Source organism: Adiantum capillus-veneris, chromosome 18 (assembly GCF_014529385.1).
Source record: "Adiantum capillus-veneris isolate H3 chromosome 18, ASM1452938v2, whole genome shotgun sequence".
Taxonomy (NCBI): Eukaryota; Viridiplantae; Streptophyta; class Polypodiopsida; order Polypodiales; family Pteridaceae; genus Adiantum; species Adiantum capillus-veneris.
In genome coordinates this window covers 28,469,779-28,541,867 of record NC_140948.1, presented here as the reverse complement: position 1 = coordinate 28,541,867, position 72,089 = coordinate 28,469,779, and the positions used below count along the sequence as shown (strand labels likewise).

The window sequence follows — 72,089 nt, the reverse complement described above, 5'->3', positions numbered from 1 at the left end:
AGGGTTTTTACAAAACTATGAGGGCACCTTGTGGCCTTGGGGCCATAGGATGTCAATATAGAGCATAGAGCATAGAGAGATTCTTACTATCATAGAGGGAACCCTATGGCCTTCAGGCCATAGGGTGTCAACGTAGAGAAAACAGAGGTTCTTACTAGCATAGAGGGGACCCTATGGCCTTCAGCCCACAAGGTCTCCTCAATGGCATGGAGAGAATCCTATGGCCCTGGGTCCATAGGTTGCCAAAAAACCCTCATGAAGGGTTTCTTCAAAACATATAGGATGTGTAGAACATAGAGAGTTACTTACTAGCATAGGGGGAACCCTATGGACTTCAGGCCATAGGGTGCCAATATAGAGCATAGATCGGTTCCTACTAACATAGAGAGACCAAATAGTGCTTTATACATGGGGCCATAGGATGTCAATATAGAGCATAGAGCATAGAGCATAGAGAGCTTCTTACTAGCATACAAGGAACCCTATGGCCTTCAGGCCACAGGGTGTCAACGTAGAGAAAACAAAGGTTCTCACTAGCATAGAGGGTAACCTATGTCCTTCAGCCCACAAAGTCTCCGGGATATAGAGCAAATAGTGTTTTTACTAGCATAGAGAGAACCCTATGGCCCTGGGTCCATAGGTTTCCAAAAAACCATCATGAAGGGTTTCTTCAAAACATAGAGGGCACCTTTTGCGGTTCTTACTAGCACAGAGCGGACCCTATGGTCTTCAGGCCAAAGGGTGCCAATATAGAACAAAGATCAGTTCTTACTAGCATAGAGAGACGAAATAGTGCTTTATACCTGGGGCCATAGGGTACCAAAACAATGAGGGTTGTTCAATGGCATAGAGAGCACCCTATGGCCCTGGGTCCATAGGTTGCCAAAAAACCCTCCTAAAGGGTTTCTTCAAAACATAGAGGGCAACTTGTGGCCTTGGAGTCATCGGATGTGTAGATCATAGAGAGGTTCTTACTAGCATACAGGGGACACTATGGCCTTCAGGCCATAGGGTGCCAATATAGAGCATAGATCGATTCTTACTAGCAAAGATCGGACCCTATGGCCTGAAGGCCAAAGGGTGCCAATATAGAGCATGGAGAGGCTCTTACTAGAATATAGGGGACCATATGGCTTTCAAGTCACATGGTGCCAATATAGAGCAAATAGTGTTTTTACTAGCATATAGAACATCCTGACCTAGGGGGATTGGTTGTCAAAAATCCATCATAGAAGGGCTCCTATGGCCTTCAACCCACAAGGTCTTCTCAATATAGAGCGAATAGTATTTTTCATTGGCATACAGAGCACCCTTGGGGCCCTTTAGGCCAACCCTATGGCCTTCAGGCCTTAGGGAGCTAATATAGAGCATGGTGCTTTATATCGGCATAGAGAGCTATGGCCCTAGGGCCATAGCAAAACAATGAGGTGTTTTTGGAAATGATGAGGGCACCTTGTGGTCTTGGGGCCATAGGAAGTCAATATAGATCATAGAGCATGGACGATAGAGCATAGAGCACAGGGAGATTCTTAGTAGCATAGAGGGAACCCTATGACCTTCAGGCCACAGAGTGCCATTATAGAGTAAACAGAGGTTCTTACTAGCATAGAGGGGACCCTATGGAATTCATCCCACAAGGTCTCCTCAATATAGAGCAAATAGTGGTTTTTACTTGCATGGAGAGCACCATATGGCCCTGGGGTCAGAGGTTACCAGAAAACCCTCATGAAGTGTTTCTTTAAAACATTGTGGCCACCTTGTGGCCTTGGGGCCATAGGATGCCAATGTAGAGCATAGAGAGGTTCTTACTAGCATGCAGGGGGCCCTATGGCCTTCAGGCCACAGATTGCCATATGGTGTTGGTGTAGAGGCTCTAAAGGGGTATTTAGGCCATTCAAGGGATACTTCTTTGAGGGTCCTCTAATGTCATAAGGGAACATGTGATCACACTACCATAGAGTGGCCTAGGTACACTTGTAGAACCATTTTGTTGGCACCCTTTGGACCTAGGACCACATGGTTTAACATAGAGGTGACTCTATGGCCCTAGGTCCATATGGATGTAATAATATCCATCTTGTCTAAATATATGTCATTCTTTTTACAAAAAACTTCTCAAAAGAGAAAGTCAAAGTCAGTTGATGCAACAGGCTCAACACAAAGTTCTTGGTATTTAGATTTTCACTTACCAAATGGTGGAAGTGATGAGAAATTCCACTTGTTCTTTCAAGATAAAGAGCAATTGCCCTTCAAGGACTGTGGTATTGTCAAGGAGATAAAGAAAGATTGTTCGGATCTTGAAATGTCTCCATGCCTTGGAGTAAAACTACTCAATGGTGACTCCTACTTGTTGGAGCCTGTGGCCTTTGCTCAAAAATTGGTGAAGGTTGATTATGAAGGAGTGACAATGACAAAAGCAGGGTGGGTGGAGCTTCAAGACGACACTCCAAGTGAGAACTTTATAGACTTATATATTGAGGGCTTTAAGAAAGTCAATCAATATTTAGGTAAATTGAGTAGCACAAAGAAGAATAAGAAGCGAAAGAATGAAGACACAGGTACAGCAAATCAATCTAAGACGCTCAAGGAGAGTCAGACTCCCTCACTTGGAGAAAATAGTAGAAATGTGGCCGAAGAAAATCTTTCAGTTATACCCTTACAGACTCAAGAAGCAGGAGATTCTAGTGGACTTGCAACCCTAACAGTTGGAACCCCCTCAGTGGTAGTGTTTGTGAACTCAGCATCCTTAGCTGTGTTGGACTCTATTATACAGCCCAAAGAAAAAGATCTTGATAAAGAAGTTGCCAAAACTTCTAAGAGTGGGCTAGATAGATACGTCGGAATTGACCACTATTTTAAATTTGGTGTACAATTTACCCAATTGATCCTAGTTGAGCAATGCAACCTTGCACCAGAAGGCTATAGATGCAGAACATTGTCAAATGTATATGTGAAATATCTCTTGAAGCAATTTGCAGGGCACTCTAGGCCAGTCTCCAATGCAGCAGACTTGATGCCGTATAACCCAATTACAAAAATTCCTTTACAAACAGCTGAAGTGCATGGAGACAAGCTATCAACATACCACTACTGGATTCTAGCTGGTCTTCATTCCATCATAGCGGCTAGAGCTTTTTTGCGTAACAACAGCACTAAGTATGCTTTGAGAAAAGAGTTCTATAAGTTTAGAACTGCAAGGATAGTGGTAGACGCTCCGAAAGAGGTTGTTGTTCGAATTTCTAGAATGGATAATATGGAGAGAATAACAGCAATGAAACACCAGCCTTATGTGGAGGTCTTGAAGCATGGCCGTAGTCAATGGCTTGCATATTCTAAACCAACAAAACCCAAGGCACGTGTTCCTGTCGGTCATCCAAGTCGAGCAGGTTGGGATGTAAGTTCCACTTCCCTATGCTTGTTTTTGTTACAAATATGTCTTGAAATAAATTTAATTTTCTTTTCTTTATTTTGAAGGCCTTTGTAAATGTGGCGAACATCGTGTTCAACCATAAATCATTTGCCAACAAAGAATCACACATGGTCATGTACGATGATGAAATCTATGATCAGTGGATACACATCTTGGAGAAGCATCAGACATCAACTGCTCGTGGGAGACAACCAAGCATAACAACCTTTAGATGCCTAGCTGGTTTAGAAGATAATGATGTCAAGCTACTACAACAAGAGCTGGCAGATGAGAAGATCTGCTTAGTGAAGCAACCACGTCAACAAGCGGGCATGCTCGACCTCGCTGCACATGCAACGGTCTTAAAGAAGACCAGGGTTTTTGAGCCTCAAATGTTGATGGCATTTAAAGAGATAGATCCATCATCAATAGTAGTTACTTCATGGGATAAATGTAAGTCTCATTATAACATTACAGATGAGATTTACAAATCTTTCTTCACGAGTTATACGCAATGGCTAAATCTCCTACTACAAAAAGGAAAGGAGAAAGAGCCAATTCCTGAGATCACTAGGGGATATGTGCAGTGGATCATTGCACAAAAGAATGGCACTTCTAGTTTGCAATTCATTTTACCATGGACAATCAAGTGTGTTGGAAAGAATTTGGAAGGCATTGAGTTTCTCTACAGCAGTGAGAATAGCTCTAAAATTCGTGTTGGTGTTTGCATCATAGACACGACACACAAAAGTCTTACATCTAGTGGTTGGAGTGCTGCCCAATTTGGTAAAGTAATTGATGGAGTATGTGGGGTAGCACATCAACCATCAGAGTTTTTAATTGCCGGCTTAGTCAAGTATCAGCATGCTGCTTCCCTAGAGAAGGCAATTTCTGAAAAAGCTAAATGATATGAAATGCACGTTCTACCTTTGAGCTCCTTAATGGGATCAGAGACCATCCAAACATGTGATTTTCACGAAGTAGTTTTTGGGGTTTGGTCATTTTTCAGTCAAGGAGAGCAGTACACCAGCTACTCTACTGCTAAAGAGTCATTGTTGGAGCCAATGCATACTCTCTGTATCAATGACGACGAGTATGATGATGTGACCACGGCCAAATCCTTTTTTGTATGTCGTGCAATCAAATGCATCTGTCTCAAAGAAGATGATCAAGTGATAGACATCTTCTCATTAGGCTATGGGACTAAAGAGGCACTACAACAACAGAGAAAGGTGATATCAGTTGCATGTAGTAGTGATCAAATGACGCAATTGGAATCTCTTTTCCATTCCATAGTGGAAGAAGACCTTGATCTTAGAAGGTGGGTAGGTGTAGATAACACAGAGAAAGTCAATGCCAAGGATTCAGAGGAAGAAGAAATTGAAGAACCATTGAATGCAAGTGCTGAGGTCATTCTAGAAGGTCTATAGGAAACAGGTTAAGCTAGCCACCCATGATATTACATTACTGATATTTAGATTATTATTGTTGCCATTTTATTTTATTTGTCCCATATCAAATCTGCCCATGATGTTAAAAACATTGATGTTTGGCTCGTTATTGTTCTCAATTTATTTTCTTTGAAAAAATGTGAAATTGTGAGTTTGAGTTTTTTCACAATAAATGAATTAGACTTAAGTGTATGATATTATATGGACATGTTTTGGTAAATAGAATTCTACATTTATATATGGTCATAAGATATATATTATGTAATACTTTAAAGTTAATTGATCATATGAGGTTTGGGAAGAATACACTATGACTTGAGGATCATAGAGTTCTTTGTAGACTTGAGGATCATAGAGTTCTTTGTAGACATGACACCCTATGGCCCTAGGCCCATAGAATCCCCCAAAAGAAAATGGGATACCCAACAACCTTACAGATGTAGGGTGATTACACCGAGTCTCTAAAAGGGCACATAAGCATCTGGGTTACTCTATAGCCTTAGGCGCATAGGGTGTCAACATAGAATCCCCCAAAAGCATTTGGCTACCCTACAATCTTACGGATATAGGGTGATTACATAGAGTCTTTAAAAGGGCACATAAGCATTTGGGCTAGTCTACAGCCTTAAGGCCATAGGGTGTCAACACAGCTATGCTACAATCTTATGTATATAGAGAGATTACATAAAGTCTCTAAATGGGCACATTAGTAATTGGGCTATTCTAGAAGGAAACATAAGTTATCCAAGACCATTTGGAATACCCTAAGGCCTTAGGGCCATAGGGTGGTGATATAGAATCTCCACAGGGGCACTTAAATCACCCCATGGATGCAAATCACCTAGCTCTTATGGACACATCTTATAAAACATCACATGACACCCTATGGCCATTAGACCATAGGTTGGTTATTCTAGGTCACCTAAAGACTCTTTAAGTGTTTCAAGAACATTTTTCATTGGCCTTATATCTTGTGTCCATATACATTAGGGACATATATTTCTTATCTTGTGATTAAGGTTTAATATTCTATTGAGAATGAAATAAGCTAGAAAAAACTAAAAAGTATTTAGTCCTCAAAATTCCAAAATGAGAGTTTGAACAATTAATGTATGATCATTTTTGTTGGGTGTAAGTTCTTCTATTGTGAATTGATGGTGTAAGTGTTTGAAATAATTATCTTTGTATTGCAACTAACTAGATTAAACATATATTCAACATTTGTTGTAAATGCCAATTATTTGCTTAGATAGTAAACATCGAGTCTAAATGGTTATTGAAGCATTTGTCCTTTGGATTATGTGAAGATCTAGTTCTTTGATTGTAAGAAGATTTTATTCAAAGATATAAAGTGCGAGTATTTTGTTCAAAACTATGATTTTGTTTCTCTTCTAGATGATGCAGAGAATTGGAATTTGTATCTTGAATTTTTTCAATAGAGAGAAGCTAGGACTAGTAGAATTTTTTAGCTTGTCATGTAGAAATCGGAACATTGTATCAAGGTTTATTGCAAAGAAATGATTGTATAATGTATAACCATTGTTTAAGTTTGTAAATTGGAAGTAGAAGGCAATGCAAGTTCCAAAACATGTGCAATGCCATAAAGAGAATCCATCACAAATACTTTTGCCCCTCAGGATTTGTAAATCAAAGTGCATGGTGAGCCGGACCTTCCATCCACCAACAGATCAATGCATTTGTGAATTAAAGTACTTGAAATTTTTATTTAAATGTTTGAATCTTATGATGATATTTGAAGGCAAAGACCCCTTCAACTGTGTGGTAAAGCAAAAAATGTATGATGTATGATAATGATTCAATTTTGTATATCATATTGCATATTTATCGCATTTTTTAGCTTACACATTTTGCTAGCATACAGGACACCCTATGGCCCTAGGACCATAGGATGCCATCATATCCCATGTACAATTTCTCTTTTACCATAGAGGACATCTTATGGATCTAGGGTCATAAGACGCCAACATAGTGCATAAATGGCTTCTTATAAGTATACACGTAAACATAGTACATAGAGGGAATTTTACTAGCATAAAGACCGCCCTATGGCCTTGGGACCATAGGGTGCCAACATAGAGCATAGAGGGCTTTTTATTAGCACCTTGTTGCCCTTGGGACGCCATAGTTCCATAAAGTGGTTTTTGTATATATAGTAGAGAATTCTCACACAGATGATACCTTGGTCACTATCTGGTCCTTGGACCATATGATAGTAACATAGAGGACACCCTATAGCCCTAGGGTTTCCTTCTATCCCTAGGGCCATACACTGCCAACATATAGTATACATGGTTTCTTCATAGAGCAAACCTTTTAGCCCTACGCAATAGAGTGGAAACCTAGACCATATAATGTATCCTACCAGCATAGAAGGCACCCTATGACCCTGAGGCCAAAGAGTACCAATTTAGGGCATAAAGGGTCTCTTCCTAAGTTGAAGGGCACCTTGTGGCCCTAGGGAGCACCCTATGGCCCCAGGGCAATAAGGTGTCAACATAGTCAAATGGGGTGTAAACTTAGAGCATAGAGGGTTTCTTACTATCATGGCGGACACCCTGTGTCCTTGGTGCCATAGGGTGCAAACATATAGCATGGAGGGTTTCTTGCTAGCATAGAGAGCACCCTATGGCCTTCGGGACATATGATTCCAACAAAGAGCATAAACGGTTTTTTGATAGCATAGAGGATAGCTTATTTCCCTGGGGCCATATGATACAAAAATAAAAGAGTCTTAAGAAGGTAACATAGGCCACTAAATCACCATGGGGCCATAAGGTGGTCTTTGTGGGGAATGCTCATAAAGGGTTCCTTGGCTATCCTATGGCCTTTGGGCCATAGGCTACCAACATAGAGTTTAGATGGTTTCTTACTAACATAGAGCTCACCTTGTGGCCTACGGTCTTTAGATTCTAATATAGAGTTTCAATGGTTTCATACTAGGCGTAAGGGGAACCCTATGCCCTTGGGGCCATAGAGTGTCAATGTAGAGTGCAAAGGTTTCCTTTCTAGCATAGAGGGCACCATGTGGCCTAGGAGCCATTTGATGCACCCTATGGCCTGAGGACTGTAGGTTGCCAATGGAGACAAGGTTTCTTAGTAGCATTATAAAGGGTACCTTGTGGCCCTCAAATCTCCATAGGGTGCCAACATAGAGCGTAGAGGGTTTTTCTTACTAGCATAGAGGACATCATATGGCCTTGGGGCCATAGGGTTTGAATATTGAGCATAGAGGATTTCTTACTAGCATAGAGGCTACCTTGTGGCCCTAGGTCCATAGGGTGCAAACGTAGAGAATAGAGGATTTCTTACTATCATACAAGGTACCTTGTGGCCCTAGGTCCATAGGGTGCAAACATAGAGCATAGAGGATTTGTTACTAGCACAGAGGGCACCCTATGGCCCAAAGGCCATAGAGTGACAACATGTAGCATAAAGGGTTTCTTACTAGCATAAGAGGCAGACCTTGTGGCCCTCGGGTCATAGGGTGCCAACATAAAGCATATATGGTTTCTTACTAGTGCTCATAGAGGGCATCTTGTGGCCCTATGACAACCTATGGCCTTAGGGCCATAGGGTGATACATAAATAAAGTACCATATGGCTTTGAATCCATATATCTATTTATATGTTGAGACCTCCCAACAATCCTAACCCTATGGCCTTGAGGCCATAAACAGACATATTTTGGATTATCTTAAAGTCATAGAGATATCTACAAAGAGAACTGTATGGCCTGAAGGCCATAAGAAACTTAGTCAAGGAAATCATCCAATGCAAGAAGATCATGGCAATAGAAAATGAGACTTCTGCTCTAGAGCTTAAAGGCATAAATGTTTCTCCAAGTATACTTCTAGGCACCACCATCATGGACAAAGAACTAATGTAGCTAGATAAAGATTAGGAATCTCTAGACAATAAGGAGCATAAAAATAAATTCATTGTAGATGTGTTGTCAGTTAGTAAATTTGCTATTTGCGATTAGTTTTTTCTAAGAGTGTGACAAAAAAGAGTTATCAAAATGTAGATACTTTAGAATCTAAAATTAGGTGTTCTTTAAACTTGCAATCCTTCAACAAGATATTGCGGCTGACAAAGTTTTACTCGAGATTGTTGGTATAGAGGATGCTAATGCCATTGACCCTACTGAGAAAGATTCTATCAATCTCCATGTCAACCAAAGAGTTTCTGACGAAGATGACAAGAATCTACAAGTCTTTGAAGGTCAACTGCTACAACGACTGGAGATAAATTTAAAGAGTAATCCATTGGAAGAAGACAATGAAAGTTCCAGAACATGTGCAAGGGAAGAAGAAGAATCTAATGAAAATATTCTAGTAGCCCAAGAGTTGGGAATTGGATTGCATGACACCACAATGGAAGTAGAAGGTTTTTTTTTTCTTTTTTTTTTTGAAAAGCTCTTTCAATTTTGGAGTATTAACTTACACATTTTGCTAGCATAGAGGACACCCTATGGCCCTAGGACCATAGGATGCCATCATATCCCATGTACAATTTCTCTTTTACCATAGAGGACATCTTATGGATCTAGGGTCATAAGATGTCAACATAGTGCATAAATGGCTTCTTATAAGTATACACGTAAACATAGTGCATATGGGGAATTTTACTAGCATAAAGATTGCCCTATGGCCTTGGGGCCATAGGCTGCCAACATAAAGCATAGAGGGCTTTTTATTAGCACCTTGTTACCCTTGGGACACACATGATACCTTGGTCACTATCTGGCCCTTGGACCATATGATAGTAGCATAGAGGACACCCTATAGCCCTAGGGTTTCCTTCTATCCCTAGGGCCATACACTGCCAACATATAGTATACATGGTTTCTTCATAGACCAAACCTTTTAGCCCTACGCAATAGAGTGGAAACCTAGACCATATAATGTATCCTACTAGCATAGAAGGCACCCTATGACCCTGAGGCCAAAGAGTACCAATTTAGGGCATAAAGGGTCTCTTCCTAGGTTGAAGGGCACCTTGTGGCCCTAGGGAGCGCCCTATGGCCCCAGGGCCATAGGCAGTCAACATAGTCAAATGGGGTGTAAACTTAGAGCATAGAGGGTTTCTTACTATCATGGAGGACACCCTGTTTCCTTGGTGCCATAGGGTGCAAACATATAGCATGGAGGGTTTCTTGCTAGCATAGAGAGCACCCTATGGGCTCCCTATGGACTTGGGGCCATATGATTCCAACAAAGAGCATAAACAGTTTTTTGATAGCATAGAGGATAGCTTATTTCCCTGGGGCCATATGATACAAAAATAAAAGAGTCTTAAGAAGGTAACCTAGGCCACTAAATCACCATGGGGCCATAAGGTGGTCTTTGTGGGGAATGCTCCTAAAGGGTTCCTTGGCTATCCTATGGCCTTTGGGCCATAGGCTACCAACATAGAGTTTAGATGGTTTCTTACTAACATAGAGCTCACCTTGTGGCCTACGGTCTTTAGATTCTAACATAGAGTTTCAATGGTTTCATACTAGGCGTAAAAGGCACCCTATGGCCTTGGGGCCATAGAGTGTCAATGTAGAGCGCAGAGGTTTCCTTTCTAGCATAGAGGGCACCATGTGGCCTAGGAGCCATTTGATGCACCCTATGGCCCGACGGCTGTAGGTTGCCAATGTAGACCGTAGAGGTTTTCTTTCTAGCATAGAGGGAACCTTGTGGCCTAGGGGCTATTTGGTGCTCCCCTAGAGCATACAAGGTTTCTTAGTAGCATTATAAAGGGTACCTTGTGGCCCTCAAGTCTCCATAGGGTGCCAACATAGAGCGTAGAGGGTTTTTCTTACTAGCATAGAGGACATCCTATGGCCTTGGGGCCATAGGGCTTCAATATTGAGCATAGAGGATTTCTTACTAGCATAGAGGCTACCTTGTGGCCCTAGGTCCATAGGGTGCAAACATAGAGAATAGAGGATTTCTAAATATCATACAGGGTACCTTGTGGCCCTAGGTCCATAGGGTGCAAACATAGAGCATAGAGGATTTGTTACTAGCACAGAGGGAACCCTATGGCCCAAAGGCCATAGAGTGACAACATGTAGCATAAAGGGTTTCTTACTAGCATAAGAGGCAGACCTTGTGGCCCTCGGGTCATAGGGTGCCAACATAAAGCATATATGGTTTCTTACTAGTGCTCATAGAGGGCATCTTGTGGCCCTATGAAAACCCATGGCCTTAGGGCCATAGGGTGACACATAAATAAAGTATTATATGGATTTGAAGCCATATATCTATTTATATGTTGAGACCTCCCAACAATCCTAACCCTATGGCCTTGAGGCCATACACAGACATATTTTGGATTATCTTAAAGTCATAGAGATATCTACAAAGAGAACTGTATGGCCTGAAGGCCATAAGAAATTTAGTCAAGGAAATCATCCAATGCAAGAAGATCATGGCAATAGAAAATGAGACTTCTGCTCTAGAGCTTAAAGGCATAAATGTTTCTCCAAGTATACTTCTAGGCACCACCATCATGGACAAAGAACTAATGTAGCTAGATAAAGATTAGGAATCTCTAGACAATAAGGAGCATAAAAATAAATTCATTGTAGATGTGTTGTCAGTTAGTAAATTTTCCATTTGCGATTAGTTTTTTCTAAGAGTGTGACAAAAAAGAGTTATCAAAATGTAGATACTTTAGAATCTAAAATTAAGTGTTCTTTAAACTTGCAATCCTTCAACAAGATATTGCGGCTGACAAAGTTTTACTCGAGATTGTTGGTATAGAGGATGCTAATGCCATTGACCCTACTGAGAAAGATTCTATCAATCTCCATGTCAACCAAAGAGTTTCTGACGAAGATGACAAGAATCTACAAGTCTTTGAAGGTTAACTGCTACAACAACTGGAGATAAATTTAAAGAGTAATCCAATGGAAGAAGACAGTGAAAGTTCCAGAACATGTGCAAGGGAAGAAGAAGAATCCAATGAAAATATTCTAGTAGCCCAAGAGTTGGGAATTGGATTGCATGACACCACAATGGAAGTAGAAGGCAATGGAAGTTCCAGAACATGTGCAATGCCAGAAGGAGAATCCAACACAAATATTTTAGCACCCCAGGATTTGGAAATCGAAGTGCATGGTGAGTCAGACCTTCCATCCACCAACAAACCAATGCTGACTATAATAGTGAGCTTGTGTGGATTGTTCGTGAGGAGATGCTGGCAAAAGTCCAAGAAAATGAAGAGCGTAAAGTTTTGACATGAGCATATTGTTCTTCGTCCAGGATGCATTGAGTTTTTAAAGGCTCTATTCAGCAATTTCAATGTAGGGATATGGTGAGCTGCTAATGACATGCATGTTGTGGACATCATCAAGATTTTAGAAAAGGAAGCTAAAGAAAAATTTCCATTCTTTATGATCTGGGGGCAAAGCCAATGTCAACCATGCGTAGAATCAAGGATCACTCGCTTAGATAATCCAGGAGTAGAAGCACTTTTCAAACCGTTGGCTATTGCATCATCAAAATTTGGGCTTGATGCAAGAAGATTGCTTCTTGTATATGATGAACCATTAAAGGGATGTTGAATCCTGCATTGAATTGTATTTTTCCACCATCATTTAATGTTGATGATGAGGAGGATAATATCCTCCTTGGGGAGCTGCTACCATATATCAAAGCTCTCAATCATGTTAATGACATTCGCACAGTTATAGGGTCTCATTTATATGGACAAGCACCCATTGCTCAAGGTCATGAGCTTTGTAACCGTATACACAAGGTTGTTGCAGAGTGGGAGGAGAGAAATCTAATTTTTCTAGGAAAAACCTACTCCACGGGAAGGCTACCAGAAGTTTCTCGTCCTCTTCACGATGAGAAAGTTACAACATCTAGTACTAGTGGAATGTCCACTCGAAGTCAAGACAAGAAACTTTCAGCACGTGATCGAGAAAAAGTAAGGGTCTTAAAGAATATCAAATCATTATCAGCCTTGAAAGGTACAAAAGCAATCATGCTTGCCCAAAAATTGGGATACAAGGAGCCTGTGATCAAAGTACATGAAGCCACGAATTATATAAAGCATCTAAAAATTCAGTATGATCTCAAATAGCCCTATATCAAGAAATGATGGAGCAATATTTTGTAACATTTTGTCATTTACAAAGATCTTTATGTACTCAGAGACTTTGTTATAGTGCTTAGGGTTTCAAGATATATGAATATGTAAATGATTAATAGTTTTTTAAATTGTCTTTCAATACTATAAGTAACTTCTGAGTTTCATGTGCCAAATGCTCTTTTTTTAAAACCTTTTATAGTTGTTTGCTTTGAAATTTGAGTTCACTGTGCCATCAAGGACAATCTACATGCTCATAAGGTCAAATCTCACCCTATATGTCCTTGGGGGAATTTCACTTTATGGTCTCAACACCCTATGAATCTAAGGCCATAGGGTCATAGTTTGGCATGTGTTCTTGCATAAGACTTACTAAGTGTAACCACAAATTAGCACCCTATGTCCCTAAGGTCTTCAACACACTTAAGATCTCTATATTAACTTTTTTTTTAAAATCATTTCAGGGCTTCTAAGAAAAAATGTTTTGCTATTAGATTGTCACAAAATAGAGGAGCTCCCTTTCATATTACATCAAATATCACATTTAAACCAAGAGCAATGGTTTCATTATCTACCAACATCTTTCAAACAGGACAAAAGAATGCTTATCTTGGATTTAGAGGGTGTGCTTCTTGCAACATTTGAGCTTCAATCAAGGCCAACTTGGACCAAGTACATGTGCATTGTAGAAGATAACAATGAGGTGTATGCGGTGCGTCCAGATACAGAGTATTTCTTAAGATTTTGCTTTGAGTTCTTTGAGGTTTGGATTTGGAGCTGCCATCATTTACAAAAATCTCAACACATAATCAAGACCTGTTTTCCTACACAAAGTCACAAATTCAAGATGATTATGGATAACCGGTGTTGCCAAAATTCAAATTTCATGATCGGTTACAAAAGAGCCTATCACAAAAATCTTTCGACCATATGGAAGCTATTTGATTATTTAGATGGGGGCAACACTATAATATTTGATGATAGTCCATATCGAGTGATGTGAAATATGCAAGGAACTTATATGATTTTTCCAAAGTTTTGGAACCAACCTACTCAATTGCTTCAAAGTTTTTTAAAAGATGAAATTGTTCCATGGTTATGTGGATGGTTGTATGCTAAAGACAAGAGAGACTATACCATAAGAAATTTTGTAATGTTCCATCCTGATCCTGAGACTCACTATGTAATGCAATGTTATATGTCTCAAAGGACTCAAAGGACTCAAAATCTCAAGAGAAGGAGGCCATTTTAAGTGTACTAGTTAAGTATTCTAAATAGCATCTACCAAGTATTTGGCAATGTGTACTTTTCAAAATTTAAACTTGATGGAATGTTGTGGGATATCTTGAAACATCTTTAAGCTGTTTTTTTAATGGAGTGCATCCTATTGTCAGGAGACTTCTCTCATTCAAGTTCTTTGGTTTCATTGTTTGATGTTTCTATGGTATTGTTAACTTTTTCTTCTTATTAATTGTCTTTATTAAGTGATCCAAACAATCAAAATTTCTTGACATTTGGTAGTGTTACAAAACGGTGTTTTTTGAACACCCACAATCTTGGAGATATCATACTCTTTCTAGTTAGTCTTTTATTGTACATGCGATGAAGACCATCATTTTTATGAAACTGTCAAGTTGGTGGTAATCTTTATGTTTATACTTTATACTATTTTGACATAATCAATGTATAAAATTCGTATTATTCACATCAAATGGTGTTTTTAAACACCTCCTTTTTTTGAGACACCATCTCTAAAACCTTTGAGTGAAGTTTTAAAGCATGTACTTGATGTAAAAAATCTTCATCTTAACATTGATTCTTTGGCACAAACTTATATTAGGAGTTTTTATATTGTAGTTTTATGTTAAGAAATAATTTCAAAGTTAGAATTATGATAGTTTATCTAAGTAAGTGCCTCATCTAACTTTGTATAGTTAAATAAAATACCAAATGGAATTATAGGTGCAATAGATGACATCTTATGGTCTTATGGTCTTAGGGCCATAGGATACTCTATAGTATTGTTTAGATTTTTTAATTGTTTGTGAACATAGATCATAGAGGGTTTTTCTCACTACCATAGAGGATATCCTATGGCTTTGGGGCCACATGGTCTCAATATTGAGCGTAGAGGATTTCTTACTAGCATAGAGGGTACCTTGTGGCCCTAGGTCCATAGGGTGCAAACACAGAGTATAGAGGATTTCTTACTAGCACAGAGGGCACCGTATGGTCTAAGGCCATATGGTGACAACATATAGAATAAAGGGTTTCTAACTAGCATATGAGGCACACCTTGTGCGCCTGGGGATATAGTGTGCCAACATAGAGCATAGAAGGGTTTCTCATTGGCATAAACAACATCTTGTGGCCCTAAGACAACCTACAGCCTTAGGGACATAGGGTGGCACATAAATAAAGTCCCATATGGCTTTGAAGGACTGGACGTTTTTATACATTGGGACCAGCTAACAATCCTAACCCTATGGCCTTGAGGTCATAAAGAGACATATTAAAGTCATAGACATGTCTACAAAGAGCACCGTATGGCCTTAAGGCCATAGGTGCAATAGATGGCATCTCATGGTCTTATAGCCATAGGATACTATATAGTATTTTTTTGACTTTTTAAGTGTGAAATATTAGTTTGAATGTTGTTTAAATTATCGTGTAGTTAAAACTTGATAGCATGCTACAAAACCATGAGCAAGTATTTTGTTATACATGGATTAAGGTCACCAAATTATGACAAGAGTGTTTAATAGTATTTTCCTTTACATATTATCTTTTTTAATTGCTGTAATCAATCTATATGCTGCTTTAAAATCATATCAATTGGTTTTTTTGACACCTCATTTTTTGAGAAGCTACTTCTAGAAGCATTTGTTGAAATTTGAAAAGCACTGATGTCATACAAATCCTCTTTCCAAAAACTATATTGGAGGTTTATTCTTAAATTTTATAGTAAAGAAATTAAAATAGACTCATACAATCATGATAATTTATCTAAATTAAAGACAACTAGAGCTTAGAAATCATTAAATAACACAATCCTAGCATACATACACATTTAGAATTTGGGAAACGGGATTTTCCCAAATTATCTAAAATGGTGTTTGAGGAAAAAATGCACCTTTATGTCCTCTAAGCATCATTTTGCATCGAAAGTCACGCTCAAAAATTTGGATAAAATTGAGAAGATTAAGAAAAAATGAGGATTAGAGGAATTTTGTGGTATATATAGCATGTCAATTATGAACCTTGAAATTTGTACGCAACAATCAATAATGAGGTTAGAGAATTTTGGGTATATAGAGCATGTCAATAATGAGCCTTGAAATTTGTGCACAACGGTCAAATCCATGTAAAATAATTATGTTTTGTCTCGTAATCTATGGAAAATCAAATCTTGTCTAGATATTTGTGCAATTTTGGGGTATATACAGTATGTCAATTATGAGCCTTGAAATTTGTGCACAATGGTCAAAAATGAGGTTTAGAGGAATTTTGAGGTATATAGAGCATGTCAATAATGAGCCTTGAAATTTGTGCAAAAGATCAAATCCATGCAAAAAATTTATTTTTTTTCTTGTAATTTGTGCAAAATCAAATCTCGTCTAGGTATTTGTGCACTACTATACAAAGAGGACAGCGCACCCAAACAAAATTTTCTACTCATTTTGCTTCGAATTTTGCTTCATATCCTAAACACTAAATATAATTCTACATTCGCTATCATAAGTTCAAATTGTAGCGAGTTTTCTACATTGGCACCTAACTACTACAATTGCTATCAATTAGCTAAGTATGAATTTATATTACTTTCATTATCAACTTCTTTTGATAAACTTTTAAGACATGTCCACCTTGCACGAAAAATGAGTACTTGGCTAGCCTTCGAGTATTCAATTTTTGCACAAGAAGGACAGTCACTCAATTTTATGAACTTGTAATACATGTGTTCCCATTGCGCGAAAATTGAGTGTCGGACTAGCCTTTGAGACTAGCCAGCTTTACGCAAGGAGAACCTTTAAACAAGCACAAGAAAAAGTTGATTTTATAACTCAAAGGATGTTCATTTTGACTCCGTCAATGCGTCGAAAGACCCAAAAATCATAGATTGACTCGTAAATCGCTTCTTTTGGACACCCAGAGCGAGAAAAACGTCAAAAAAAGTCCCCCAAAAAGGATGTTTTCTTCTTGTGCGAGTTTAGTGTAAGCGAAGGCCCCTCCAATTACTCTAAATTTGCACAAAGTGGAAACATCCTTTTTGGGGGCTTTTTTTGACGTTTTTTCTTTCCGGGTGTTCGCCAAAAGAAGCAATTTAAGCATCAATCCCAGGGATTTTTAGCCTTCTGGACACACTCACGGGGTCAAAATCACCAGTTTGTGAGTCACATTGTTGTTTTTTTAATTCTTGTCAATTTTAGTACCTTGCTTGAAGAATGTCAAGGGTACTCAAATTTTGTGCATGAGAGACAACCTTTGCTAAACAATTTTTATTCTGATAATAAACTTGGATGATATCCACCATCTTCTATATCCAAATATGAAAGACAAGTATTCTTCTAAATTATATGTTTATTTTCATTTATACTATGGTTGATGATATAGGGAGGGAAATTCATTAATGGCAAGGACCAAACAACTACTAGGAAGGTTCCTAAAGAGGAGGTGAAGAAGAAGGAGATACATGATGAATCAAAATCAAACCAAGGAGAGAGATCAAAGCAAGAAGAAAAGCTTGCACCTAAAAACCTATCTCTTAAGGAATTGATATCAAGATTCCACTTCTTCTTTTTCAAAGAAGAGAATGTTTTATCAAAGAGTAATATGCTTCAGAGAGATTAGGAGAGCACAGAAGACACTCATTGTGGCAATTCTTAGATTTTATTTCTAGAAACTTTGCAGATAGATTGCATAATAACTTAAAATAGATATGTGGTGGAACATTTTGTAAAAAGCACATAGTAATTTGTAAAGAATTTACAATATTGCTTTTTGAAAATCAACATTTAGTATAGCTATAAACCCCTTGTAAAATAAAACATATTGATTATAAACTAAGTAATTACAAGTAAATTTAACCAAAGGCTTCCATTGTTATAATTTTATTGTCTCCAAATCAAGTGTATTTCTCAATATAGTCTTTCACTTTTTGTTGCAATTGTGGCAGTCCTTGGATATGTCTCTGCATGCTTAGTCCCATCTAATTTTGTTAAAATTAGCATGTCAAACCCCAAAGCATAATCCATGTCATCTTTTGGATCTACATCTAAAGGGCCTAAAAGTTGAGATGATAAAAATTGGCTCAAAGTATGCCTCTACCTTCTCTTCTACTTCCTCCTCTACCTTCTCCTCCTCTATGGTTTTTTGCTCATCCTCTTTTCTCTTGTTCTTCTTCTCCTTATTCTTGCTCACATGAAATGAGGAAGAGGAGTGTATATCCTTACCCATATTTCTATCTGTATTGCCCATTGAATGGGTGATTTTTGAAAACTGACTTGAGCTATTCATAGTGTTATGAAGCAAGGGTACAACAAGACTGTGATATAATAGCACTTTCTTTTCTTGACATACAAAAATCATACAATATTGAAGGCATGACATTGGCACACCTTTTTCCATCAAACCATAGAAAAGCCTTACAAAATGGAAACCAAAAAGATGAGATATTTGCACCACACAAGTAATTGTCAAATTTAATTATCATTATTAATATACAAATATTTTGTACAAAATGCCAATTTTAGGGAGCAAGTGACACAAACTGCCAACAACACTGGCAATAGTATAGGACTCTAACTAAGGAGTAGACTTTAGCTTGGCAGTAGATGAGCAGTCTCTTCTGGCAGTTCTTGGCATAGAAATTTCTTTTAATCCTTATTAGGACGTGCAAGCCGTATTGTAAAAAAGGAAAAGTAAGACTATGCCTCATAGAAGCAAAGAATGGTAGAAAGAAACACATGATTATCTACACACCTTTTCATCTATCTCAAAAGCAAAAGCTGCAGAAAATCTATTTGTGCATGTGTAGATCTTGCCTCATTTGGTACAATGTGCACATGAATCTTAGCTTAAGGGTGGCCATGTGTTTGTTGTTCATCAACATATCAATGTCTTGGAACATAAAAATGATCATCTGTCATCCACAAATTTTTTAACCGCCAAGTCTAGCAAGTGCAAATACAGACAAAAGGTTATTTTTTATCCCCAAGTACATAAAGTGTATCAACAAGTGTGAAAGAACTACCATTCGGAGCAGTAAACACAATCTTTCCAACTCCCTTGATCGGATAAGAGCTATTGTACCAAATAAGAGGCATTGTGGCACAAGTGACTGTATTTCCATGAGGGACATTCTCGAGAGGTAAACAAGTCATGATGAGAGGTAATGTGCTTTGTAGCACCAGTATCAAAGTGCCACACAAGTGAATCTGCAACAACTAACATACATGCATCATGGACAGAAGGATCATAAGTGCACTCTACACTAAATGCCCACTCTGCATCTACATCAACATCACAATATCCTTTCACAGAAGATTGTACAATTGTTGCACTTGTAGTGGAACCAACCTCTTTCTTCTTAGACTCTTTGCATTCAATTTAGGACACTGCTTGATCAAGTGATTATTAGCTTTGCAATAATGGCAATGCGTCTTCTTTTTTTCCTTTTCGCCAGAATTCCTAGATGAGGTCTTGCCAATAGAAGCATTAGAAACAAGTGATTTGCCACTCGCTGAAGAACTGTGAGGTGGCGACATTGTTGTTACCACCTTTTCTTTGAGCAACAATAAAAGCATGTTCAATTGCACACTATTTAGCCATGTTCTTTCTTGAAAAGCAGACCAAACTCAACGACCTTTCCCAAAGTATTTGTCGACCTCCTGACGCTCACCAAAGTTCACCCAAATCAAAGAAAGTGAAGAGGCGTGTGCTGACGATGCTGGCGACTATGCCCGAGAGAACGCAACCTGCTCTGATACCAATTGTTGAAAATAAGGTTACAAGGAAACACACAACTTGGAGAAGACGAAGAAGCTCAAAGCACACAAGTAGTATTACTTGATGTGTAATAGAAAGATAAGTTAGCATACTACTCTATGTGTAATGGAAAGATAAGTTAGCCCTAGAATGATGGACATATTTACAATGCTCAGAGGCAAAAACCTTCTAATGGGGGAAAAAAATCCCCGGTGGTCCTAAGTGTGTTCACACATCACTACCACAAGAGAGAGAGAGAGAGAGAGAGAGAGAGAGAGAGAGAGAGAGAGATTGCTACAAATGCTTCAACACCTCCCATGTAGGTAGTCACGGTAATGCGTGTAGAATGAAGTATCAACATCTCCATGGAAGACAACCATAATGAAGCACTAATACCTTCAGATTGAAACTAGCAACAACAAAAAGGAAGTTGATAGTGCATACACGTCCTGACATCGAAAGAAATTGTCACAAATTTGAGGAGTCTTGACTCGAACGAAAACTTCACAATGAGTAAACTTCATATGAGTCCACATAATCTCTATTACTAACGTAACACAATTCAACTATTCTCTATATAGATGGGTACTAGATGACTGACCAGCTTAAAATGATGCAAAAGATCTTCTACTCAAGTCTAGCTGCTTTGGGTTTTTTGTAAGCTTTACACAATGCAGGGCTACATAAAGGGGAGCCTCATTCACAAGAATGTCACATTGCCAGTTCCGATATACACTGTCGCATCATATATTTTACAGAAATAGAAGGCAATGGGAGAAGCAAAAGACTTAGAGCTACTCCATCTTAGATTGTGGTGCCTTTATAGTTTTTATAAATTCTCGAGTGCGCTCTACCAACTCCTTTCCAGCCTTGTCCACACTCCCCACATCATATGGTGGCTGTGGGTCATATTCTATGTAAAGCTGCAGCATCTTGGCTGTTTCCTCATCCCTCAAGAGTGCGGCCAACTCTATGGCCATGTCTATGCCCGCTGATACTCCGGCCGCAGTGATGATTTTCCCCTGTACACAATGCATGATTAAAGCGCTCAGACTCATGTATGATAAAAGCATCTGTATTCGGCAGTGACAGAAAGAATCGTGCGCGCACACACAACAAATGCATGTATGTATGTATGTGTATACATACATACATATATGTAAATACATGCACATATAATATCGTACATACATGTATGTATGTATGTATGTGTATACATACACACATATATGTATACACACAAGTGCGCGTACACACATGCACATGCACACGCGCACACCATTTATTTGTAGACACTACAATATCGACTCTTTTCTTACCATTTTCACAATTCTTTGAGAGACAGGCTTCACTCCTAGCTTCTCGAGATCATTAAAAGCATTCCAATGAGTGGTGGCCTCCAGACCATCTAGAATTCCTGCAGCTGCAAGGAGGAGAGATCCAGTGCACACAGATGTGGTAAAGATGGAAGTTCCATGAGCCTGACAAATAAAAGAGTAAAATTTGGCATGTCTATTCTTTTGAAATGTATAAACCAAATATAAGCTGAGCTAGGAGAGCACAAGTTCCCAATCTCTCTCAAATACCAACAAGACAACAGGCAGCTTTCTATGTGGAGGACCTCCCACAGTATCTTACACGCAAAGGCTAGATTTTGTAGATTGCAGCCTCTGTGAACAAGACCTCCAAAGCTACAATCTCGAGATTGGATCACTACAAAAATGTTTGAAAAAACAAAAATGCTGTGATTATGAGACTCCTGAGGTGCTATTTTTAGAAATACCATGACCAGGTCCTGAAATTGATCCTTGACCTCGCTTTTTGTTCCTAGCCCATCTCACACGCCTAAAAGTGACACACATTAGCCAATCAAAAGAGCCCAACCATGGATGATTTTTCCCCAACCGGTTCTTCAGATCTATGTAGATCAAGATAGGTGCTTCTCGCATATTAACAAGGGTATTGTGGATAAGTGTCCAATGTCGGGGGGGGACACAACGTCAGAACCGTCAATATGGCCGATCGATCACTTACAAAAAGGGGTCCGGGCCTCGTTTGTGAGGGACGACCACCACCAACAGAGTACCAATGGATAGCCCATGAGGCTAGGGATGCACAAATTCGCCTCTAGAAGTGTCACATGCACATCTAACCCTATGTGAATGTGGACAAGCTGTAACTCCTATTTCTAGGGTTTAGGACAGCCTAGAAAGTGTTCTGGCACCCTGTGAGCCTGTACACAGGGCATGCATGTGTCCAGGCACTTTAGCATAGACACCCTCTTATTTCACACGAGCACAACCAATGTTTGTTAGGTGTACGCACTAATCCAAAAGACAAAGCAACCACCGAAGTGGCTCAAGAAAACATCCGCCAAGATACTACCTGCACAGTGGGTAAACCACACCATCCAAAGCCACAAAAAATGGGCAGGGAAACCAAGGACTAGAAGACACCGTGCATGGTACTCCGCTGAATGGAGCACCCGAAGTCGAATAAAGATAATAACCTAGAAGCGCCCTCTGAAAGAGAAGTATCCTCAAAAATACGATCTAAGGTAACAACTAAGTCATCCCCATGTTGGAACAGAGCAAACATTGTCAATGAAAGCTCCATAGCTAAAGCTAAGAGCTCCCCTCAAGATAGGAAGTCCCCTTGCCGCTCAATCCTGGAAAAAGAGAATAAGTACCTCCAGAAAGAAATACGAGACAACCTCGAGTAAAACTACTTCCTTTGTTACCAAATACCAAAACCTGAATCTCATAGAACTCGAGACTCAAAAAGGATCACACCATCGATAAACTCGAGCTGCTAAAAATAGGAACACCTCAAAAGTCGTCACCTGAGGATCATGTTTGCCAAAGAAGCTGTCGCAATCCAATAGGACCTAGCTACTGAAGCAAATGTCCACCACTCCTCTACATCTGCCAAGATCAAACCTGTAGGTGCAATCCAATACAATATGCCAAACTCCATACAGACTCGGAAGAGCACATATACTCCTACTGTTGTGACTTCTTCCGAGATGGTGTCCAAAGTCATTGCGATGAGCCCCCTAGCCATCCGAGCAGCTAGAGCTCATTTTCGATAGTGGCGCCATGGATCTTGATCCAGCTACCGAATCAAGATTGATGCTCTTGTCAAGGAGGCAGACCTACCCATCTCAGTTTGCTTCCCAAGCCTGAGGAAAGAGTACCTCCCGCTCCTTTCCAAGATTGGTTCAGAGATTGGGATTGTCTTGGAGACACCTCGCACGGCAGCTGGCATACCTACACTTGCGTTCTGGTTCAAGACACCCACACCCTCTCGAAGGTTGTTTTACTACCTCGGGTGAGTGGCGGTTGGCTTTGACAGAATGTGGAGTATTCGGGCCTCCCGAATCAGTGCTTATTTGTCGACAGATGGGCCATTTGATGAATGCCTGTCCACGGAGAAGGCAAAGACCTTCTGCGGAGACTCATACCCAACCTCCTACGGCTAGCCAGACACAGCAGACAGAGACACAGGGAACTCAAGCACGTTCCTCCTCCGAGCCTAGTGCCCAGGCAGAGGAGGGCTGGCCAGTGGCAACAGAGGAAAGCTGACAGCAGGTCCGTGGTCGACGTCGCCAAGGACCACCACGCCAGTTCACCCACCATGGTGATCGTCCTACACCAGGCCAGCTGTGAGAGTGCGCATGTGTGTGTGTGTGTGTGTGTGAGAGAGAGAGAGAGAGAGAGAGAGAGAGAGAGAGAGAGAGAGAGAGAGAGAGAGAGAGAGAGAGAGAGAGAGAGAGAGAGAGAGAGAGAGAGAGAGAGAGAACACGAACGCTAGGTCTAGGGAAGAGGGGGTGATCAGTCCCCCCAGTGACTACCAGAACTGAAGATCTATATAATGATCAGATGATAATGAAAGTGTACCCCCCGGCCCATATATATGAGTGCCCAAGGTGGCACCCAACTCAAGTGGGCGGCCGGCCCCAAACTCGAGCGGCCGGACAAGGTACAACTTATGCTATGGGTGGCCAGCCTGGAGACACTCGCCGTACAAGGAAGTGCCCTAGACATGTGTGAAGCAGTAGAGTTGTGTAAATCTAAGACCCCTCTCAGCACCTGATGCTGAACAAACCGCGTGAAGCCGAAGATGTGAGGCAAATGATGAAGATGTCTGCTACAATGTCCACTAAAGGATACTCCATGAGCGTAGCAGCAGTCTCGGGTGTCCCAACCTCCGAGAAATCTCCGTGGAAAGATGCCGTCACGAGCAGTGTAGCAAACTGTTGTACTCCGCTGATACAGGGTGAAGATGCTGAACTGAGTGTGAAAACAACTCCTTGTCGTAAAAGAAGTGCCAATAGACCTGCAAGTGTCCTGCCCAATAGGATCTATGGTGTCTGTAGTCAAACCGTTTGGGGAAAATGGGAAAGCCCGGGAACCGTCATGAGAATGACCGGAAGCCTGTCAATGCATAAACCTGTAACCCAGTGTGGCCAAGTGGCTAAGCTGTGTAAAACTCTAGGAAGGCCAGATGTAGCAATTTGCGCCATAAACGTCCTCCAAAACACGGAAAACCAAATTAAACAGTCTGAATTATAGAAGCTACCGTAAGCTACAGCAGTCACCAATAGACCGCACGGACCACCATTGGATGGTATCCTATCAGTAGGTCGGGTAATCCAAGATGAGGGGAAAGCCAGACTCAACAGTTTGCGTTGTAAAGGGCCTTTGAGAAGAGGTGTGGTCAGACCAAGTTTGTCTACACCGTAATCATCCTGTATGAAGAAGTAGGGAAGCCAGACTGAGCAATCTACGCTGTGAAGATCCCCTGAGAAAAGGAAAGGCCAAACCAATCTATCTGCGCCGTCTTGCCTGTATCTCCTGCCTCCAATGCTCCGGTGTCAACCAAAACATAATCCACGCCAACAACGCCACCAAACCGCAACTCGGTGTGGCCCTCAATGTGAATGAGCTGGGAGTGGCCTACTGCCCCAGTCGGAGGATAAGTCTGTTGTAAGGTTACAGAGGGTGAGTGTAAGCAACTATGAAGGTAGCAATCCAAATGATCAAAAGTATAGAAGAGCAATTGCACTAACATCCAAGCCAAGCTCCGGGTGACTCCGAATGTTGTCGCGTAATGATGCCTGATCTCCCGCATCTCACGGTTAAACTCTCCAAGAGAGTCCAAAGCACTGAAGTCCCACTCTAGTCTGTAGATCCAAGCAATGAACCTGTCCAAGAAGAGATCCAAGATCCTCTCCCTAAGTCCATGTAGATGCTCCTGTGTAAGCAAGTGATCTTACGTGTCGAGGTCAAGTGGTAAGTGACTGTCCACCCAAAATGGTGGTGTCTTCTCTGGGAATGTCGGAATCCCATATGCCATGAGCATGGCCATATCTCGTGTGAACTCCTTTAATGAGTGCATAGGTGTGTCCATAGCAAACCACAAGTCACCAGCCCCTCTCGAGTGCGCAGCCGCCAAATGATGGCTGGAAGGAATGGATCTCCCAAGGATAGTGTGCCCGTAGATGATCAAGCCAATGTCGAAGATACCGTGTACTGCAGCATTCATTGAGAGACTGCATGGACCACCATCAGCCTCATCCTCTGTGAAAAACGCAAGCCAAGAGGCTGATGTCCACCCAAAAACACAACTGAGAGGTGATGAAAACACTGCTGTCCAGCGATTTTCGGCGTGCTCGTATCCTACCGGCATGGTCCGAGGCGGTGCAAAGGGTCTGGGGAGCAAAGTCACAGCCCCAGGTGGGCTGAAAACAGAGAAAACAGCAGTGGTATATGGCTGAAATCTGTAGCAGATGAAGAGGATTATTGGCGGCAATACACCGGATGTGAAGCCGTGTTGAAGGCAAGATCCAAGTGGGTGTGGCTAGCGCTCCCCCTCTCTTCTAAAAACGCTCTGAATCAGCCAAAAACGCAGGTGAAGGGAGAGATTTTTTGCGAGGAAAGTGCCCAAAAGGGCCAGCGTGATCGCCACCAAGGGAGAGTAAAAACACAAGTAGCCTCCATAAAACGCTAGGGTTTTCTGCTGCCCAAAACGCAGATGGGCTGAAAATGCAGGTTATTACCGATGGAATGCTGTTGTAGGTTGAGCGCTGGCCTCTCCTTGCAAAAACGCTGGCTAATCTTCTTCTTGGGAGGAGTACCTTATGTGGAAAGTGCGCCCGGACCATGGAGAGCCTGAGCTTTGATACCATGTGAGTGCACGTGTGTGTGTGTGTGTGTGTGTGTGTGTGTGTGTGTGTGTGTGTGTGTGTGTGTGTGTGTGTGTGTGTGTGTGTGAGAGAGAGAGAGAGAGAGAGAGAGAGAGAGAGAGAGAGAGAGAACACAAACGCTAGGTGTAGGGAAGAGAGGGCGGTCAACCCCCCATTTACTACCAGAACTGAAAACCTATACAATGATCAGATGATTATAAAATGTGTACCCCCCTGCCCCCATATATATGAGTGCCCAAGGTGGGCGCCCAACTCAAGTGGACAGCCAGTCCCAAACTCGGGTGGCCGGACAAGGTACAACTTATGCTATGGGTGGCCAGCTCGGAGACAGTAGCCGTACAAGGAGGTGCCCTAGACCTGTGTGAAGCAACAGAGTGGTGTAAATCTAACACCAGCAGCAATGGGTTCCCACAAAGGGAACCGTTTCGACCCCTTACAATTGGACGAGCCCATAGATACCCCCTCCACCTCAGCTTCACCACTGACAACCCCTCCTCCTCCCGCACCACCCCCCGCCTCCATCCCCTCCGCCTCCCCCCGTTACCGCCCCCTCCCCTCCCATTCCATCCACTAGCTCCCCTGCTCCATCATCCTCTCCCACTCCTTCCTCACAGCCGGCTCACTATCGTCTGCTCCGAGGTCTCTTGGCAACGCTTTTGCCACGAGCCGCCTGGCAAGAGAGCAGACTTTCTTGCAGACCCCCTTCTGGTGCAGATGTCACCTTTTGCCGCAGTCCCTCGAAGAGTGACGAGTTTCGACATCCGTCGCCAGTGGGACTTCTTCGCTTACGACTTCACACAATTCCTCGCTGACTCTTCACCAGACTTTGAGGCGGCTTGCTTCAGAGTCCATGTACTGTTTCTAGCAGCTAGAGGGATAGAGGCCCTAGACACAGTGGTTGGTCTCTCTTTCCTTCTGTGTGGCAGGGACCAGCTGAGTGACTGTGGACTCAGTGATGGACTGGCTGTCAAGCTGTTGAGTTCTCTCATCACACGGGAGACTTGGGGGTGACAGATTTGATACAGACTCTATGGCTGTTGGCCAAGTTCTCGGTAACACCTTCGGACACAACAAGATGTACACACATTGTGGTACACTTTTTTGCTGACACGCAAAGTCCACTATGCTATGTATATGTACATGAGGACTCCTGGACAAAGAAGGTAGCCCGATGTTACCATATACATATGGTAGTGATGTGTGTGAACACACTTACGACCGCCAGGGCATTTTATCTCTCACTAGGTCTTTTTCCCTTGTGCATTGTATATACGCCCATCACTCTAGGGCTATCTATCTTTCCATTGCACACTAAGTAATACACTCTCTATTGTGTGCCTTGAGCTTTCTTCGTCTTCTCCAAGCTGTGTGTTTCCCTGCAACCCTAATTCCAACAATTGATATCAAAGAAGGTTGCGTCCTCCTGGGCTTAGTCACCAGCAGCTCAAGCACACGCCTACTCAATTTCTCTGATTTCTGTGAGCTTTGGCGAGCATCAACAGGTTGACAATTACTTCGGATAAGCTCGTAGAGCTTGTTCTCAAGCAAGACCCCCCGGCAAGAAGACTCAACGTTTTCAGCCATCAGGCAAACCTGGCGACAGCAGGACCACAGACCCTCTAGCGTTTTTTGCAGCAGAACACACATCAGCCTTAGCGTTTTAAATTTGCAGGGCACCCTAGCGTTTTTGCAGATTCGTCGCAACAGGACCACAGAAGCATTAGCGTTTTCAGTTTTCAGCACAGACACACCGCAGAATAGTCCCAAACCTCGTAGATCTCACCTTCCCGCCAGCAGATCCTCCCCACACGGTCATATCCATCAAAGTTTGCAGTTTCAGCCCGAAAAACGCAGAATTCAGCATCTGCGTTTTCAGCGCGTCGTCGTTACATCATCATCATCGCCATCGTCACCGACATAGGGTCAGAATTCAGCAGATACAAGATTTGCAGATTTCAGCCCGTCTCGTCGTCGTCATCATCGTCGTCGACATCGTCAGCAAGTCCATCGCATTGTAGAGATTGTGCAATCAACAGTAGACCGCTCTCACCATAGAGAGTGGAGCCTTTGGAGGAGGGTTTGACAACATTCTGGTGTCGTATTCTTCTCTCTCTATCTCTCAGTCTCAGCACCTTCATTCACAATGTTTACCACTTTGTTTGTGATCATTTGCACTCTCTCACTAAAGGAACGGAAGGCTCTCCCTTCCGTAAGTAAAAGGAACCTTGAGCACAATTTGGAGCACTCATCTTGAGCAAAGTTCAACATTCGCTTCCGCTACACCTTACAAGAAATCTGATATGGTGACTTCTTTGCCGCCTCTTGAAGCACCTCGTGTCAAACATGTTTGTGAAGGCTGTATTTTGGGTAAGATGCAACATTCGAAGGATGGTTCACTTAGGGCCACATGAAGGTTGCAGCTTGTGCATAGTCATGTTTGTGGGCCCATGCAAACTCCGTCCTTGGGCAATTGCCTTTACTTCGTGACTTTCATTGATGATTACTCCAAGCATGCATGGGTGTATCCTCTTAAGGCGAAGTCCGAAGTGTATTTGTGCTTCCAACAATTTCTGGCTATGGCTGAAAATGTATCAAAAAGTACTATGGGCACCCTCCGTTTCGATCAAGGGGGGAAGTATATGTCTCATGAATTTAATGCATTTCTGGCTAGTCGTGGGGTAAAACACTAATGTACAGTTCTGTATACACCTCGGCAAAATGGTGTTGCTGAGAGGAAAAACAGGTCTCTTACGGAAATGGCAAGATGTACAGTCAAAAGTCAAGCTTTACCACATTCGTTTTGGCTTGAGGCTACTATGTGTGCCCCTTATGTACTTAACAAATGTCCTACGAAAGCTTGCAGTCTATGACTCCATATGAAGCATCGCATGATATTTCGAAAGCCTTCTATTGAGCACATGTGTATTTTTGGTTGTTTGGCATATGCTTTGGTGCCACAAACGCAGCGCAGAAAATTGGATGATAAGGTTGTCAAATGTATTTTTGTTGGTTATGGTGCTGAAAGCAAAGTAGATTGTACAGATTTCCCCGTTTCATGATGGCTGCTAACGTGGCAGGGCTGCACGGATTTTCGTAATTTGCACTGCCTGCTTTTTGGGGTAGATTTTAGACCAGATGCTTTTGGGGACTATTTGCTTTTGAGTTTGAAGCTTTTGGGGCTCTGCTTTTGGCATTCCTTGCAAACTTTATAAGAGCCCCTAGGGCCTCACTCTGTAGAGCATCTGGATGCAAAGAGTATGAGAGCAAAGGTCCCTCGAGAGTTTTACTTTGCAATGATTAATGAAAAATAAAGACACCAAACTTTGGGGCAAATACCTCTAGGCACGAAACTACGCCGGGCCATGTCAACTCTCTCTCTCTCTCTCTCTCTCTCTCTCTCTCTCTCTCTCTCTCTCTCTCTCTCTCTCTCCTAAAGTTACTGATTATGAAGTTTTTGTTTGTGTGTTGCTACTGATTTCTCGCTTGGTGAAACCGGACTGTACTTTCAAAAAGGGCGGTAGACTTTAGACTTAAACCTTATTTGCTTTCACCCATTTAATTTGTCGCCCACTTTACCTGTACTTTCAAGACACGACAAAGGGGAAAGAGATACAGGCTGCTAGAATGCACCTGTATGAGAAGACCGACACTAGATTGGCCCCTAACTTAGGTGCCCTTTTCGGTATTTCTTTATTGTTTAAAAGAGGGAATAAACGTTGTGGTTCCCTACAAGCTGCCCCACACAAACTTGGCTGAATTTCAACTGTTCCGGCCCGATTTCGGCAACATAATTGTACTAGGACCCTTCACAGTCAGTATTCCCACGCATTGAATGACTTTCCCGACGCATACGGGCACTTTGCAAAACTTGGCGAGAATCTGCAGCACGCTGAATTCTTTGTTTTCAGCCCCGAAAATGCGCCAAATCACCTGTACAGCAGTTCCCCTAGTCATACCGGAGGTAATGACACGAACACATTTTCAGGTCCCAAAATAGCAGTTCCCTAAATTTTAGGAGATGCTGCCATTGTATCTTTCTAGATCATCTGACCCCCTTTGTACACTGCAACCACACCCATAACTGAAATGTAGCCTCTGTAGCAAAGGATTCCACTTTGGCTAGTCAATAACCCCACTTTGGCTAACCATAGTCCTTGTCCAACCTTAGTGCTCTCTTGCCCTCAGGCCTGGACTCCCTCTGAACAGTTCCACACTAGCTATGCAATGCAGGGCAGTTAGATTTCCCGAGGGGTGCTTCCAAAAAGTGAAAATGAATCAATAATAAGAAAGAAATCAACAAAAAGGATAGATAGTAGTCACACGCTGGTGACATACCCCCCTTTTGAAATCTCAAACGTCCTCGTTTGCATCTATGTCGTACATGCTCACAGTCAACACTGATGTATTCAACACCTGCTGTCGACACATGTACGACACATACATGCTCATTGTCAACCCCGGTGTATTCAACACCTCGTCGACACATGTATTGCCTGCGTGTGAACCCCGTCCCAATGACATAGTGGTAGCTTCGCACTCAGCCATAGCTTTGAGTCACTAACTTTCCAATGACAAAATGGTAGCTACTCATTTTGCCACTGTCTTATAGTACACGTTGGGCCCAGTAACACTTTCGAGCATACCCAAACCGACAGTTTAAGAATGCAGTTACACATGTACCCTTTAATAGAAGCAATTACTGTATCCTTGACAAACTGACAAGAAATATTCACTTCTATAGCACTAACTAAACTTTTGGACATTCCATAAGAGCAATTGCCAAACTGACAATCTGTACAGCTCTAACATTCATGTAACATGTATTTGATTTGAGCTCACTTTAAATACCATGTACACCATTTGTTTCATAAGCCATTGTCACACTGACAATCCATGTAGCTTTGAAACTCAAGGGGTCAAGGTAGGTTGCAAATCGAAGGCTTCAAGGTAAAGTGATAACACAGTTGGTGACTCTGCAAGTTCACCTTCTTCCAACCACTTAGCATCCATTGGTGGATAGTTTCTGAACTTTACCAAGTAACGCCTAGCAACCTTGCCTTTCACTTTTCTTTCTTTATGTGCCAAAATCTGCTCCGGGACCAAGATCTCGTCAAGGTCCTCTACTTCCGGCTGATCTTCAGCTGGCATATCTTCTGGCACATCACCCACATAGGGTCTGAGAAGACTCACATGAAACGCATTGTGAATCTTCCAACTGTCAGGCAATTTCAGCCTATATGCAACATCACTGATTATGTCGCACACTTGAAAAGGCCCATAGTAACGCATGTTGAGCTTTGGAAACAGTCTTTCCTTGCCCTTCATCTTCTTTAACCTTGCCTTTTCAAAGCGTAAAAGCACCCAATCACCAAGTGAATATACTACTTCACGACGGTGACGATCAGCTGCTTTCTTTTGCTTTGCCTGAGTCTTTTCTAAGGCCACTTTGACCTTCTTGTACATTTCATCCATGTCCTGAACATACTTATCTGCTTCAAATATCTTGTCCTTTGTATGCAGTATGGGAGGAACTTTCTTGCCACCTTCAACTATCTCAAAAGGTGCCTTGCCAGTTGATGAATGCACTATATTATTGTATGCATACTCCACCAATGGCAAATACTGCTCCCACTTTCCTTTATGCTCTGACACATAGCACTTCAGCAGATCTAGGACAGTAGAATTTGCCTCTTCTGACTGCCCATCTGTTTGAGGATGAAATGACGAAGAGAATTTGAGCGTGGTGCCCATATTCTCAAACAAGCCTCTCCAAAACAAACTTGTCATGCGTGGATCACAGTCGCTAACAATCGACTGTGGCATGCCATGATACTTGAAAATATTGCTCATAAACAAGCGTGCCATCTGATCTAGCTTTATCTTCTTCCTGACAGGGATAAAATGAGCCTGTTTGCTGAATCTGCAAATAATGGTCCAAATACCATCGTTTCCTGTCTGCGTTCTCGGAAGATCAAAGATAAAATCCATAGCAATACTTTCCCATGGTTTATCTGGAATAGGTAGTGGTTGCAATAATCCTGGTGCCTTTTGCCTGTCAAACTTGACCTTCTGGCAAATTAGACATTGTCGCACAAAGGCATCCACATCTCTTCTCAATGTAGGCCACTAGAAGAATGTCTCAACCGCTTTAACTGTAGCATCGATACCACGATGCCCTGCATACGGTGGGACATGACTCTCTTCCATAACTTTGTGTCGCAATAGCTTTGTGACACACAATCTGCCATGCATCATCATGAACCCATCTTTGAGAAGATAGTGTTGATGATGTTGTCCATCCATTAGCTGCTCGAAGACCCTTGCAAAATCTTCATCATTTGCATATTGTTCTCTCATATCATCAAGTTCATGATGATAAGGAATTGACACAGCTGAAATTTGTGGCTTCCTTGACAAGGCATCAGCCACAACATTCTTCTTGCCTTCCACATGCACAATCTGAAAATGGAACATGGACAAGATATTTGCCCATCGCATATGCTTCTCAGATAACTTTGTCTATGTCAAGAAGTATCTGATGGTCCATTTAAAAAACGAAATCTGCACCTAGCAGGTAGTGTTTCCAACTTAAGAGCGCATGAATCACGGCCTGCAATTCTTTTTCATAGACTTGCATAGTCTTTTCTGGCCCTTGCAAGATTCTACTCTCATAGGCTACTACCCTGCCATCTTGCATTAGCACTACACCAATGCTACTACCACAGGCGTCACACTGGACCACAAATGACTTCCTAAGATCTGGCAACACAATGACTGGATCTGAAGTCATCTTTTCCTTTAAGAGATTAAAAGCTGAAATCTCTTTCTGTGTCCATCTAAAGGTGACTGCCTTGTTTTGAAGAGCATGTAAAGATGAAGCAATCTCAGCGAAATTTCGGATAAACCTTCTGTAATAGGAGCATAGTCCCAAGAAACTTCGGACATCGTGCACCGTCTTTAAATCTGGCCATGACTTGATCGCTTCAACTTTTGCAGGATCCATTCTGACACCATCCTTTGAGACAATGTGTCCCACAAAGTGAATCTCTTCCAAAAAAAACTCACTTTTCTTTGCATTGATGAGCAACCTATGACTGCGTAGCTCTTTGAACACAATGGCCAAGTGATGCCTATGCTCCTCTTCATTCTTTGAATAGATTATCATGTCATCAAAGAATGTACCAACAAACTGCTGGTGTGGACGGAAAATTATGTCCATCATCCGATTGAACGTAGCAGGAGCATTTGTGAGACCAAAGGGCATCACTAAAAATTCGTAAAGGCCAAACGTTGTTCTAAAAGCAGTCTTGTGCACATCCTCTGATCTCATGCGGATCTGATGGTACCCACTCTTTAGATCTATCCTGCTAAACATAGCTGCTCCTTCTAATTTGTCCAGAATGTCATCAATTCTAGGTATAGGGAACCTATTCTTGATGGTATTCTTGTTCAGTGCCTGGTAGTCGATGCACATACGCCATGAGCCATCCTTTTTCTGCACCAACAACACTGGAGAACAGAATGGGGATGAACTGGGCTGAATCAGCCCCTTTTCTAACAGCTCCTGTACTTGGCCCATTATCTCTTTCTGCTGAGCCGCACTAACCCTGTACGGAAGCTTATTTGGTGGGCTACTGCCTGGCACCAAATCTATCGCATGGTCCTCGGGTCTCTCTGGCGGTAATTGGAACCTCATTGGGAACGTGCTTCTTCGCTGAATTTTTCTTGGCTGATCCTTCCTTGACGCCAGTATTGAATTCACAATCTTCTCTCTTGAGCAAACCATTGCCAGTGTTTGCTACCTCGATGAGCTGCGTCAAAGTAGTGACTTTGGTCTTCGTGCAGTACTTTCTCAATCCTTTGGGTAGGCCACAACAGTATTTTTCAATCTGTTCTGTCAATGGCACAAACCTATAGGAAGTTACTGCAAGTAGAGCTTTCCAAAACTTCCGATTGTAATCATCCAGATTCTTGCAAGTGGCAGCATTAAGCTAGTGCCATTCTGTCATGACATCTGCTTCAAAGTCATCAGATAACCATGCTGCTGCAAAAATATGCTTGAAGTAAATCCATGTGGACGGAGCTTGCCCTTGCAGCAATAAAGTTGTCCACCATTGTCCCGCATTCCCTGTCAAGAAAGTGGTTGCCTTGCGGACCTTTGAAGCCTCTGTAAAGTTTCCCCCTGCATAGGCTGTCACAAAGTGATGACGTGGCGGACAACAGAAACCCTAATTTCTGCCAGAAACCCTAAAATTCCTGCAAACCCTAATTTTTGCCAAAAACCCTAAATTCCGGAAATCGCGGAGGCGGATTATTATTAAAAAAAAATATTTTTTTTTTTTTTTTTTTGGAAAATGATGAGCGACGCGAATTTTGCTTTTGCTTTTTTTTTTTAAAAAAAAAAGAGAAAAGACTCTCAAGAGAGAGAGAACTGATGCTTTTGATTTTAAAAGCTTTTGGGGCTCTGCTTTTGGGCATCCCTTGTAACCTTTAAATTAGTGGTGAGGGCCTCACTTCTCAGAGCATCTGGACGCAAAGTCTGAGAGTGAAACCCTAACCGCTCTCTTGTACTTTGATGATTGATTAATATAAAAAGAAATACCGAAAGGGGCGCCAGTCTTTGGGGCCAATATCTCTAGGCACGGAACTCCGCCGGGCCAGTGCAAATCTATTGTGATCTGTGAATTGTTTTGAAGTGGTTATTTGGTGCTGTCGCGGTTGATTCTTGACTTGGAGTGTCCAAGTTTGTTACAGTGGTATCAGAGCACGGCCGATTTCTCTTCTACGGGAAATCCGATCTCCGAATTTTTTTTCCGCGGCACCTATGGCTTCAGGCAATGATCAGTCGACTCCCTCTGCATCTGGAGATGCGGGCTGGGATCACAACGAAGATTCAGACAAGAGAGTATGGCCCGCCTCGGCCTACTCAGGCGGAGCAAACAGAGATGGAGCGTCGTCAATTGATTGGCGATGCAACAAAGATGATGCTCAATTTTGCCAAGGACCCGAAGATGGTAAAATATATGAACCAGACCTCTTTGAAAGAGGTACAGATGGAGTGGCAGAGAACCACAACACCACTCCCGAAACCCGCTCTCAAGAAACCTTCTGTCTCCAAGAAATATACGGAGAAGGAACTGGAGAACGTGGTTGATACACGGATTGCTAAGCTTTTTGACACGCAAAAGAAATCCAAAAAGCACGGCAAAAAGCAGAAGAAAGGCACTGACTTCCCGGGATATTTAGGTCGTCGGTCGACATTTGACAAGGCAAAGAAATTGAAGAAGCGCGTCAAGTTTGAAGACCTACCCAGTTCTTCTTCTTCTTCTTCTGACAGTTCTTCTAGCTCCTCGGATTAGAGCGAAGAAGACAGAAAAAAAGCAAAAACCGAAGCAAGACACAAAGCTTCGGAACGGGCAAGAAAAAGGCAAAGAAGGCTACATCTCGCCCAGAGACTGACAGTTCTACTGAGGACTCGTCTACAGACAGCTCAGATTCCGATGACGGAAAGTTTTATGCGAACAAGAAGAATTTTTACAAAGCCAACCAGTATGACTTTCTCGAAGATAACAGCAAGAAAGTCCGAGAGTTTAAGGAAGGTGGCCACTCGATCAAGTTTGATACTTTTCAGGATACTCAGATGCTTCGAAGGCTTTGTCTCTTATACAGCAGTTTGACATCGCTTTCGCGGGAGGACGCTATTCAGAGCACTCCAAGATTCGGAGAGCTGCCTCTTACTCTGAGGGGAATGCTCGTACTTGGTGGTCCACGCTTCTATTAAGCAAGACTGTGCCAGTTACATGGCTGAAATTCAAGAGGCTTTTTATTTCTTCTTGGTTGACTCAAGAGTTTGAGCGAGATATACGAGCTGCTTGGAACCATCTCCGGATGACCAAGAGCGATACAGTGAATTCTTATTGTGAAAGATTCTGGAGCTCTTTTCTACCCGCCTCTTCATTCAAGAAGATCTCGTTCAGAGAACAAATTGAGCGGTTTACCTTGGGTCTACCTACAGAGATCCGAGATCACTGCTTGGAACAGAAGTCAGCTTCTATTCAGGAGTTGATGAGTCATGCGAAGCGGGGCTTTGCCATTCACTCTTGCAGTCTGACCTACCCCACAGATGAGGCCATGACACAACGAGCCAAACAGACTTCTGGGAATGAAAGTAGAATGAAAAAGAGCAACCCAGAGAAAAATAAAAAGAAGGATGCACGACCCAAGCTTACTCCTGAGGAGAGAGCTCGCTTCATCAGAGAGGGGAAGTGCTTTGGATGCGGGAAACATGGACATATTTCCGCAAAGTGCCCTGATAAGGCACAGAAAGAACAGAATGATAAAGACGACGACAGGTCTGAGAGTTCGAGAGCAGCTGAGGAATGTGGCAGAAAAGGCAGATAGAAAAGCAGAACTGGTACCACATGGCGTGGGACTTGCACCGAATCAAATGAATGAAAGTACAAACTTTGCCGTTTTTTTTTGGGGCAAAGTGAAGGATCAAGAAGCTCTTTTGAAGGAGCCAAGGCCAACTTCTTTTCACTTGGAATTGGCGGCTCGATTTGGAACTGCGCCCGACAGACTGACGCCACTGGCGGAGGTAGTTCGACTGGCACCCGGATGGGATGTTGCCATTACACCGAGCATTGGCAAACTTCGTTTGCAATGACAGGGGTGTTCAGGGCACGTGAGTGACGTTCTACTCGGGATCCCTTGGTACCACAAGAACTACGCCGTGGTTGACTACCGGGCCGAGAAAGCGACTTTGATAAATGAAGGGCTTAGAGATTGTACTTGATGAACTTCAGTTTTCTTACTCATTCTTTTGGGAGAACTGAACCATGGATAAAAGTTGAATATGTTTTGACCTGAAGAAAAGAACGCCAAGATTTTTTTCTCCACGCTCATGCCGATTGCTTTTGAGAGGGCCTGAAGATCATACCATTGATCTGATATCTGGAAGCACGCCACCGAATCGGCCACCTTATCGTGTGAGCCGAGTACAGAATGAAAAGATTATGAACTCAGTGAAAGACCTCTTGGAAAAGGGTCTTGTCCAGCTTAGTACTTCACCGTATTGCTCTCCAGTGTTGTTGATTTTGAAGAAAGACAGATCTTGGAGAATGTGCATCGATTATAGCACTCTCAACGAAATCACCATCAAGAACAGATTTCCGATTCCTAGGATCGATGATATACTCGACAGGTTACAGGGATCCTCGTGCTTTAGCAGGATTGACTTGAAGAGTGGATATCATCAGATCAGGATAGCGCCAGGAGATGTCTACAAGACAGCTTTTCGGACGACTTTTGGGTTATTTGAGTTTTTGGTGATGCCTTTTGGCTTAACCAATGCTCCTGCGACATTTAACCGGATGATGGACAGGATTTTTCGAGAGTACAGGCTATTTGTTGGCACTTTCTTTGACGACATCATTCTTTTCTCCAAGAATGAGGCAGAACACAGAGATCATCTGCTTCAAGTCTTTTAGGCATTACGAGATCACACGCTAGTGATTAATGCAAAGAAAAGTGAATTTTTTCCTACCATGGATACACTTTTTGGGACACATTGTGTCAGCAGCACAACAGGAGTGCGAATGGACCCGGCCAAGATAGAGACTATCCGTGATTGGCCCGATTTGAGGAATGTCCATGAAGTTAGAAGCTTCTTGGGACTATGTTCATACTACAGGCGGTTCATACGAAAGTTTGCAGAGGCTGCTTCCCCTTTGCATATCTTGACACAGAAAGGAGTACCTTTTTCGTGGGGACCCACAGAGGTGACTGCCTTTCAGACATTGAAAGAGAAATTGACTACGGGACCTATTTTGACTTTGCCGGACTTGCAGAAGTCATTCGAAGAATATTGTGATGCTTGTGGTCGTAGTCTGGGTGCGGTCTTGATACAAGAAGGCCATGTCATAGCTTACGAGAGCCGTTTGTTCTCTAGGCCGGAGATGACAGCACAGATTTATGAGAAAGAGCTTTTGGCGGTTATCCATGCTCTTACTCAGTGGCGGCATTACCTACTCGGAGCGGATTTTATTGTCTTTACAGACCATCAGAGTTTGCGCTACTTCTTGTCACAGAAGCAGCTTTCGGAAAAGCAGATGCGGTGGGCGAACATCTTGTCACAGTTTCACTTCCAGATTGTCCATGTGCAGGGACAGAAGAATGTGGTGGCAGATGCTTTGTCTCGGAAACCGTTGGTTCTGGCTATTTCCGCGATACATCATAGGAGCTTCGAGGATATGGTCGATCAATATGCCACAGATACAGATTTTGCAGATATTTTTACACGGATACGGGATGGGGAGACAGTAGCGGGATACTCCCTTCGGGAAGGCTACTTGATGAAAAAGACTATGTTGTGCGTTACACAGCCGTTGAGGGAAAAGGTTATGACTGAATGCCACTGTCCACCTTTTACAGGTCACCGCGGCATTGCTACCACCATGAAAGGGGTAGAGAGATATTTCTTTTGGCCGAGACTCAAGAAAGATGTGGAAGAGTTTGTGCGCAGTTGCTTGGTATGCCAGAAGGTCAAGTTTGACAGGCATAAAGCACAAGGATTGTTACAGCCTTTACCCATACCCACCCGCCCCTGGGAAAATATTGAAATGGATTTCATTTTTTTTTTTATCTCCCGAGAATACAGAATGATCACGATGATTTTCCGATTACATGGCACGCCTGAGACGATTGTCTCCGACAGAGACCCCAGATTTATGAGTTTGTTTTGGAAGGCAATTTGGGAGAACATTGGGACGCGGTTGCAGTTCTCGTCATCGTTCCACTTGCAGACTGACGGGCAATTTGAGATTGCCAATTCAGTGGTTCTAGATTTATTGAAGTCTTATATCTCAGATCAGAAGACTCAATGGGAAAGATATTTACCTTTGGTGGAATTTGCCTACAATAACACGATACACTCGTCGACAGGGAAGGCGCCATTTGAGATTGTTGAAACTGCTGCGAAGGTTCCATCCTTCCTGAGCACGAAAGATTAGAAATTTTGAAGCGGATGTATATTCGCGAGATTTGGATACAGCTTTTGCCAAGGTTCGCGAGACTTTGCAGGAGTCTCAAGAACGACAGAAAAAGGCAGCGGATCGCCATCGTCGCGACTTGAAACTGAAGAAGGATGATTGGGTGCTCTTACTTTTGAGAAGGCACGTCTAAGAAAGAAAAAGGGAAAGGAGAGGCTTTTTCCAAAGCTTAGTATGTGATACTACGGACCTTTCCAGATTACTGACAAGATAAATGATGTCTCCTTCCGATTGAAACTGCCAGATACTTGGAGGATTCACAATGCATTTCATGTGAATCTCTTGAAACCTTTTAAAGGTGATGTGCCTGATGATGGGGAGCCTGATGAGCAACCCGAAGTGGAAGAAAACGAGGAGATCCTTGTTCCTGAACAGATTTTGGCACATAAGGATACGAAGAAAGGTAAAGTCCGAAGGCGGTTCTTGGTTAAGTTCAAGAACTTTCCTGCATTTGATGCGAAGTGGATGGAGGAGGAGGACCTAGCAGATACTCCTCGGATTGTGAAACTTTACCTCGATGTTTTGGTTTAGCATAGTCTACTCCAAACGGAACCCAGAAACTCAGCTTGGCCGAAGATCTGGTGCAGTGGGATGCACAAGAGGGGAGTTACTCCACTCCTTTGTCAACAGATGCCTCGATTTTGATACTAAAGTCACTGATGTCTCTTTGAGCTTCAGGGATACTGAGAGCTGACAGTATTCTGCTGGATGACTTTATGAAATGGAATTCCTGATTATGATACTGATTTGTTCTTGACTTCTTGTGAGTGCAGGAACTGATAGCCGAAATGACTGCAGCATTTTGGTCTGATTGATCTCGAATAGACATGGTTGCAATAGGGGTTAGTCAATCGGACATCGATGAGGTCCCGATTGGACCTAGATGTGATTGCTAGCTACATTGCCGATAAATCATGGTCTAAGATCCGAATGAATGTTGAATGTCATGTGATGTCCTGTGATGTCTGGTGATGTCCTGTGATGTCGTGTGATGTGACTGTCGATTTTGTACATGTGCTAGATGTGTGTTCCTAGTACGTAGGTACTAACAGTCAGTGTCTGCTAAGACGGTTTATGGCTTTTGTCGGTTTTGCAGGCGTAATCGCGGTCGATTACAATGCTTTCAAGAGGGGGGTATGTCACAAAGTGATGACGTGGCGGACAACAGAAACCCTAATTTCTGCCAGAAACCCTAAAATTCCTGCAAACCCTAATTTTTGCCAAAAACCCTAAATTCCGGAAATCGCGGAGGCGGATTATTATTATAAAAAAAAAATTTTATTTTTTTTTTTTGGAAAATGATGAGCGACGCGAATTTTGCTTTTGCTTTTTTTTTAAAAAAAAAAAAGAGAAAAGACTCTCAAGAGAGAGAGAACTGATGCTTTTGATTTTAAAAGCTTTTGGGGCTCTGCTTTTGGGCATCCCTTGTAACCTTTAAATTAGTGGTGAGGGCCTCACTTCTCAGAGCATCTGGACGCAAAGTCTGAGAGTGAAACCCTAACCGCTCTCTTGTACTTTGATGATTGATTAATATAAAAAGAAATACCGAAAGGGGCGCCAGTCTTTGGGGCCAATATCTCTAGGCACGGAACTCCGCCGGGCCAGTGCAAATCTATTGTGATCTGTGAATTGTTTTGAAGTGGTTATTTGGTGCTGTCGCGGTTGATTCTTGACTTGGAGTGTCCAAGTTTGTTACATAGGCCTTGTCAAACTGCTGGAGGAATGAGAGAGCCTTCTTCCTGTCATCAAACCCTGTAAAGGTCATGAATGTCACACCTTTGCCACCTTCTTTGTACGGAGTTGGCCTCTCCAGCGGTGTTAAGTTGTCATATGGAAGTGACTGAAACATGGGAACACTGTTAGGGTTCATTTGTGTTCCCTAACCGCAATTAACTTGACCTGGAAATGCCATATTTGGCTGCTGATTTGTAATTCCAGCCATACCAAAATTTGCCTGTGGCATCCCAAATTGGACCTGAGTGCTTTGAAACCCTGGTAGCATGCCCGTGACACCATACATGGGGTTAGGCATCATCGTTTGAGCACCCCCGAACACTGTTCCTGGCGTGTAAAACTGATTTCCAGGTGCATGACCAGCCATGCTCTGGAATACCGATCCACCTCCAAAATAGCCAAAATGTACTGAAGGTGGTGGGAAGACCTGTTGCATAGACTGTAGGTTGCTTCCCTGCCCATTAGAACAAGTTATAGGCTACTGAAAAGTGGCTGGCTGAACTGGTACATCTTGAAAGACTGGCATCTCAGCCACCTGTTCTTGCACCTTAGGCACAGGTATTGGAGACTGCATGTTCTCCGTTAAGTGTACAGGTGTTTCCATTGACTCTGCAGTATGAATCACCTGTGTTCGAGCCTTAACAGGCTTTTGAATATGATCCAGTGACCCAACTTGCTGAGACGAAAGAGAAGGTTGCAGAAAGGCTAAAAACCTCGGGTTCTGCATTACTTGTGTGAACATAGCCACAGCAGTAGCCAACTGGGTCCTGAATATATCATCATCCGTCTGTGGTGGTCTTGAAGACTCACCCACTTCATGTGTCTGTTGACCCTGTGAAGAGGAAACCTCTTCAGTCACATCATCTGGTCTGTCAGCCATAATTGCAATTCCCTGTGTCTGGTCTATGATCCCCTGTGTCTTCAAGCCCAAACTGACCAAGGCTCACTTCTATGGGAAAAAGTGATTTAATCCCGGCAATGGAACCATGAAACCGGCCTGTACTTTCAAAAAGGACGGTAGACTTTAGACTTAAACCTTATTTGCTTTCACCCATTTAATTTGTCGCCCACTTTACCTGTACTTTCAAGACACAACAAAGGGGAAAGGGATAAAGGCTGCTAGAATGCACCTGTATGAGAAGACCGACACCAGATTGGCCCCTAACTTAGGTGCCCCTTTCGGTATTTCTTTATTGTTTAAAAGAGGGAATAAACGCTATGGTTCCCTACAAGCTACCCCGCACAAACTTGGCTGAATTTCAACTGTTCCGGTCCGATTTCGGCAACATAACTGTACTAGGACCCTTCACAGTCAGTATTCCCACGCATTGAATGACTTTCCCCACGCATACGGGCACTTTGCAAAACCTGGCGAGAATCTGCAGCATGCTGAATTCTCTGTTTTCAGCCCCGAAAATGCGCCAGATCACCTGTATAGCGGTCCCCTCGCGTCCCCGAACCTCCTGGGGGTATTAGGGACCGTTTAGGGCCAAAACCCTAAACCTGCAAAAATACACAGCAGGCTGTAATTTACTGTTTCGGGCTCCGTTTGGCGTGCCGGTCGCATCCGTAGCAAGTCCTCGAGCTCCTGCACGTGTAGGGCTACTTGCCCTTTGAATCGGACGAGATTTCTGGCGTGAAACCTCTCCGAATTCACCTGTACCTACGGGGGATTAGCCGCTAGCTAATCCAATACCTGTGCAAGAGGCTCTTGCCTCGGCAATCGCGCATGAACCCACACAATTGTACATTGGTCAATTGAAAAGCCCGCTAGAGGGGCATAACATACTGCCATAGGGGAGAGAGAGGGCAGTGCGTAGCGTGCAGGGCATCAATCCTGGCACCGCACTGTACATAGGAGGGAAAGGAAGCACTCCATAGCTCTCAACCTGTGACAAAATCTGCAAATGAGCCTCTCCCAGCTTAAAATTCAGCGCCACTTCTTCCTTGAGGAGGCAAGTGCACAGAAATGTGCCACTTGGCACATTTACAAGCATTTTCCCGTTTCGGGTTTGCTGCTTAAAAATATCTTGACCGGTTGCCCAGTTGACTTCGCAGCAAAGTAATAAAATGTTCCCCTAGTCATACCGGAGGTAATGACGCGGACACATTTTCAAGTCCCAAAATAGCAGTTCCCTAAATTTTAGGAGATGCTGCCATTATTGTATCTTTTTGGGTCATCTGACCCCCTTTGTACACTGCAGCCACACCCATAACTAAAATGTAGCCTCTGTAGCAAAGGATTCTACTTTCGCTAGTCAATGACCCCACTTTGGCTAACCATAGTCCTTGTCCAACCTTAGTGCTCTCTTGCCCTCAGGCCTGAACTCCCTCTGAACAGTTCCACACTAGCTATGCAATACAGAGCAGTTAGATTTCCCGAGGGGTGCTTCCAAAAAGTGAAAATGAATCAATAATAAGAAAGAAATCAACAAAAAGGATAGATAGTAGTCACACGCTGGTGACACTTGGAGTGTCCAAGCCTGTTACAGTGGTATCGGAGCATAGAAAGATTCTTCTTCTACATAGGATCCGATCCTTTTTGTAGCACACGCAGGTTTTTGCGAAAGAATCTTAGTGTCCCGACCCCGGACCTATTAGCGACTTCCACCCTTCGTACATCACGCATTGGACGGACTCCCGTCTCCATTGCTCTGTCTTACAGGGCATAAGCCATAATGAATTCGAGATTACTCATGGGTTCTCTCAGAGAATCTGACAAAGATAACACCTTTAGGTGGGCAGGCAAAAGAAAAGTTGAAATCCGGTGCACGACCTGAAGAAAAGAATGAAGATTTCGACAGATTCTTGGTGGAAAATTTTACTAGAGCAGAGTACAAACGTCAATTGCAACTTGACACACGTGTCAAAAGATTGATCAAGTACTCCTGAGACCCAAGACTTGAGAAACACCTGAAGAATTACCCGATTGATGCCTCTTTCACATCCTGAAAATCACATGATTGATTCCTGGTAGTACACCACCCAACCGGCCACCTTACAGAGTTAGTCGAGGCCAAAATAGAGAAACAATGAACCAGAACAGACTTCCACATTACGAAGATTGATGATATACTTGACAAACTTCAGGATTTACTTGCCAAATTGACATGAAGAATGGTTATCATCAGATCTGAATTGCTCCCCGAGATGTCTACAAGACAACTTTTGGGATTTTCAGAGAGTTTACAAGCACTACGGAAGCATAAATTGGTTATAAACGTGAAAAAGAGCGGATTTTTCTTCCCTGAGATACACTTCCTGGGATGGACCTGGCCAAAACTGAGACTATTCGTTATTGGCCTGATTTGAATCATGTTCATGAGTTCAAAGCTTATATGGGCTTGTGCTCATATTATTGGTGGTTCGTTCGAAAATTTGCACAGATAGTTTCTCTTTTGCACTTATTGACTCAAAAAGGAGTCCCTTTCTCGTGTACGACAAAGGTGACTGCTTTTCACACACTTAAAGAAAAATTGACTATTGGACCAATATTGGCTTTGCCAGATCGGCAAAAGCCGTTCGAAGTTTATTGTGATGCTTGTGGTCGTAGTCTGGGAGTGGTCTTAATGCAAGAAGGCCATGTGATTGCTTATGAAAGCAAAATGTTTTCAAGGCCAGAATTAGTAGCACAGATCTATGAGAAAGAGCGACAGAGGTGACTGCTTTTCAGACCCTTAAAGAAAAATTGACTATTCGACCAATGTTGGCTTTGCCAGATCTGCAAAAGCCGTTCGAAGTTTATTGTGATGCTTGTGGTCGTAGTCTGGGAGTGGTCTTAATGCAAGAAGGCCATGTGATTGCTTATGAAAGCAAAATGTTTTCAAGGCCAAAATTAGTAGCACAGATCTATGAGAAAGAGCTATTGCCAGTGATCCCTGCTCTTACACAGTGACGACACTATTTACTCGGAGCTGATTATACAGTCTTTACGGATCACCAGAGTTTACGCTACTTCTTGTCACAGAAACAGCTTTTGGAAAAGCAGATGCGATGGGCTAACATCTTGTCACAATTTCACTTCCACCCATAGTCCGCCTTTTACAGGCCACCGCGGCATAGATACCACCTTGAAGGGTGTGGAGCGTTACTTCTATTGGCAGAGGCTTAAAAAGGATATGGATGACTTTTGTTCGCAGTTGTTTAGTATGCTAAAAGTTGAAAGTTCAAATTTTGACAGGCATAAGGCAGTAATCTGCTGGATGACTTAATGAAAGAAGTACTTCGACATGGGAATTCCCGGAACTGATTCTGATTGATGAACACTCTAACATGTGACGGTGCTGGAGTGCAAGACTGAAAGACAAAATGACTGCAACATTTCCATCTTGAAAATCTCTATAGACATGATCACAATAAGGATTAGTTAGCCCGACATTAGTGAGGTCCGGGATGGATCTAGATGCGATTACTAAATATGGTTGCTCGCAATCGTGGTCTGAGATTTGGAATGAATTTTTTTGTGATTGATTTGATCTATCATGTGATGTCATGAGATGTGATGTGATTGTCGTCTTTATACAAGTGCTAGATGTGTCGTGCCTAGTGCGTCGGTACTTAGAGTCGGTGTCTACTGAATCAGTTTATAGCCTGTCTGTTTTGCAGGCATAATCGAGGGTGATTACAATTCTTTCAAGAGGGGGGTATGTCACAGAATGATGGCGTGGCACTCTGGGGCCTCACTCTACAGAGCATCTAGACACAGAGTCTGAGTGCAGAGATCCCTCGAGAGTAGTTGTCACGTGCACATCTAACCCTATGAGTACGTGGACAAGCTACTTCATGACAAGGGTTCAGTTCAGTCAAGTCAATCTAGAATAGGAAGTGATCTAGCACTTTTGTGAGTCTGTTCGCAAACCGTGCATGTTCAGACACTTATTTTATATGTATATCCTCTGGTTGCACACGGCATGATCATCAGCATTACCATCAGAATCCATCGGGAGCATTTTCCAATGCACAGAACCTATTTTCCACATTTTTGACATTTTTCACTTATTATTTTTAGATGACTTTGTTGGGAACTAGGTAGGGCAAATTTACTAAGTTTGTATATATAGAAACCTAGCGCTAGCACTTTTTGGCAGCAGAAACTCAGTTCAACAGGCACCTTCTCAGCAAGACCCCAGCAGGCCTAGCGTTTTTGCACCAGTTGCACGACCTAGCGTTTTTGCACCCAGATCATCCAGCGTTTTTGCACTTGCAGATTCTCGGCGACAATAGAACAACAGATCAGCCTAGCGTTTTGCATTTGCAACACCACCGGCGACAGCAAAACCAGCAAAAGCCCTAGCGTTTTTGCAAGGAGACAGAATTCAACCTAGCGTTTTTGGATCAGCCTCGACCTGAGCGTTTTTGCAGTTCCATCGCGACAAGGCAACAAGAAGACCAGCGTTTTCAGTTTTCAGCATAGACACTCTGCAGAACAACCCCCGAACCTCGCATATCTCACCTTCCCGCAGCAGATCCTCGCCACACAGTCAGATCCCGCAAAGTTTGCAGATTCAGCCCGGAAAACGAAGATTTCAGCATCTACGTTTTCAGTGCGTCGTCGTTGCATCGTCATCATCGACATCATCACCGACATAGAGTCAGAATTCAGCAGATAAAGATTTGCAGATTTCAGCCCTTAGCATTTTCAGATTTCAGCCCGTCTCATCATCGTACTCATCGTCGTCGACATCGTTGGCGAGTCCAAAGCATTGTAGAGATGTGTGCAATCATAAGTAGACCGCTCTCGCCATAGAGAGGGGCCCTTGGAGGAGGGTTTGACAACTTACCTGGTGTCATATTCTTCTCTCTCTACCTCTTAGTCTCAGCACCTTCATTCACAGTGTTTATCCACTTTGTTTGTGATCACTTGCACTCTCTCATTAAAGGAAGAGAAGGCTCTCCCTTCCGTAAGTATAAAAGGCATGGGAAATCTGTTTTTGATAGTGATATGGTTTAGTGCTCGATAGTCCACACACATACGGTATGTACCAAGTCTTACGACAGAGTTGACTGGGACTTTTTGGAGGGCACTTTACGCAGGATGGGGTTCTCAGATGCTTGGATCAGAGGTGTCAGCTCTCTACAGGTGTGCGCACAGTCAGGTGCTCTTGGCAGGGAGAAGAGGGGAACGCTTCATGATTACGCGTTTGGTTAGACAGGGTTGCCCTCTAGCCCCCTTCCCCTTTCTTTTCTATATTGAGGCGATGAGCAAATTTTTGGTTTGCGTGGTTTAGAGCTCCCTATTAGGGGAGACGAGCTACTTGACATTGAGTTTGCTGACAACTCAGCCATGTACTTGGAGGGCCAAGAGGCCAATCTGCATAGGTGTGAGCAGGCACTCGAGGTGTTTTGCTATGCATCAAGAGCACTGATCAACTGGAAGAAGACAGTGGCGTTCTAGATTGGCAGTGCTTCTACGCCTGATTGGTCGTCAGGTGAGGGCTTCAAGTGGATTCCCCTCAGGATAGGGATTCCAGTACGCTATCTGGGTTGTCAAATTGGCTTAGACTTGTCCCCTGAGCAGCAAACTACTCCCCTTCTCCTGTCCATTAGGAGGAAACTGCTTCACTAGAGTTCGGCACATCTCTCTTTGGCACGCAGAGATATAGTGGCCAACCAAGTGTTGTTGGCTACTATGTGGTACATCACGTCTTGCTGGATCTTCTCGAGCTCCTGTATCAACCAGCTAGAGAGGCTGATCAGGAACTTTCTGTGGTCAGGGCGCAACACCCAGTTAGCCCTAGCCAAAGTGGCTTGGCAGGTCATCACCTTACCATGTTCTCAAGGGGGGGGGGGGGGGGGGGGCGGCGGCGGCTAGGGATCACTGATCCAGCATAGCATAGCAGAGCAGAGCTCTCCTTGGGAAGTTTGTGGTCAGAGACTGCTTTCAAGGGAGGAACCCTGGAAGGAGTTGTTGCTTCACCGGCTTCGAGCTGGAGCCCATCCATCATGAGGATTTTTACAAAGATGTGCAAAAGTTGGTGCGAGTAGGAGGTTGGAGGACCGGTTTGTTGCGGGAGCAGCTGAGGAGTGGCCTGGAGCAGCATCAATCCGCTTGAGGCAGCCCCTTGTTTGGAACCCCATGGTTAGCACTCATAGAAGCCACCTGGTTGGTAGTAGGCCTCATGCTTCTTGGAGTCCCATGGCAGAGGGTCCAGCCCGCACTCTCGGTGATTGGCTTCAAATTTCAGGATTGTTTGAGGAGGTTCAGAGCATCCAGCTACGAGGCATGAGGGGGGCGCAGAGCATGTGTCAGGATATTACAAAGGCTTTACCAGCTGAGTGGCTCACCCCTCTAGAGGCAGCAGCTCCCAGATGGATGGGGGCCTTCATGCAACTAGACGTCCTCATTGCAATTCGAGCTTGCTCGGAGTCATATCCCACATGTTCTTTGAGGTTCACGGAGAGGGTCGCAGTAGAGGCTCCACAGGTTGAAGTGTAAGGTGCAGCAGAATGAATGTTTGAACTTTGCTCAAGATGAGTACTCCGAACTGTGATCAAGGTTCCTTTTTGTTCTTATGGAAGGTAGAGCCTTCCGTTCTTAATGAGAGAATGCTATGATCACAAACAAAGTGAATGGACGCTGTGCGTGCAAGTGTATGAGACTGAGAGATAGAGAGAGGAGAGATACGACACCAAAGACGACGTAAAACCCTCCTCCGAAGGCCCCACTCCCGTCGGCGAGAGTGGTCTACTTATGATTGCACAAGGTGGTACAATGATGATGCATGGAAACTGATGCAGCTTGGGACTATGTCGGTGACGACGATGGGGATGGCGACGACGACCTAAGGGCTCAAATCTGCAACCTTCTAACTGCTGTCAACAAAACGCTATTGCTGAAAATCTGGGGCTGATTCGGGGCTGCTGAAAATGATGATTTGCTGTGCTGAAAAACGCTGATTTGCTGTTGTGCTTAGGGCTGAAACCACGGCCGGATCGGATGCTCTTCAAAGCTGAAAACGCTGCCTGTTTTGATGCCAAAAACGCAGCCTGATCTGGTACAAAAAACGCTAGGAAGACTGATGTCAAAAACGCTAGCAATCTGGAACTTCTTCTGGCGATGGGATCTGGATGCAAATAAGCTAGTGGCTGTGAGGCATGCTTGTGGTGGAGATCTGCTGGAAACAGAAACGCTAGGGCTGAAGCTGTGGGAAAAACGCCAATGGCTGGGAGAGGGAAATCGCCAAGGCAAGGGAGGTTCTTGATGGTTCTTGCTGAGAAGGTGCCTCTTGAGCGTGGAGCTCCTGCTGCCTCTTCTGCCATTGAGTGCTAACTTGGGTTTGCTTGTATACAAACTTAGCAAAATTGCCCTACCTACTTTTGTTGGAAAGTCACTTAAATTAATAAGTGAAAAATGTCAAAAATAGGGAAAATAGGCTAAATGCACTTGAAAAATCCCCTAACTGATTCTAATGGATTCTGATGGGAATACTGATGATCATGCTGTGTGCAACCAGAGGATATGCATCTATACCAAGTGACTAGGCATGCACGGTCTACGAATAGACTCACAAAAGTGCCAGATCACTTCTAATCTAGACTGATTGGACTGATTGAACCCTATTATGTTGTAGCTTGTCCACGGACACATAGGGCTGGATGTGTCACGTGACATCCCCTCCTTTTCAAAGCGAGGTACTGGTACCGAACTGTATGGCGTCGAGGGAGATCGCCAATAGCATCCGGAATCCTGGAAGGGACTCTTCGCCGACCCACTTTGATGTGTGGATCGTACGATACTTGAACTTCATAAAGGTCTGCAACGCTTGCTTCTTTGGGCCGCGTCGAAAGCGACACAAAGTCTTATGTGGCTCCTTCAATGCTTCAACTTCGTCTAGAGTCAAGCTTCTTCCTTCTTCAAGAATCTCCATGGCTGAAAATTCCTGAAACCATTTCCAACACAAAACCATGAACATACCCATTCCATGTAGAGTGAGTGGAGAAAATCTTGTCTTCGCTAAAGACTATGTATGCAATGTAGATAAACATAGAGACAGAGTGACAAACCGTTCATCAAACACACGCAAACAATGAGATCGAATCTTTCTCTTATGATCTAGAGCAATCAACTGTGGCAATTCACAATGGAAATGCGCATGCTTGGTGCTCCTACTTTCACGTGCTCGTTCTACAAATGTGTCATGCCAAGGAAGAGACGTGGAATGTGACTTCCTTGAATGCATACTTTTTAGCTTTTCATGAACAATCCGCATACATTCGTGCTCATTCATGAGTGAAACGTGCTCAACGTACAATATGTCATGCCTCGTAAAAGGGATCTCATAAAGACGCTGACTAAAATACAGGAAACGATCACGAATGAAACACTCGAACAATGCGTGCATATCAATCGTGCGAACACATAATACTTCCTGTAAGGGTTCTTTGGACCTAAGCTCAAGAGCCAAGATCGGTTCTTCCTGAATGATCGAATCGTCCTATGGGGGTTCTTTGGACCTCGACTCGAAAGCCAAGATCGGTTCTTCGTGATTGATCGAATCTACACGAGGTTAGCTTCGCTAGAAAAAGCATCCATTAGCACATCATCCTTGTGAACAATCACATCATCTTCATGGAACTCATCATGCATGAGAGAAATCACATCTTGATCATGCAAATCATCATTATCATTCAAATCATCATGCTTCTCATAATCATGCAAATCCTGTGTCATGCTTTGGAGAAAAAGAGACAGAGAGAGTCTCCTTCTCATGAATCCGTTCAATCTTGTCCTGCATATTCGCAATGAGAGATGAAGAATGAACAATGTCCTCTCCATGAATGACAATGGGAGAATCACTTTTGGCATTGAGAGTGAAAGTGTTAGCCTCCCAATCAATGAGAGGGTTAGCATCACGAAACCATCGAATGCCCAAAATCATATCACATCCTGAGAGAGGAGAAACAACAAATCTTCTCGTGAAGGCAGCTTTTTGAATTGCAGCAACACATCAAGGCACTCCTCCGTGATGAGAGCATCCATACCGGGAAGAAAGCCAGAGACCTTGATAGGAGATCTCTGACTAACTTCGAGGCGGGCTCTCTCAACAAGAGAGGGACTGATCACATCATACATACTACCTGGGTCAAACAATATGACAAAACGCTGCCCCGACGTACAACCATAGCATTTAATGAGAGAATCATCAATGGAAGGGTCATGAGAAACTTGGGGCACACTCGTGTTATCATTAATTGCATTGACACAGGAAGTGGGTCCTATGGATTCTTTAGATTCATTCGATTCAAGCTTAGGACATGTTCTTTTTATGTGACCCTTAATGTGACAATGAAAACAACGACCTTCCTTAGAATAAGTGCTTTGCTCTTCCGATGTGATGTATCCTTCATCTGGAGTAAGCTGAGGTTTAGCAATTGTGTTAGCCTTACCCTTAGATTCATTGGAAGAATTCTTTTATGAGAGACTGTTGGAAGATTGGTTAGAAGAATTACCATTCTTAGCGTTCTGAGGGTTCTAAGAAGTCTGCGAGGTACTTGTGGAAGTCTTGTTCTCCTTAGGCTTTCCCTTGTTGTGCTTCATCTCCTGTGCGAGAGCAATCGCTACCGCCTTGTTGAGATCGATTGGATCGAGCACCTTGACATCGTACTTGATATACTCGTCCAATCCATAAAGGAATGTCTCTTTGCGTACATCATCCGACTTGCGTAATTGGGTACCTAGCTGCAAAACACGATTAGAAAAAGACATCAACGGCATATCATTTTTCTTGAGAGCGTGCCAATCGTGCGAGATACTGAGGTGGCATAAACTGCGCCTTGAGCTTGTCTTGGAAATCAGCCCAATTGAAGGAAAGGGGCGTGAATTCGTCAGCTTCCTCTAGGTGCGCGGCTAGATGTGCCTCTTGCCATGCGTGGCACCAATTGATGGCATCACCGGCAAGGTACATAGCTGCCGTCAAAACTTTGCTATTTCCTGTCTTCTTAGTTGTCGCAAAATAAGCATTAAATTGATGCAACCAAGAATGAATAACCACAGCATCCATCTTACCATCATACTTACTGAAAGTCAACTTCTCTGTGACCGAATGGTTGGAATCCGCATCGTGGCTTGTGCCACTTGAGGAACTCCCACGATCTTTGGGTGGTTCAGACTTCGAGGCTAGTACTTGTCGAATCAATTCTTGAGTGTGTAGCTCTCGTTGAGCCTCACGCTCGATCTCCAAGGCCGCGCTTTGAGCGGCACGCTCGGCCTCCAAGGCCGCGCTTCGCGCTGCCGCTTCCGCCTTCCGTTGTTGTTTCCTTTCTTTGCGTTCGTCGCGCTCGCGTTCTAAAGCAACGCGATTTGCTTCTTGTTTGTCCATCATATGCTTGACCATTGCCTCCATAGGGTTAGGTACACTTGGTGGCGTAGATGGCGAGGGGGGAGGGTCGAAAAAATCTCTTGGTGGGGAAAATTCTTCGTCGCCTCTCTCATGCTCATCACCTGTATGCGAAGTATCCATTCCACTTCGGGTGACGACCATGCACTTTGATCTTTGGTTCTTAAGTCCACGAGGAACTTGGATTCTTGAGGGTCTTGAGTTTCTTGAGGTTCTTGAGGTTTTCTTTCGCTTGCAAACCGTGTTTGAGAAGGATCTTCTCTTCACCCGAGTTCTACTCCTTTCCGCGGGCGCACCCCTTGGCGGACTTGCGCTCACACCAAGGTTGCTTTTTCCCACCTCACGTCGATTGGCCGGCCGCTAAGTGCACAGTCCGCTCTCAATGAGTGAAAAGAGACACAAGGGGACGCTGGACACGCCCTTCTTTCTTGGGATTCCTATCACTCTTCAAAAACACGATTAAGAATCGACACGCCCAAGCGAACTTGGGTTCGTGCGACCGCAACAAGCAAAGAAAATTCTTGTGATTCTTGTGGTTCTTTCCTTGAGTGATACAGAACACTGCCAAAGCTCTGATACCAATGTAAGGTGCAGCGGAATAAATGTTTGAACTTTGCTCAAGATGAGTGCTCCGAACTGTGCTCAAGGTTCCTTTTTGTTCTTATGGAAGGTGGAGCCTTCCGTTCTTAATGAGAGAATGCTATGATCACAAACAAAGTGAATGGACACTGTGCGTGCAAGTGTATGATACTGAGAGATAGAGAGAGAAGAGAGATATGACACCAGAGACGTTGTAAAACCCTCCTCTGAAGGCCCCACTCCCGTCGGCGAGAGTGGTCTACTTATGATTGCACAAGGTGGTACAATGATGATGCATGGAAACTGATGCAACTTGGGACTATGTTGGTGACAACGACGGGGATGGCGACGACGACCTAAGGGCTCAAATCTGCAACCTTCTAACTGCTGTCAACAAAACGCTATTGCTGAAAATCTGGGGCTGATTCGGGGCTGCTGAAAACGATGATTTGCTGTGCTGAAAAATGCTGATTTGCTGTTGTGCTTAGGGCTGAAAACACGGCCGGATCAAATGCTCTTCAAAGCTGAAAACGCTGCCTGTTTTGATGCCAAAAACGCAGCCTGATCTGGTACAAAAAACGCTAGGAAGACTGATGTCAAAAACGCTAGCAATCTGGAACTTCTTCTGGCGATGGGATCTGGATGCAAATAAGCTAGTGGCTGTGAGGCATGCTTGTGGTGGAGATCTGCTGGAAACAGAAACGCTAGGGCTGAAGCTGTGGGAAAAACGCCAATGGCTGGGAGAGGGAAATCGCCAAGGCAAGGGAGGTTCTTGATGGTTCTTGCTGAGAAGGTGCCTGTTGAGCGTGGAGCTCCTGCTGCCTCTTCTGCCATTTAGTGCTAACTTGGGTTTGCTTATACACAAACTTAGCAAAATTGCCCTACCTACTTTTGTTGGAAAGTCACTTAAATTAATAAGTGAAAAATGTCAAAAATAGGGAAAATAGGCTAAATGCACTTGAAAAATCCCCTAACTGATTCTAATGGATTCTGATGGGAATACTGATGATCATGCTATGTGCAACCAGAGGATATGCATCTAAACCAAGTGACTGGGCATGCACGGTCTACGAATAGACTCACAAAAGTGCCAGATCACTTCTAATCTAGACTGACTGAACCCTATTATGTTGTAGCTTGTCCACGGACACATAGGACTGGATGTGTCACGTGACATGCAGAGTGTTGCTTTCAAAGGATACGAGTTGTAGGCATCTGTGGGAGGACCTCTGTCATAGATCCTGACCTAGCAGACCTTGAGACAGGCCACAAGCGGCTTTGGGCTTGGGAGAGCTATCCTCTGACACGAGTACACTGAGACCCTAGAAAGTGGTTCTGGAGGGATCCTTTCTCTTCAGCCGATCACCCTGGGATCCCCTTTTTTCTAGTACACACTTCGATTGGGGCGTCACACTGTGGCAGCAGGAAGAGAGGCTCATCCTGCTACGGCACTTAATTGGCAAGAAGAGGGTCTCACAGCTGAGTTCTTGTCAGGTTTTTGGAAGCAGTTGTAGGACTGCAGGCAACCGAGGAAATTTACAATGTCAGGTGCAGCGGAAGTGTTTACGGGTTTAGCTCGGATCTAGTACTCCGCACAAACACAAGGTTACTTAACTTCACTTGCAAAGAACTGAACTGAACTGAATAAAAGAGAGAGAGAGAGAGAGAGAGAGAGAGAGAGAGAGAGAGAGAGAGAGAGTAGACACGGCATGTCGGGTCCCAACCACCCTCAAAGGGCCCCCCTTGCTCTGTTGCCAGAGCAAGTACTTGCTTTATTACTTGCACAATGCTAATACAATGATGCTAAATGCTGAGATGCTAATGGGTACTTGATGCAGATGCTTGGTAATACTAAGATACTGAAGGGTACTGCAGGTACTTGGTACTTGATACTTGGTTCTGCGGGTTCTTGGTACTTGGTACAGAGGGGTCTACGATGACGACGACGACGAGGTTGTGGGCTGATCTACTATCGCCAAGAGTGGCAATGGCTGAAATTGAAAATTGTTGGTGTTGCTAATGGCTGAGGGCTGAATCGGTGATGAGGCAAAGGATTGAAATCGATAGCGAGGGTAGGACTGGATGCTGGCTGAAAAACGCTGATGCAAGGGTGCAAAAATGCTCGTACTGCTGGTCCTTGAGAGGCTCTGCTTCTCTGATCCTCTACCTTCTATTGGTGCCAAGGGGCGTCATTTATAGGTCTTTTAGCCATTTGCCCTACCTACTTTTAATAAATGTCATGTCAAAGTCACTTGTTAATAAATGACTTAAGTGACTGTCCATATGCCTATATACTTAAGTGACTTAACTATGCAAGTGAGGGTATGCAACTATGACCGGCCTAGACATGCACGTCCTGCTAGAGGCTCACCACGCTAGGTCCTAAGCTAAGACTGACGCTACACTGTAGCAAAAGCTTGTCCACGTGGCGCAAGTGAAGTGCGCACATGACATCCCCCCCTGTTAAAGGTAAGGCACAACTGCTGAACTTCATCCTGCACTTCTGATGTTGAATGCTTATGATGCTTGTGGATGCCTAAACCGATGAAAACTCCTCCAAACTTGTGGATACTGCGGATGTAGATACTGTTGCGATGTTAACATCGACCAACCGAGTTACTAGGTAGCCTTACTACTATCGTAGACTTGATGCTGACTCTGCCTTGCGAGCAAGTACTACCACTCGAATAGTCCTAGAACATTGCGGGTGAAGATGAAAGGTAAAGGTGCTCGGAGGTATTTCCACGGTTTGCTCGTCGACGGAAGTGGATGCATGCTACATGCAAATGCAAATGCAGAAGAGGCTTAGGGATCCTTTCTCCAACTCCTTCCATAGCCAAATAGGAGGCAAGCAAATCTTGGCATTCAAGATCTGGATTATCGTGGATCTGATGTCGATCTTCATTCAAAGACATAGTGATGAAGACGGAAGCACGCCCGATGCGCGATGGACTACGGGTTGGAGTCGCTAATAAGTCATATCGGGACATGAAGATTCGCAAGAACTCACAGATAGACAAGGACAAAGGCAAGCTGGACAAAGATTACGGTAATAAAGATTTGACAGAGGAAATCGGCATGGCACTCGTGGCAGTGGCCACAGTGGCCTCGACATCAGATTTCTAGTCAAATGAAGATCGGTGTCACCACTAGCTTCAACCAGAAAGAGGCTTGTGAGTGGCAGAGAGGGGCAAACATTGCTCCTTATAATTAATTTGGACCCTTGTGTTGGAGTTCAAGTTATTGGTGTTAGGGCCCGTAGGTCGGAGTTCAATGCACATGCATCTGGCAGGGAACCAATCAGACATCTAAAACACTATGGATGGGCGCGCCAATTCATTGTTGTTGGTCAGATTATGGACAGGATGTGTTCCAATAGTTCATTATCTTGGAGTTTTATATTTTGAACGTGATGTGTTCATAGTTCACAGATGGGGATTATTGGACGTAGTATGGTCTACAGTTCAAAGTTTCTACAAAGGCAACCGATGCTCAAGATGGAATTACTTTCAAGTACAAAGTTGAGGAGAGCAACACCGAGGTGTGTCCAGTATCCCAGCCGGTGCTGAGGTGTCCATGGTAGCTTCTTCATCGACTTGGTCTCACTATTGATGTCCACTATGAGCTGCAGAGAGGGTGTTAAAGTTTAGGCATCTCAAGTGAACTGCCCAATGTGATCCCATTATCTAGTTTGGCTTTTAGGTATTTATTTTACTTATTTGTCACAGTCTTGGGTAGGGCAATTTACTAGGCTTGCTATATAAGCAATCCCTTGCCTCTATTGTATAAACATTCAGTTATTCATTGCCAAGGTTGATTGGTTCAAGAGACTCTCTGACTCTGACTCTCTCTCTCTCTCTCTCTCTCTCTCTCTCTCTCTCTCTCTCTCTCTCTCTCTCTCTCTCTCTCTCTCTCTCTCTCTCTCTCTCTCTCTCTCTCTCTCGTGCTCATTCCCCTTGGTCTCTACGCTTCCGCATCGTCGACTTTGACACAGATGGGCTGAAAACTAAGAACGCTGCTGAGGTTGAGGGCTGAATTCTGGAAGCACTACAGGGACTGATGGCTGTAATCTGGAACGCAAGGCTGATCTGAGGTAATGCTGAAAAACACTGATGTTGTGGATGAAAACGCTGGTGGGCTGTTGGAGATGGAGCGTTGGGGATAGGAATCGCCAGCGGATATGCAGACGCTAGGGAGATGCCAGGTCTAAGGAGCGCTAGCTACCCATGCTAGGTACTCCTATGATGGATGCATTGGTTCCAAGTTCACCTATATATGCAAAAGATAGCTACTTGAGCAGAGCAAGGAACTCCACGACTGGCATTTTTAAAGGTTTATTTTGAAAGTCACTTATCAGTAAATTAACTTACTGATAAGAGGTACTTCGGATGCTAATACTACCTAGGCCAGGTGCTAAAGTCCTATAATGAGAACACTCCCCAATCCTACACCTAGCAAACATCGGCAATTCTCATGTGCAATGAAAGGTATGCAGCTACTCTAAAGTTCCAGGACATGCACGTCTTGTGTCCAGCCTCACAAAGGTTCCAGAACACTTCCTATATTGTCCTTAACCCTAGCAGTAGGAGTTAGCTTAAGGGAAGTGTAACAGTGCAGTCCGATACGTGCAAGCCACACACACACACACACACACACACACACACACACAGAGAGAGAGAGAGAGAGAGAGAGAGAGAGAGAGAGATGGGGAGGGAGAGTCAACCCTCTTCTTCACAGTGGGACACAATAGCGCATTAGCTTGTGTGGGGCTCATGATTGTATATCTATACAATTAAAGGTCAACAGACATAAGTTTTTTTTTTCCGAGAAAAAGATCCTTCTATTAGTTACTGAAACTGCCCATAGGGCTACAACCACCTCTTCAAGAGAGGGCTACAACAACCATGGTGGGAGACTCTCCCAATGAAAAAACCAGCATATGTACAATGGGGCTAAATCAAGAAATGGGGGGAGGGAAGAGCCACACAGGTGGTCGGTAGTGCCATCGGAGTACACCCTAGACCATGGTGTAGAAAGGCCCAGGACGCCAGAGTCCAAGGAAAGCCTCTCTGCGCTCCCGCATGTGGTCGGAGCTGCCCTGTAGTCCCTCGAGTTGTCCTCTGAGAGTGTGGATCAGCTCTAGCCAAAAATCGCGAACAGTCTCTGCTGGTGGCACAGGGCGAGCCTCAAAGATGCGGAAGCAACGGGCCCGCCAGATGAACCACAGTGTCAGGCCACTGATGAGCTCCCAACACTCCTCTCTCTCACTGCACCACTCCTATGGAGTAAGCTCTGTAGCAGGCTGAAGTGTAGGTCGCCCCTCCTGCATCACTATCATCCTGCTGGTGGAAGATAGCTCAAACTGAAGTGTCGGGCCTGTGAGGGTGGACCAAGCCACTGCTCCCCAAGTGTACTGTCGAGCCGTGGAGAGAGCAAGCATCAGCAGAAGAAATCGTAGCCACACCTGCTGGGCTGAGGGGCAGTCCCAAAGATAGTGACGCTGACCTCTCCACAAGATGGTCACAAGCTGCACATGCGGCCGAGAGACCACTATGCACTAGCCAGCTCCCAACTGCTGTAGCTCTGTGTTCGACAAGCCACTGAAGCAAGGTGACTCGCCTCGACTGTCTGGAGTCCCACAACCTCGCGCAAAATGCTGCCAAGAACTTAGCTGTGAGACCCTCCTCTTACCAATGAGGTGTTGCAGCGGGGCGGGCCTCCCTCTGTGCTGCAAGTATATGACGTCACAGTCGAACAGTGTACTGAAAGAACGGGACTCTTGGGTGGTCTGCAGAAGAGAAGGGATCCCTCCATAGCCACTCACCAGGATCCCACTGTACTCGTGCCAGTGGACAACACTCCCAAGCCCACAGCCTCCAGTGTCCAGTCTCAAGTGCTGCTGGGTCAGGATCTATGACACAAGTCCTCCCACAGATGCCCACTACTCGGATCCTCTGAAAACAACACTCTGCCACCTGCGGGGCCTCTACTGCAACTCGCTGAAGGCGTCCCCCACCCTGAAGCTCGAAGAAAAGGGATGGAACAGTCTCTGAGCAAGCCCTTACTGAGATGAGAACCTCCAATCATGTGAAGGCTCCCATCCACCTGGGTGCTACTGGCTCGAGAGGCATGAGTCACTCAGCTGGAACTGACTCTGAGATGTCCTGGCACATGCTCTGCACCCCTCTCATGCCCTGTATAGCTGGAGACCCTGCACCTCCTCTGACAAACCTATGAACTCCAACCAATCACCTAAAGAGCGCGTTGGACCCGCTGCCATGGGACCCCAGGAAACATGAGGCCGACTACCAACCAAGTGGCCTCTCTGAGTGCTAACCATGGGGTTCCAGACAAGGGGCTGCCGTAGGCGCTCCTCCGTGCAAGTAAACTGTCTCTGCTCCAGGCCTCGTCACAAGAGCTCCCAAGATTGAAGCAAACTCACAGCGAAGCGGTCCTCCAGTCTCTTGCTCAAACCAACTCTGCGCATCTCTGTAAAGATCCATTTGGTCGAAGGGTGCCAAGGGCTTCCTGCCTGAGGCACCCTAGCACGAAGCCGCTGTAGCAAGAACTCCTTCCAAGGCTCCTCACCTGGAAGAAGTCCTCTGACGATGAACTTCCCAAGAAGGGCTCTGCTCTGCTGTGCTGGGTCAATGATCCCAAGCCCTCCCTGTGAGCAAGGAAGAGTGTTGACCTGCCAAGCCACTCTGGCTCGGGCTATCTGAGTGTCACGTCCTGACCAAAGGAAGTTCCTGATCAGCCTCTCTACCTGGCTGATACAAGAACTCGAGAAGATCCAGTAAGAAGTGATGTACCACATAGTCGCCGACAACACCTGGTTGGCAACTACTACTCTGCCAGCCAAAGAAAGTCGTGCTGAGCTCCAATGTAACAACTTTCTCCTGATAGACAGGAGAAGGAGAGCAATCTGCTGCTCGGGAGACAAGTCCAAACCAACCTGACAGCCCAAGTACCGAATTGCAGTCCCTGGGGGAATCCACCTAAAACCCTCTCCTGGCATCCAATCGGGCATAGGAGCACTACCAACCGAGAAAGCCACTGTCTTTCTCCAGTTGATCAATGCGCCCGATGCACAACAGAAGGTCTCTAGAGCCTGCTCACACCTGTGAAGGTTGGCCTCCTGGCCATCTAAGTACAAGGCTGAGTTGTCGGCAAACTCAGCGTCTAGTAGCTCATCTCCCTGAATAGGGAGTGCTAAGCCCCGTAGACCAACCTGCTGTGACACCAAAAACCTGCCCATCGCCTCCGCATAGAACAGAAAGAGGAAGGGGGCAAGAGGACAGCCCTGTCTGACCAAACGTGTGAGCATGAAGCGACCACCTCTACCTCTTGACAAAAGTACCTGATTGTGAGCCTGTCTGTACAAAGTTGACACCCCTCTGATCCAAGCATCTGAGAAGCCCATCCTGCGTAGAGTGCCCTCTAGAAAGTCCCAGTCAACTCTGTCGTATGCCTTCTCAAAATCGAGAAGAAGAATCACTAGGTCCTCACCACGGAGCCGTGCCCGGCAGAAGCCTCCCAAAAAGTAAAGATGTTGTCAAGGATACTGCGTTCCTTGACAAAACTTGTCTGAGTCCCATGTAAAAGGCTCTCTAGAAGTGGCTGAATCCTCAAACTCAGAGCCTTGGCAAGAATTTTGTAGGCTGAGTTCAGGATGGTGATGGGGCGCCACTGTCGAATCTCTTCCAAGGCGCCACCCTCCTTAGGAATGAGGTAGATCAGGCCCTCACTCATGCTGTCAAGCATCACTCCTGTGTGCAAAATGTACTGAAAAGCACTACAGAGATCTGGGTCAAGCAGGTCCCAGTACTCCAAGAAAAAACTGGGAGTCAACCCATCCTCACCTGGACAGCTACCAGGAGGGAGGGCCCTAAGAGCCGTGTGCAGCTCCTCAAGCTGAAGTGGCAGCTCAAGCCTCTGACGCATCTCCTCAGTCACAAGACAAGGCATTTGTGCCCAAACCTGCTCCCTGCATGCATCTTGACGCTCTGACTGGGACTCTGCAGACAGTAACTCACGGTAGAAGTCAGTAGCAACTACACGCATATCCTCGGGCTCAGAAGCAACTGACCCGTCTGGCCTCCTCAACTGACTGACCTTGGCATGCGAGTGCCGAGGTCCCACTGCCTCAAAGAAAGCACCAGTCACTCTGTCGCCCACCTGGGTCCACTGAGATGCCTGTCGGTGGAAAGCAAACTCATGTCGCTCTCCTCTATGCTAACAAGCTCCTGTCGAGCCTGCTGTAACTGCTCCTCCAACCAAGGACTGTCTGGATGCTGCTCCTGCATCCTCTGTAACGAAGCAATGCCCCGTCTAAGACGTTGCTACTCCTCTCTCGCTGCAGCCCAGCGAGCCAGAGACTCCTGGAGAAAAAAACGGCTAATCTGAGCTAGGCCTGAGGCCACTCTGTCAGCAGGAGAATCTTGCCTATCCAAGCTCTCTGTCCAGAGAGCCTCTACCCACTCTCTGAATGTTGAGTCCAACAAGACCCTCTCTGGGATGCGAAGCATCGTGCTCCCACTCCTCTGCCTGCTGCCACTGTGAGGATCACTGGTGCATGGTCCGAGAAGGAGGTCCCTGCCAGAATGCCCACTGTCCCTCCCAAGTCATTGAAATGGTCACTAGTGTAGAAGCGATCTATCCGCGATATATTCACTCCTCCCACTCTGCGGTCCGACCGAGAGAAGGCAAGGCTGTTTGGGGGCCTCACAAAACCAGAGTGCTGCCAAACATCCGAAACCCTCTGTCATACAAAACCTCTCCCAAGCTGCCAGCTCAACTCCATGCACAGTAGCATGGCTACCACCAATCCTGTCAGAAGGGTCCTCCAACATGTTGAAGTCCCCTCCTATGCACCAGTGTTCTGCCTGCGGCAGAGACTCAACTATCTGTGACCAAAACTCTACACGAGCACTCGCCACATTGGGCGCATAGATGTTCAGGGAGCCCACTAGGCAACCCTAAACCTGCATAGTAATCCACTGAGCCCTGCCTGGCACAATAATCCCTCTGCCCACAATGGCCTGTTGCAAAGAGTCCGCAATAGTCATACATACCCCACCCTGGATGCCTCCAGGTCCAAAAGCAGATGACCAAAAAGTATCATAACGTCCACGCAAGAGCTGACCACAACGTCTAATGCGGCTCTCACACAAATGGTGCTCCTGAAGCATAAGGAGATCAATCTCTCCTCCCACAAGGCAGCGTTGAAGCTCCTGACGCAGTCGGCTTCGCTGACGCTGAAACTGGGGCCCACCTAGGCCCTGCACGTTCCATGAGACGATCCTCATGGGGAGCGAGAGAGAACAGATGTTGCCGCAGCAGCTAGACAGGCTAGTTCGAGGCTGGCTTGGATGGGGAGTAATCCGCATCCGAGCGTCCTCTAGATAGGCGTGATTGCAACGAGTGTCTGGCCCAAGCCCAAGCCGAACGAGCCGTACGTAAAGCAACCTCCTCTGTCCAGGAGTCCTCATGAATGTATACATAGCATGGCAAGCACTATGTATCGGCAAAGAAGTAAACCACAATGTGTCTACATCCTGCTGAGTCTAGAGGTGTCACCGCAAACTTGGCCAATGGCCACAAAGTCTGAAGCATGTCTGTAACTCTTAGTTCTCCCATGTGGTGAGAGAACTCTAGGACCTGTGTGTGCAACCATCCCAACACTGAGTTGAGAGTCCACTCTGTCTGGTCCCTGCCGCAAAGGGGGAAGGAGAAGCCAACTGCTGAGTCCAAGGCCTCTGTCCCCCTAGCTGCAAGGAACAGAACATGGACCCTGAAGCAGGCTCTCATGGTCTGCTGAGGGGTCGCCGAGAAAACGAGTGAAGTCGTAGTCGAAGAAGTCCCATCGGCACCGGATGTCAATGCTCCTCAGACCACGAGGGATAGCTACAAGGGGAGACGTCTGTACCTGCAGAGGGGGCCGCAAGAAAGGCTGTCCCTCTCTCGCTAAGCGACTCGTTGCAAAGGCGCTGCCAAGAGATCTCCTAGCAGCCGGAGAAGGGCCTGCCCCCTGGGTCGACTGTGGAACTAAAGTAGGAGGGGGGGGAGAAGGAGCTGGGGGGAGCGGTGGAGAAGAGGGGCGGGAGGGAGCGGCAGAGGTAGAGGGGCGGGGGGAAGAGGCGGCGGGAGCAAGAGGCGGGGGGGAGGATGAGGAAGAGGGGGGAAACTCTGGGTGGGGAGGGGCTGTCGAGGGTGAAGCTGGGGTGGGGGCTGGAGCAGGGACCTCATCCTGCTCAAGAGGACCAAACCGGTTCCCCATGGGAACCCACTGCTGCTGAGTAGGCGCCTGAGGACCACTCTAAGTGTCAGGCTGTCGCTGTGGCCCCTGTCGTCGTCTACCACGGGCCTGCTGCCATCCGTCCTCCGCTGGAGTCCCAGGCTCAGAGGTGGCTCTGCATATGTGCGTTGTGTCTCTGCCTGTGTCTGCTGGCTAGCCCTTGTAGGCTGGGGCTGAGGCTGTGGCGTAGGTCGAGGCCTCCTCCGTGGACAGGCCTTCGCTAGGTGGCCCATCTGTCGACAAATGAAGCACTGGTTCGGGAGGCCCGAATACTCCACACTTTGTCTAAACCAACCCCCACTCACCCGAGGCAGAAGAATAATCTTCGGGAGCGTGTGAGTGTCTCTAACCAAAACGCGAACTGAGGGAATGCCAGCCGCCTTGGCAGCTACTGAGGCTGTGGTGCGAGGTGTCTCCAGGACAGTCCCAATGGCTGAGCCGATCCTGGACAAAAGTGGTAAGTACTCCCTCCGCAAACCCGGAAAGCAGACAGATGGGGATGTCTGCCTCCTCTACTAGAACATCTGAAGCAGGGTCGAAACCATGTCTCCACTGTCGAAAGTGGGCTCGTGCTGCTCGGATGGTCAGTGGACTCATGGCGATGACCTTGGACGTCATCTCGGAGGTCTCAAACTCGATATGATAGTAACCTCGTCCGAGTATCTGTACATCCAAGATCTTGCCCACCTCTGCGAGAAGGCGGGCCTGGAGAAGGTCACGCAGCTCTCCTCTGCTAGGTCGGGTGTCGAAAATCTTGCAGATGATGGAAGTCGCTTGCAATCGCTCTACCTCTGCGGCTAGGCTCGCTTGCTCTGTCGGCGAAAGAGCAAGTCAAATGGTGGGCTCAGCGGGGTCGGGCGAGGGGGCTTCGGACGAGTCCCTCTGTGGCGGAGCTGGAGCCTCCATCTATGTCTACTGCTGTGGCGGTGGAGAGATTCTGCAACCGAGCGCGCCGAGCACTGCCCAAAGAGACAGTGCTGCAAGAGCCAATTGTAGGAGGCTTCGGGGAAAAAAAGGCGGCAGGACAGGCGGGCAATGTGCGGGTTCTCAAGAGGAAGCGGGCGGGGAGGGGGGGGGGGGGATTGGGGCGCGAAAGGGAGGCAGCGGACAGCAGGCGGGTACGCGCAGCAGGGGGACGGCGGGCTGGGCTGCCACGCGCAGGGGCTGGCGGGGGGTAAGCGATGGCGTAGCAGAGGGCGAACAGTAGTAGCGAGCTCAGCGGGGGGATATCCACTTTGAACGAGGTTGACTTATCAACAGACATAAGTTAGTGATGGGCAGGCAGGCGCTCTGCCTACATGGTCAGCAACCCAACATTCTCCCACTTGATGGCCAATGTGGGAGGTCATAAAACTATACAATCTGTGCAGTTAATGAAGAATACCGCATCTTTATCCGATGCCCATCAACTGACAATAGTGTTGAAACTGATTCCTAAAGAGATTCTTAGTGAGTGGTTGTAAAACTATACAACCTGTATAGTCAGTGAAGAATACCACATCTTCACCCGATGCCCGTCGATTAACGATAGTGCTGAAACTGATTGTTGGAGAGATTCTTAGTGAGTGCATCCCCTACGTTTTCTGATGTATCTTCGCCAAGTCAAGTTTCTTGTTTGCCAGGCAATCACGATCGAAGTGATAACGCACATCAATGTGTTTTGTGAAACACAGGAGCCAACGCAAGAGCCAACGCAATAACACTCTGACTCTCATAGTGAAGAATTGGTATCTTCTGCTCCAGTTCAAGATCTCCCACTAGACGAGTAAGCCATGTAGGTTCTTCGCATGCTTCTCTCAAAGCGACATACTCTGCCTCTTTAGTGAAAATTGGCGTACTGTCTTGAAGAACGGATCTCCAAGAAATAGCGGAACCAACAAAAGTGTAGATCCAACCAGTCATTGATTTACTGTTGTCAATACAATATGCATAATCACCGTCAACATATCCCCTAATGGATAAGTCTTCACGACCATTGCATAATTGTCTATCAATTGTGCCACTCAAATATCTGAGAATCAATTTGACAATATCCCAATGCAGAATTCTTTCCAAGATTGGACATATACCTACTAGCCACCATGGCATACATGAGACTACCACAAGCTAAAGCATAAGGAGCCTTAGCCATCGCAGCTTTTCCCTCAACAGATTTGGGACAATCATTCTTGCCGAGTGTCAAATAGGCATGCAACTGAATATTCAATGACTTCCCCTTCTACACATTGAAACGCTCAAGCATTTTTTGCACATACTCTTTCTTAGACAAGCATAACACTGTTTTTACGATCTCGAGTAACGCGCATACCCAAAATATGATTGGCATCACCCAAATCTTTCATGTCAAAATGACTATGTAGCTTCTGCTTTAGGTCATCAATGTCCTTTTTAGAATGACCAACAATGACTATGTCATCCACATAAAGAATAAGCACAATAAGTTGTCCATTCCGCAATCTTTTCACATAAAGACATGGATCCTCAGTAGTACGTGGAAATCCTTGGGACTTCATAAAAGTAACAAACTTATGATACCGCTGCCTAGGTGCTTGTTCTAGACCATAAAGACTCTTCTTTAGTTTGTACACCGAATATTCCTTGCTTTTTTTGCACAAACCCTTCAAGCTATTGCATATAAAATTTCCTCGCCGGTTAATAAAACTATTATTACATCCATTTGAACTAGCTTCACGTCCTCTATAGCAAATATCTCAGTGTCTCATCTTCACCACTATAGAAAATATTTCGTCAAAACCTATGCCATACTCTTGCTTGAATCCCTTAGCTACTAACCTAGGCTTTGTATTTCCCAACATTGGATGCAAACTTCCATTTGTAAACCCATTTACAAGGCAATACTTTCTTACCTTTTGGCAATGGAACCAAATCCAAGTTTTGTTCTTTCCGATGCTAGACAACTCACTTTCCATCACAAGTTCCCCTGAGTCTTATCCTTGGCTGGCCTCTTTGTAACAAGAAGGCTCACCAATATTTGTCAACAACACATAATCCACGCCAAGAACGAGCCGCTCTGGCGGATTCGAGGCTCTCTTAGATCTCCTCAGCTAACTAGTACTAGTTTGCTCAGCAACTCTATCATCTAGAGCGTTTACTTGCGGAACATGAGACTCTTGATCTGTCTGCATAGGAGGTGATACATCGGAGAATGTGACCTTCCAGAATTCAACCTCTTTTACTCGCTATTTGTACATCTTAGTCTCATTGAAGACAACGTCATTGATACGGATAACGGATCGACTCTCTAGATCCCACAAACAATAGCCAAACTGACCATCCAATCCATAGCCAATAAAAATGCATTTCCGAGATTTTGAATCTAGCTTAGCACGAAGCTCCTTAGGTACATGTGCATAAGCTTCACAACCAAATGTCATGTGTTTGTCATATAACAACTTATGTCCTGACCATAACTCCTCAGGCACACCAAATTGCAATGATGCATGTGGTGATCTATTGATCAAATAGACCGTTGTGTAAAGCGCTTCTGCCCAAAACCTTGTGTTAGGCTTGCCTCTGATAGCATAGACATGATTCTCTCTTGAATTGTCCTATTCATTCTCTCAACAACACTATTTTGAGTTGGGATATAAGGAGCAGTGAACTCACACTTAATTCCCCTTCCTACACAGAAGTCAGCAAATTGTATTCTCCACCATTGTCTGAACGTAAAGCCTTTAGCTTTTTATCGAACTGAGTTTCAACACTTGACAAGAATCTCTTAAAGCAAAAGAACATCTCATCCTTCGACTTTAAAGCGTAAGCCCAAACTTGTGTGTTGCGTCATCTATGGACATTACAAAATAAGATGTGTCATCTATGAACGTCACAAAATAAGATGCGCAACAAAGAGACTTGTACAAGCTCTAAAGGCCGTCTCTCTTTATCAAACGAAACATTAAGAGAAGCACGTGTTTGCTTCCCGTACTGACAATGCTGACAAAAAGGAAATTTAGAAAAGCATAAAGCAGGCAAATAATCTAAGCGAGAAAGAGTTTCCATTCCTTTCTTGGACTTATGTCCCAATCAGCTATGCCACAAAGCAATTTTTGGCAGCTCGTTTACCAAAAGAATATTGTTTTTGTTACACACATAAAGACGATATAAAGAGCCAACATTAACCCACTAGCAAGCAACAAGTAGCCTTTAGATATATGCCACGATTGCTGATAGAAAGTGACTTTACAACACAATTCATCAAGTCTGCAAGCCGAAATCAAATTGCGAGTCAAGCACGGCACGTGACAAACATTGTGAATGACAAATCTGACGCCATTCAACAAAACCATAGTGATGTTACCAATGCCAACTATGTCACAAGCATAATTGTCACCCAATGTAACAGAACCAACAGTTTCTTCATAATGAGTAAATCACTCCCTGTGTGGGGTCACATGAAGAAGTGCACCTCAATCCAGAATCCACGTATGTGATACTTCACCACTGATTAGCAATTCTGCTAGCAACAAACTCTATAAATATAGTCTCTTATGCATCATAGAACACATCTGTAGACTCTATCAACAAATCGATGTCCTGTGCATCATAAACAATGACCGAATCGATCTCTTGAATCTTCACTAAACTTTTATTCTTTTCATCTTTTGCATCATTGACATTGCTTTTGCTTTTGCCTTTCTCGCGTTTCTATGTATGACAGTCTTTCTTCATATGGTCATACTTCTCACAAAAATGACATTAAATGCCCTCTTTACTGTGAGACTTTGATCTACAACAAGATGTATCTTTCTTGTCATCTTTGTCAGATTCACGCTGCCAAGAACGACCTTTCCTTTGTTTGCTTCCTTTCTGCATATAGTGAGCTTCGCCATGATGCGAACTACCCATAGTCTTACTGCGCACTTCTTCTAAGTCAAGAGAACTAGTGATATCATTGTACACTAGCATACCATTTGGTGTAGAATTACTAGCAGCAGAACAAAATGTATCCCACGACAACGGCAATGAGCAAAGCAAGTGAACAGCTTTTATCTCGTCATCTATCTTCATCTGCTGAGCATGAATTTGGGAAAACAAACAGTCGAACTCATTGATATGGCTAGCAACGCTAGCTGCCTCTTTCATACAAAGATTATAGAGCTTTTACATCAAGAATACCTTGTTGTTAGCAAAGTTTTTCTCATATGTGTTGCATAACTTCAGCCATACTTGATGCGCCGTATCACACTCCAAAATAGTGAAATAAATTAACTTGGCAAGATGCTATCTAATCATAGATTCCTATTGAAACTAAGTCATGTTCATCTCCTTAGTTCTCGTAGCATATAAAATGGAAAGTTTCTGCTTCTTTTGCACTAAGACATCTTGAATCTGCTCTTTCAAAAGCGCGGAGTTTGTCCCATCAAACTTCTCGATGTCATAAAACATCCCTGTCCTTAGAATATGCCGTAAGAGTAAGATTTCTATCACAAAATTTTGAAAAAATTCGATAGAGTCTTGTTTGAATTTGGGACAAAATCTCAACCAAAATGACTATCAAATTGCAATACACATAGACTAAAATGCATAGAAATGCTCTTTAAGCAATAGACATAAACTGGAGAGTAGCAAACTGTCTGTGCATGATTGCCAACAAGGCAACAAAGCACCTAGTCCTCTCTATACATGGCATATGGCGAGGATACGATAGTGGGGATCTCCAACAACTTAATCCACCTTGCACTCAATAACTTACGCACGACCTTCACAAAAAGCTAAGCAATGACACAACTATAGTCAAGTCTCAAAGATGACTATCTTCTAGACCAAGTCTCAAATGGTCGGGACTACCGTACTAGCTAAAATGGCTCCACAAATGTGTACAAAGACAATGTCCACAACAAGCGTTTGGGCTTAGTTGTTAATACTTACAAAGGAAAGACATACTTGCAGCCAAGAGGATGTATCAAAACCCTTGCATCTAAGACCCAAAGAATTATGGATGTCGAATAACAAGTGAGATAAGTGATTGCACAATACAGCCAAAAAAATTGTGATCATACTGGAACCTTGCATGCCAAGTTAACAAGCATGGTAGAGATCCCTGTCCTTGGAATACGCCATAAGAGTAAGATTTCTAGCACAAAATTTTGAAAAATTCGATAGAGTCTTATTTGAATTTGAGACAAAATCTCAGCCAAAATGCTATCAAAGTGCAATACACATAGACTAAAATGCATAGAAATGCTCTTCGAGCAATAGACATAAACTGGAGAGTAGCAAACTGTCTGTGCATACCTTCAAACTAACAAATGATTGCCAACAAGGTAACAAAGCACCTAGTCCTCTCTATATATGGCCTATGGCAAGGATAGATAGTGAGGATTCCAACAACTTAATCCACCTTGCAGTCAATAACTCATGCACGACCTTCACAAAAGACTAAGCAATGACACAACTATAGTCAAGTCTCAAAGATGACTATCTTCCAAACCAAGTCTCAGATGGTCGGGACTACCGTACTAGCTACGATGGCTCCACAAACGTGTACAAAGGCAATGTCCACAACAAACGTTTGGGCTTAGTTGCTAATACTTACAAAGGAAAGACATACTTGCAGCCAAGAAAAATGTATCAAAACCCTTGCATCTAAGACCCAAAGAATTATGGATGTCAAATAGCAAGTGAGATAAGTGATTGCACAATACAACCAAAAAAATTGTGATCATACTGGAACCTTGCATGCCAACTTAACAAGCATGATAATGACTTTGCATTGGCCCACAAGTGAATGCCAAAGAGTCCTTTCAATAGAAATGCTTCGAGAACATGGCAACTTTTGTCCGTATTGGCAAACAAGGTTGTCATCGTACTCTCGTAGGTTAAAGTACGGTACCGTTTTGAACAGGAAAATACAAAGTGCTAAAATTCATATCGTACAGTTTAAATTCGTATGATGTTTTTTTTTCCAACTCTCAAGAAGCATATGATATCATACGGTGTGTTTTATCGCACGGTCGTATAGTATGGTCATAGAGTGTGTTGTATTAGTACAACACAGGCATTCATAGACCATACGAAAGCTTCTGTGTAAGTAAATCAATAATACAAGGGACAAATTGCAAGAACCAAGCTCTAACTCTAAACTTCAGTATGTAACAATCTTGTACCTAAATGACAATTAAGGTAGTCAAGCCAGAAAGAAGAATGAAAGGCACCAACCTGTCTCAGCCAGTCGAGAATGGGTCGATCATGGATGAGGGATCTAGTACCGAAGCCACCAGGCACAACAATGACGTCGGGGTGGGGAAAATCGAGGAAGGAGGCAGTGGCCTGCAAGGAGAGGATTGGCTTGTCTGTAGAGTAGAGGCCCGGCTGATGGCTCACGAAGTGCAGGGTAGCATTGGGCAAGCGATGCAGCACCTCGTAGGGCCCAATGGCATCCAACGCGGTTAAGCCATGGAAAATTGGAATCACTATCACCAGTGGGCGATCCATACCCAACAAACAGTGAAAGTCGCTGTGTGTGTGTGTGTGTGTGTGTGTGTGTGTGAGAGAGAGAGAGAGAGAGAGAGAGAGAGAGAGAGAGAGCAGGAGAAGAAGAAGTTCGCCTCCCTGATAAAAGTCCAAATCAACTTGCAAACCTTGACTCTTCGCATCCAAATCAGTTGCAATGTCACTTCACAGCTCGCGACTTGGTCCAACATTAGGCGCGTGTCACACTGGGATGGGCGCCCATGGGGATTTTGCAGGCAGTGGAGCCTTTTCATGTCACACTGGGTCAATACTAAAATGTTGGCTATAGACTTTAGCGAACAGGCATTGGCCAAGTGGTTTGACGAGCGCATTTCACGCTGCAGGACAGGGCTCAAGGCCTCTCTCGCGCTCTCCCGCCCTCACTTTTTCAGTTGTCCACCACTTTGAGAAGATGGCCGGGCAAGCGAGGCCGCCCCTCTGACAATACCTCGCGGCCAACTTCGCTTTTTTTCACCAACGAATAACGGCGCGGCATCTCAGCTTGGACCGCATTTGCCTGCCCCAATGTGACACGGGCCTTAGTAGCAGGAGTAGCCACCTGTCAGCAGTGCGACCAGCCCTCAGCTATATGTTGGGAGCAAGGCCTCAGCACTAAAGGGCACGTGCCATTTAATGAAGCCCAAGCAGTGGGATCCACGACAGTGAAGTTAAGACACGAAGATCGAGACACGCGCAGCCGTAGGATGCCGGGGTAAACTAGAACATGAAAAGTTAAACTTGGACAAGCAGGGGGGCTATCCAAGTTTATTTATCATTATATGGTTTGCCCATATGTCAACTTCCCCGTCGGGGGCGTAGCAGTTAGTGCATTGGGCTCTCATGGTGGTGGTGAGGATTCGAGTCTCCGTGCCCGCAATTGGCGCCCATTTTTTACCACCCTCAATCCTCCTCGAGACGCCCCCTTTCAACCTGCACCGCCGATCCCATCTCTTTCTATCCGTGCCCTTTAGTGCTCTGGGGAGCAAGGGCTCTCATCAATTTAGGGCCTTGACATTATTAAGCGGTGCAGATGTTGTTGCAAAAGTAAACTAGGGTATTTTTGTAAATTTGGGTGCCCGTGTTTACAAAAATGTATGAGTTTACATTTGCACGTCAAAACTCAACAAAAATGTCTACATTCCACAAGTGGTGTGCCCAAATAGTTTGGTTAAGGCACATGGCCCTCGTCCCTCACGTTGTGGGTTCTATCCTTTGAAGTGGGAGAGGGGAGGCAAGGGGGGCAAAGTACATTTGGGTATCCGAGTTGGATACCTGAGTTTACAGTTTTTTTCGAGTTTACTTTGCTCAAGTTTGCCAAAGATCTAAAACCTCAATCATCCCACCGTAGTAGATCCCATCTCCTCCCATGCTCATGTGAGATATAGGTGAGTATAACCCCCCCTTCTAGAGGGTTGTGTAAATTCGGTGATTGGAAGCATCTTGTAGGTGTATCTACC

General features: G+C 44.4%; 1 protein-coding gene across 1 annotated transcript; it reads right to left on the bottom strand.

Annotated features, from left to right (window-relative positions):
- Positions 1-20,567: 20,567 nt before the first annotated feature.
- On the bottom strand, positions 20,568-70,744 carry LOC147435403 (uncharacterized). Its single transcript, XM_086488473.1, has 3 exons — positions 70,339-70,744; positions 21,276-21,437; positions 20,568-20,978 (listed from the first exon to the last, which is right to left on the bottom strand). Exons 1-3 carry the CDS (start codon positions 70,612-70,614, stop codon positions 20,751-20,753), a joined length of 666 nt encoding a protein of 221 aa, XP_086344599.1. The 5' UTR covers positions 70,615-70,744; the 3' UTR covers positions 20,568-20,750.
- Between the last annotated feature and the right edge of the window lie 1,345 nt (positions 70,745-72,089).

Excerpts from the sequence above, each read along its gene's own strand:
- LOC147435403 (XM_086488473.1), bottom strand. The coding sequence starts at position 70,614 with ATGGATCGCCCACTGGTGATAGTGATTCCAATTTTCCATGGCTTAACC. Across the intron at positions 21,438-70,338 it reads TTCTCGACTGGCTGAGACAG|GCTCATGGAACTTCCATCTT; the intron begins GTTGGTGCCTTT and ends TTTATTTGTCAG. Across the intron at positions 20,979-21,275 it reads CTCAAAGAATTGTGAAAATG|GGGAAAATCATCACTGCGGC; the intron begins GTAAGAAAAGAG and ends CATTGTGTACAG.